At 36.1% G+C, this 63,228-nt stretch overlaps 2 protein-coding genes across 2 annotated transcripts; both read right to left on the bottom strand.

Annotated features, from left to right (window-relative positions):
• Positions 1-9,017: 9,017 nt before the first annotated feature.
• Positions 9,018-43,434, bottom strand: LOC140162583 (dehydrogenase/reductase SDR family member 11-like). The gene is made up of 7 exons (XM_072185844.1): positions 43,169-43,434; positions 22,233-22,442; positions 21,211-21,305; positions 12,234-12,363; positions 10,353-10,436; positions 9,670-9,741; positions 9,018-9,108 (listed from the first exon to the last, which is right to left on the bottom strand). The coding sequence occupies exons 1-7, from the start codon at positions 43,301-43,303 to the stop codon at positions 9,067-9,069; spliced, it is 768 nt and encodes a 255-aa protein (XP_072041945.1). The 5' UTR covers positions 43,304-43,434; the 3' UTR covers positions 9,018-9,066.
• An 8,783-nt stretch (positions 43,435-52,217) lies between these two features.
• LOC140162584 (dehydrogenase/reductase SDR family member 11-like) lies at positions 52,218-61,846 on the bottom strand. The gene is made up of 7 exons (XM_072185845.1): positions 61,625-61,846; positions 59,606-59,815; positions 57,983-58,077; positions 55,773-55,902; positions 55,044-55,127; positions 53,483-53,551; positions 52,218-52,430 (listed from the first exon to the last, which is right to left on the bottom strand). The coding sequence occupies exons 1-7, from the start codon at positions 61,757-61,759 to the stop codon at positions 52,389-52,391; spliced, it is 765 nt and encodes a 254-aa protein (XP_072041946.1). The 5' UTR covers positions 61,760-61,846; the 3' UTR covers positions 52,218-52,388.
• Between the last annotated feature and the right edge of the window lie 1,382 nt (positions 61,847-63,228).

The raw sequence follows: 63,228 nt of genomic DNA, 5'->3' as shown, positions 1-63,228 counted from the left end.
AGAATCAGGGATTGTAAACTCCATTAAATTCCAGGATATATTCAGCTCTTGCAGGGCATGTAACCCACTGAATACTGATGGCGGTAAATTAGACAAACCACTTTGTGCAATATCTAGCCTTCTCAAAGATGCCGTTGACCAAAATGGGCTTCCATGCAATGTCAGTTGGGTTTGATGGCTTAGATCTAGAGATTCCAGCTTATCCAGTCCTATAAATGTATCGGTGCTGATATTGAGAATGTTGTTGTAGCTGAAATCCAAAGCTCGCAGGGACAAGGCTGTTTGAAAACATATATTATTCATATAATTATGGCTCAAATCTAATTCATGAAGTGAAGTAAGATGAATGAAACTTGTCCCGTTGACAGTTTCAAGTTGATTATAACTCAAATCTAAAGTCTTGACATTGTCATCTTTCAGCAGTGGAATACTTATAAGTTTCCTATTGCTACAGTCTAATGCCGTCATGTTGTGTACCTTACCAGGTAACCCTTTTGGGTAGATGAATTCACCGGATGATTCCAGAATGGAAATGATAATAGGAAACAGGTAGATCAGTGAAAACATCATGATGAAACTTTATCAGCAGCAATGTGTTCAAACAGAGGATCGGTGGAAACAAATCATGAAGACTTGATTTATCAGTGGACCAACAAATGTACTAACAGTGACCAAATTTTGAAACGTTTGATGTCCAAGAGTGTTCTGAGAATTGGCATATGCCCAATTACTTTCTGTTCCTTGTTTTGTAAGTCACAATAATCTGTCAATTTTGTTAAATGAAATTATTAAATGGTGTTAATGGTGATGATTGACACGCATCTTTGCTTAGTATTGCTTTGATTTATAATGAATACTGAAACTGAGATAGAGAGTAATGAAATGCATTGTGATATTAAATAGATATTTAAGAAGGTTTTGAATTATCCTGAGACTCATGCTCTCTGTTAAGTACAGTGGATTTTGGAACCGAGGGGGCACAACTTGTAAATGTACCGACGAAAATATTTTTTGCCGACGGAAGTTGTGATTTGTTGACCCAAAAATTGTTTGCATGGTTTGAAAAAGTGAAGAGCAAAAAAAAAAAAAAAAAAAGGATTATAGGCGGTACCATCATAAAAACACAAAATTTTTATATAAAATTCTATTTCATTCACAATTTTTCATCATTTTTTTACAATTATCCTCCTTTTTTCTGTCACCATGGGTAAAAAATAGTCTATTGTTATTAAACAGTGCCAGGGGAAGTAATGAAGTGCTGGGAGGAATACTTCAGTAAACATCTGAATACAGACTTCCCCAGAGACTGTAATATACTTAACTCCATCCCGGAGCCTGTCAACCCTGCTACAGAAAGTGTGCCCTTTTCAATAGATGAAGTTGAAGAGGCCATCAAGAAGCTTAAAAACAACAAAGCGTGTGGTTGGGATAAGATTTCAGCAGAAGTGTTGAAAGCAGGAGGACCCATGTTGAAACAAATGTTGTTGAAGATCATCAACGCCGCCTGGGTTAAAGGGGAAAAATCCCTGAAGACTGGAGTAAAGGTCTAATAACCCTTGTATACAAAAAGGGCGACAAACTGGACCCAGGCAACTACAGAGCTATTACCCTCCTGTCAATCCCGGGAAAAGTATTCTGTAGGATGGTTCTTAACTGCATACAACAGACTGTAGATAACCATTAGAGAGAGGAACAGTGTGGGTTCAGGAGTTCCAGAGGCACCTCAGATGCGGTATTTACAGTACGCCAAATTTATGAAAAGGCTAAAGAAAGACGCATTCTAATACACTGGAACTTTGTAGACTTCAAAGCAGCATTTGACACCATATGGAGGGAGGCCCTTTGGAAATGTCTGCGATCAGTAGGAGTAGACACCAAACTGGTGAACCTCATTGCAAAAATGTATGAGCAAACCAAATGCTCAGTTGTGGTAAATGGAAAGATCACCGATTGGTTTGAAGTCCTAGTTGGTGTTAGACAGGGATGTCTTCTCTCACCATGCCTCTTCAATCTATGTCTGGAGTTTGTCATGACGGACATCCAAAATCTAGGCTCAGGTGTGCAGATGGGTGACATGTGCATTAACAACATCCGATATGCAGATGACACCACACTCATGGATATGGACTTTGAGAACCTACTAATATCCACTAATGAATTGGAAAAAGCATGCAGCAGCTGGGGAATGAAAATCAACCCAACAAAATGCAAGATCATGTCTGACGATCCAAGAGATATCATGCTGAGCCAAATGCCCATTGACAAAGTAAATAACTTTGTCTTTCTGGGTAGCAGTGTGCCCTCAGTAGAAGAGGATATTAAACGTCGCACAAAGTTGGCAGCCTGGGCATTTGGTAGATTGAAAATACCATCTGGTCTAACCATGACATCACCAGATCGCTGAAAGTAAGGATCTACCAGTCCCTCATCCTCCCTATTGCCACCTATGGGTCAGAATCATGGGCACTACGTGAATCCGATCGACACAGACTGGATGTCTTTGAAATGCGATGCCTTAGGGCAATGCTTGGAGTTTCCCTACTTGACAAAATCCGCAACAACTCCATCAGACAGAGTCTCAACATCACTAGCTCCATCAATGATGTTATCTGCCGGAGACGTTTGAAATGGGCTGGGCACATCTTCAGGATGCCTCTACATCGGAATCCCCACCAAGCTTACATTAATGACTTCAGCAAGAAAAGACCACCAGGTCGTCCACCAACCAGATGGAAGGACCAAATTCAGAGGGACTTGGGAATGACCCCACATGAAGCAAAGACACAAGCAACAGACAGAACTGAATGGAGGAGGCTTACTCGGCAGAGCGCAAGGGGCCACACCGGCCTGCGCATATAAGTCAAGTAAGTCAGACAATTAAAATCTATTTCATGAGACATTTTAGTGATTCCCTCTCAGGCATCAAATTGAGCAACAACAAATTGAATCATTTCTAATTTTAGATAGTTGGGAATTCCCTGAGATTGTAAAGTGAAAATGACATCATAACGGGGAAAACCCACAAAAGGTGATGTAATGTGAAAGGTTAATATTTATAATTATTGTTCTTGGGAATTTCCAAGATCAAATCATGTGTTGTAAAATAGCAATTGGCTATTAAAATAATGGGATTTTTCCATTGCTTGGTATTATAAGCAAAATGTTTTTCTGCATAATTATAACTTGAGAACCATGCATGCCAAATAGGTCAAAGCATACTTTTTTCTGAATCGTTATGATCAGAGCAATATTTTGGCAAGAGTAGAACAGGATCTGAATAATTTTGAAATTTGACCCCCCTATGACCTTTAAGGGGTCAAATTTCAAAATTAAAAAGTCATTTATGATAAATAAACTGGATTTATGATATTAACTGATTCTGAACCTGATCACAAAAACTTCTAAAAACGCTCTTCAATTTACTATACACGCCCCTGAATGATATTGACCCATCGTAAACTTAAAAACTTAAACTTGCCAGCGTAAAATAAAATCCAACAAATTTATCATGATAGGTGTCTCTTTTACTTTATTTTATTTTATACCTTTCTCACATGAATGTACCAAAAGTTATGACCCAACAGGTAGAACTTTTTTGAATGACCCTCGTATTATGAGGTACATAAGTATACACAATGTTTCTACAATGTATCTTGCAACCATTTTCACTGACTGACAAACATAATGACGTAGATTTTGATGTGAAATGTATAGGTAGAAACTCGAATATAGTGAAGTAATGACACACGTTGGTTAAAAAATCCGAACGAGTCATAATTAGTGTTTGCATATAATTATGTCTTTTGTTTTTAGTGTATTCTGTCTTTTACATTTTCAATTTGCACTATCTTCTATGAACAAACGCATAAAAGGAAACATGTTTTTATAACACAGTTTTATAATCAAATGACATAGAATATCCTCAGTAGGCTACCCTCAACCAAACCCTACCCCTAAAACACGTAGAGGACAATGACGGTATTGTACAAAAATAATTATGAAGATAGAAAACTAACCACAGTGATGTTAATAATAACAGTGCTTTAGAAACTTCAGAATAGCTACCAAATTTGAACTTGTGCACTTAGTGATAAAAGCATGAGAGTTTCTATATACATTATGAAGTACATGGTCCAAAGTTTATTTTGAGATGTAGAGGCATTTCATATTTAAACCCTAGTTACCGCTAGAGGTCACGAAGTGTCACACAGGGCATTAGGTTTCTCTGTCTGAAGAGAATTGATCATGTCTCACCTCCTTTTTTTTTTTTTTCGACGGGAATGACTCTATAGTGAGGGATCAACATTTAACCACAAATTGCCTCAGGCAAAACTCACTCCCTGGGAACTGAATACCACACAAGGTCATTTTTATGTAGCTCATTGACCCTTGTGTGTCATATACACCAGGCACAAAAAGAAACTCGTCAGTTATATTCATCCTCTCTGTTTAATAACTTGATAATTTTGGATTATTCTGAAATATACATTCTGTTAATTGGACTTTGCTTTCTCATTTGACACCCTGTTCGTGAAAAACGAACAAGAATTTACCAAGATATGCGCCTCCAAAGCCTCAAACCCCAAAATGAAAAGTTGCATTTTCAACGATTTTCAATGGGAACGCATCGTTGTATTGCACACAAGCACCACGGGCCAATCAATAAAGCACACAGTGTAATAGGCACAATTGAATCGTTAAAATTGCAACTTTTCATTTTGGGGTTTGAGAGTTTGGAGGCGCATATCTTGGTCAATTCTTGCTCAATGTTCACGAACAGGATGTCAAATGAGAAAGAAAAGTCCAATTAACAAAATGTATATTTCAGAATAATCCATAATTATCAAGTTATTGAACAGCAAGGATGAATATAACTGATGAGTTTCTTTTTGTGCCTGGTGTACTGCCTCTAGCTATATTGGCAGCATGGTGATCTGGTCAATACATTGACAGATACTAACCTCATTGACAGAGGTCATTGACAGATACTAACCTCATGAGAGAATTCAATTTTTGATCAATTCTCTTCAGGTAGTGAAACGTAATGGGTAAAAATTTGAAAATACTCCAATCTTGTCCACATACAGGGTGTCCCAGAAAAAATTACCGGGCGAAGGAATTTGGACGTAAGTCGAGAAATATACATTAGAATAACAAAATCTAAACATCAGCGTGTAGCCTGTTTTATTCTGCATCCTATACGTCAATTTTACTGGAATCGGTTGACTGATCGCGCAGAAATGATCGATTACATAACGCATACGTCAATTCACTTCATTCCAAGTTTGAAAGAAAGATCATTGAACACAATGCGCACTATAGTGGTTAACTGTCAATGGGCTTCATATTTTGTTCCGTGAAATCCTTTTCGTTCTTTTTAAACAATCTATTTCTTGCAAAACATCTAATTAAGTGTGTTCATATTTGAAAACCTGCACGACATTGAAAATGAAAGCTTGCATGTAAAATGATGTTCGCTACTTGTTATTTTTTTTCGTTAATGTTAATATAAATGTTGCACAAAGAATTTTTGCATAAAAGAATTCCAGCTGGCTTTGAATATTTCTCAAACACATCAATCAAAGTTTTTGGGCGAAAATCGCGAAGCGATTTTCGACCCATGCGCTGGGTTTTGTTCTACTTACTTCTTCACGGCGTTTCAGAATAAAAATGAAATATTCGTGCTGTCTATGTAATCAGGAAACTACAGAGGCGATAGTGTCCATTTAAATTTGTCATTACTACTTCATGTTGATATTCAAACAGTGCTATAAAGTTATCTTACCAAGGAATATGTTTGTATTAAAAGAAATAATTGTTTTACAACTTCCATGAACTAGCATTACTTTTATGCAAATCAGAAAATTGCAACAGATATTTTTCATTTCTCTCAGACTGAGCAGTATTGCCAGATTGTACGTACAGTTGGGCTACATTAATTGTTTTACGCTATACCATAGCGTATAGAATATGTTAATGATACTTGGCCTTCACTTGGCTCTGCTGATGTAACATCAGTAACGCCCTCACTCAGGCTTGCTGGTTTAACGAGAATCCTTTAATCGGTGTAAATGAATAAGTGGAGCTAAAAGGCGCAAGGTACCATTCGGAAGTAAATTATTATACATGTACCGTGCCAATTGGACTTTCTGAAGGGGGGGGTTAAGATGAGCTGTAAATCTGTGTATATACTAGATAGAGAGACCTGATACTGCTAATAGGCCTAATATCTGGGTAAACGTGGAAGTTAACTAAAGAACGTCATTTATATTATGACACATTTAAAGCTAAAGACAAAAATGACATGTGAAAATGTTATTCTGATGGCATTTATTGTTAGAACACGGAGATAAAATAGCATTGAATTGTTAGAAGATTTATGCACTTCTCACAACACACGCATCATGGTCATCATGATATCAGGTAAATTACATTTGATCACGCACTAAAAACTTCACACTGTGGAAAGGACATTTACAACCATGCATGACTCATAGATGGATTGATATGAATATTTAGTAGGTACCGAGATTACCCAATCAGCGCACAATGCCAGTAATTGATCACGCAGCAAGTACCATCATGATAATGCACTACTGTTACGTCATGCGTGATTTTCATTGATAGAGCACGGTGATTTCCGGTAAATGATAGACACCTAAATATGGTAATTTTGCAAACATCTATTGATTTTTATTGGTTGAAATTGCACACGTGTTGTTTTGTTTACATGGCCTTTAAAATGAGACCGGTTCACAAAATATTTGAGCACGGGAAAGGAATATAGCGGGTTCATTAAAAATATTGGTTCCCAGTGTTGCACAGTGGCTAGGTGACCGTGTTATGGCTATGTAATTACCAGTTGCTCGGGGTTAATATCAGTTGGAAGATGAGTTCCCGGGGTGGGCACTCACATGTTAAGGTGGTACGGGTATGTGCGGCGCTCAAGGGTCCCTTTTTCAGGCTCTCCGGCAGTTCCTTATGCCCCACATTTGGATCTGCTCCAGTTCTTTGAGCCTCAAACTCTGACAATTGTAGCTCTATTTTGCCCGAAAATCAGTTCTTAGTTCCGAAAGTTCGGCGCTCCGCGCCGCACACCCCTACCAAAATTTAAGTTGAGTGCCCCCCCCCCGGATGAGTTAGTAAAATAGTAATATTGCACAGTAATAAATTATAAAATACACCTAGTTTTGAGAAGCTGAAGGGTAGAGGTAAAATCTGAATGTGGTGCTGAAGATATACGATAGAGCGAAGTGTGTTAAATCGGGTGACGTTTTTTGGGTCCCTATACGTGCTCTGTGTGTTGCTGTGTGAGTGGGCCAAACATGGCTGAGGCAATTAGTGGAAGATGTCCACCTAGTTTTCGTAACACTTGACTTTCATTTACCTGTGTTTTCATTGGTCAATAATCTAATGACATTCATATTTTGTTATGGATATGACTGATGCACATAAACTTATTTACATAATAATGTCAACGTAATAACTACTGTGTTATGATGGTGCTTTTATGTTATCTCGATCTTTATAAGATTCTTTTTCCAGTAGGCCTATTATTAAAATTACAAAACTACATTGCATGTGTCTGTAGTAATTATTTGTGTTTCTTTTGAACCACCCTTTTGACAACAATTGCCTATCAAGAATTATGCAGTGTGTTTTTACTACATGCCCTACTTGTCATTTGACAAACGTACAAACATGCTTATTATGAACAATCCCATTTATAAAAACAGTTCGAATAAAATAACTACACCTTTATCTTGGCACTTCCTCAGTGGCTCGCCCTATTCCTTTTTAAAGGAATTTTTATTGAAATATTCCGTAGAAATTGTAATGCAATTTTTTCTAAACTTCAATGTTAATGTTGCATGGTATCAAAATCACACGTAAACTGTAAGCACTTGATAATTGTCATTCTTGGCTCAAATATTCTTTGGAAAGTTAAAATATAACATATTTGCACAGCCTAAAGAATTAAAAAGTTGGAAAGCTTCAAATTGCAGAAATCAAAGTTTTCTCGGACAAACTGTTAATCATCTTCAGTGAAAGCATGAATAACATAACACCGTCGGATTATAAAATAAACAATGTGGACTAAATTTAATGAGATACATAAACTTCGGGAAGCGGTGAGTGAGTAAGAAAAAATCACCTGTGATCAAACTTGGAGTGAACTGCATTGATGCGCGCATTATGTAATCGTGAATTTCTTCGCAACCAGTCAAACGAATCAAATAAAATGTTCGTACTTGATGCACAATAAAATAGGCTAGGCGCTACATTTTAAATTGTTTGATTCTGATGTCCACTTCTCGCCTTACGTGCGATTTTATTCACTCGGTAATTTTTTCTGGGACACCCTGTATACACCAAATTATTCGTCTGATCACATGGATTTCAAAAATAAATAGTTTGTGCTATATACGTCCTATCATTACAGGGGTTTTCTACTAAAACTTAATTTTTGGGTCAAAAGGTCGCATTGTTTTGGTTAAAATTTCAACTTGCTCAGATTTGGGCGGAAATGGTGGCAAATTACTTGCCTTGATATAAGAATCAGGAAACAGTATAGTACTTGTAAACCATCTAAAATGTACTGCACTGCTTATTTGCAATGGAAGTCAACGATCAACAGGGCCCTATATGGCCAGCAAATGGCCTTTGATATTTTACCCTCTATCTCAGTAGGTTAACACAGTAGATAGACAAGTTACTATTCTTTTTATGATTCCTTTCAGCTAAACGAACAATTTGCTGCCATTTTTGTTCAGATCGGAGCGAGTTGAAATTGTTACCCATGTACAGCCAAAATATGTCGTTTGGCCCCCCAAATGAGGTTTTTGTAGAATAACTCTGTAACGATAGGTTGTAGATAGTACAAACTATACATATTTTAAATTCTTGTGATCAGACGAATAATTTGGTATTTTACCCCTGTGTGACCTTTCGTGATCTCTAGAGGTCACGAAAAATCCAAAATGCCTCCACGTCTTAAAATAAACTTTGGACCATGTACTCTCATTCTAAGTTCACGAAGTTCATCTTTTTTTTCTTCTTCTTTTTTTAGCTGCGTTGTTCCACTGGACGAATCAGAATGTCGTGCACCTGCAATAGAACCAGATATAGATATTAATTATGTATTTAAAATAATTTAAAATAATACTTACACGTGGTATAGGCCTATATGATATAAATTTGGGTGTGACTGTATCAGAGTTTTGTAAAAATTACTTTAATGGCAATGTCACGTCGTCATCAATGTGTATTGTGTTGAGGTGGGTTGGGTTAGTGGGAGGGGTGGGATGAGTGTTTGTGGTGAGAAGTGGGAGGGGAGGGTAAGGAATATGCTGGGCAAATTTGCTCATGCAAGCTGTATCAAAATGGTACCCATCAATTTTCATTTATAATCGACATGATCGATGAGTCTGACACATCAAAATTCAACATGAGATCAAAATAATTTTAGCTTAATCGTCATCAAAAGTCATAAACTATACATTTTGGATATTTCAAGAGTACTCAATGCTGCATATGGAAGAGGCAGGTTTTTCATTAATATAAAGATTGATAGGTACAAATCAGTTTGATGCAGCTTGTAGTTTGACCTGACTTAAAAGCTGTTGAATTGAAATCTCATAATTATTAAAGGAATAAACACAATCTTACCTGCACATGAGGTGGTGCTTGTAGGGCGTAGACGACCGCTTCGACTATATCATCTGCTTCAAGACACCCAGGCTGTAAAAAAAGCAAAAATTGAAGGGTTAGTGAAAAGGCTCCACCTGATGTAATATACTCTTTTAATTCTCTGTGTGCTAGTCATAGGCTTCAACATAAAAAGTCCAAGTTTTCAGATATTTTTTCAAAATTACAAGAGCTATATCAAGAACCACTGAAGCAATATTGGGCTTGTTTGTACTCATTTTAATGCATCTTTTTTGCTGATTACAAATATGGTCATGCAAATTTGTAATTCTGAAAAATTGTCATTAAAATTTGTTTCCTTTTTATTATTTTTTTTTTAGTATTTTGCCGTAAAATCATGAAATTCTGTGACAAATTTGGAAGAAAAGTTACTGGATTCGATACTCGCACTTTTTTAGGTATAAAACAATTGATATTTGTACTTCAATTGTGTAAATTAACCACAATTTCATGCAGTGTACTTTTGAACACACGAAAATGAAAACAATCTTTAAAAAAAAAAAAAAGATCTTTAAAAAAACCTCATTCCGCATTCGTTTCTGAAACTTCCATAGGCTTTGAGACATAGCATTATTTTTTAGGCTAATAAGTGATTAAACAGATAATTATTTAAGTTCATCATAGATTATTTTTTCTTTACTCACAATTGAGTCATACATTTTCTGACCCGCCTCCTGGCCGTAAGCTCGATATGCAAATTCAGTTTTGACAAGTCCCGGAGAAATACCCTGCAAGAAATAATTAAATTTCAATTAACTTGATCAATTTAATGTATTTTGTGCCAATCAGATGTAGTGGTGGGTGAAGTAGAAATAGTAGTAGCACCGGGTGATAATAAGGTAGTAATAACAGAAGTAGTTAGTGGCGTTCTTAGGGGGCACGCCCCTCCCATTTTTGTCGAAATTGTTAAGCAGTCGGGTTAATTGAGTTCCGTGCCACATCCACCCACCCCTACCCCTACTGGATACAGAATGATATGGACCAATCAAAGGACGAGCTGGGTGGAGGAATGGAGGCTATAGGAGATTGACACTTATGTCCGTGACGTCATTTTTTGACCAAAAATGACGAACATTTGCGCTTTTCTTTCCATTACTGTTATATTGTGAAGAACCATACACTTACACTTACACTTAAGGTATGATGGGAATTTAGGCATCAGCCTTTTTGACCCCATATCCATTTTCGACCTGAGTCTTGAAATGGTTTGTTGTTTTAGCTTCTACCGACTATTTCTGAGATGTTGTTCCACTCTGAAATTAATCGGACTGAGAAGAAATTCTTACGGCCGTGTTGTTATATGTTAGGGAAGTATTTAATCCGATTACACCATGGCTAAATAAGCTGTATTTTCTTTGCAAGGGTAACAGTCCCTGACAGTTCTTGTCGAAATTTCGCCTTTTTTAATTTTTGGAGACGCCTTGACCTTTTGAGGTCATTTAGTAGACCTTTTAACAAGTCGTTTTAACCAGCCGCGCAGTAGTCACTAACTATAGAAGCCATTTTCCGAGGCGCGGAAAGACACCAAATTGGTGTCGTATGACCTATGACCCTGATAAACAACACGAATTACTCCATGTGGAAGTTGTTGACATTGCTTGTGAGTTTTGTTGAGGAAATTCCTATTTTGTAACAACATGTAACACATCAAAACATAAAGATCGACTATCTAATGACTTCATAGTCTACAATGATTCTAAATTTACCATTATCTGCGGAATCCTTTCTGTTCAAACACGAATTTGTAGTTTCATATTTTTGCCGTGATCGCAGTGTTCGGCGAAGCTGCCAAATAATTCAACACTGATGGTCATGTGATGACCTTGTTCAATCCGGGTCTCTGTGGACCCTACCACTTCTTAATAGATATGCTACATGCTTTTGCGGCAATGGGGTGATGGGATCGCCCGGGGATCGCCCTACGCCGTCTGGGTGATTTGTCAATCAAGTCAATTACCTCCCCTATAGCCGAGTGGAATTAGTAATATCATGAATATGCTAATCCTAGATCCTAACTTCCCCCCTCCTTCCCATATTGCATTGCGCGATAAACATGGACGACTGCTGCGAGTGAAAAATTCGGCGTGCTCACCGATTTCATGCCTAAATGTGTAAGAAATAATCATCGTGATTTCAATATGGAATCAACAAGAAGAAACCGTAATCACCTCATATACGACTAGAGACAATTTCAGTACCATAGTAAGTGTGCGTAATTGCTAACGAAGATGAATTAAAAACCGGTAACCAACATGATAAAGGATGCACCTCCGTGTACATTGCATAACCACTCAGTCTCTCCCTGATAGTCATATAACGACCAAAAATGACGACTATCATGGAAGACTGAGTTCCGCAGTCTAGCCGCGCAGTTAATTTTTACGCCGCTTCCAGTTTGTTCTAATCGTGTAGTTCTAAGGTGCCTACAAACCGGAGGGATAAGGACACGCGGCACTCGCTTAACTGCATTGATTTTGAAAAACTGCGCCACGCCACTGATTGAAGTAGACTGCAATAGTACTTACCGTCACTCTAATGTGAGATTTAATTTCCCGTAATTCTTGGCGTAGACCTTCTGTTAGGGCAGTAACTGCATATTTACTGGCGCTATAAACATGACTCGCACTACTAGCTGTAACCTTATGACCTGATTGACTAGTAAGAACAAAGTATAATTTTACGATGAAAGAAAATTAACATATTATCATTGTTGGGAAGAAACAAAATAAAAGAAAAACAAACAAATAAGCACAGCACCAAGACAGATGAGAAATCAATTTGGGAAAACCCATAAGAAAAGAAATAATTACTGCAAAACGGCTTTTTATTTTGCATTAATATGATTAAAGCTTAAATTACTTGTACATGTTATGTATTTTTTATAAACAGAGAGGGCGGCCTATCTGCTGTGTCCTAGCAGGACATCAGTCAATATGAGACATTAAGAGGCATTATCTGTTATTTTGGAGAATTTTTTTAAAATGTTTGCCACGGTCAAAAAATGGATTTCCTTTAAACTTTCATATTTGATGCACCTTGACCTGAAACAAACACACATGAAATAAATTTGGGAAAAATATCCCCGTTGCCATGGTAACAGCCAAATTTTCATTTTAGGCCTATTTTCACAATTTTTGCACTTTTCAGCAGTCAATTTATCAAGTTTTGAAGCCAGTGTTACTAATATACACAATATATATATACTATTTTCTTTATAAGGTATGAATAGGTCAAACCTTAGATGTCGCATTGAAAGTATAAGAATAATCACCAGATGTCAGGGTGGGTTATACCATTTATTTGAAATAGGGGTGTTTTTAAATTTTTTCAAAGTATGAAAATATACCAACTTTGTATAGCTCATAAACCATATGGTAGTGCTCCGATTTCAACATCGACCACAGCATGTTGAGATGATACATTGGTCTTATGAAAAAGTTACATTTGAGCTTGGGGAAAACACATCTGTATATACAGTGTTGCCAGACATTTTCCTATTTTTCGAAATTCCAACACAAATCTCACCTTAAATTAAATGATGTGAAAATGAAACATCATCCTTTCAAGGAACATTTATTAGAAAGAGAGTTTTTATTCATATCAAATTTGATCAGTTATAATGGTCAGTGTTGTTCTAAACCACATGGGTGTTGCCATAATTGGGGTTTAATTGTGATTTGTGGATATTTTCAACTTTTTACATACAAGTCATAAAAATACCATAATGCATTTCTGTAATAAAGAAAGAAACATCAACCTCGTCATGTTGAGATGATACATTGTCCTTATGAAAAAGTTATTTTGATCGGGGGGGGGGGTAAAGCATCAGTTTATACAGTGTTGCCAGATATTTTCCTACTTTTTCAAAATTCAACACAAGTCTCGCCCTAAGTTAAAAGATATGAAAATGAAACTTCACCTTCATACGGAACATCTTTTTGGAAAGAAAGTTAATTTCATATTCAATTTGATCATCTGGGATGGTCAGTGTTATTCTAAGCCATATGGGTGTTGCCATAGCTGGCGTTTAATATGACAATTTTAGATATTTCCAGCTTTTTACAAGTCTTAAAAATAGTACACATCCTTAAAATTATTGTGGAATGAACGCAAAATTAAGGTTAAAAATTAACCTAAGAACACTTAGTATGTGAATTTAAATTTTAAATTTGAGTTCGGAAAATATTTCCTTCTATACAGTATTGCCACATATGTTCAAAATTCAACGTATGTTGAGCTTTTTTCCAGCTTTTTCAGCTATTTTTCAGTCTTAAAAATGCCAAAATACAATGGCATGCATTCCTAAAATAAAGATGTGAAAATGAATCATCGACCTCATCATGTTGAGATGATACATTGGTTTTATGGAAAATTTACATTTGCGCTTGGGGAAAAACATCTGTTTATACAGTGTTGCCAGATATTTTCCTAATTTTTCGAAATTCAGCACTAGTTTCACCTTAGGTTGAAAATGAAAGTTTATTAGAAAGAAATGTACTTTCATATTAAATTTGATCAGTTGTATAAATGCTCAATGTTGTTCCAAACCACATGGGTGTTGCCATAATTAGGGTTAAATAGCGAGGTGTGGATATTTTGAACTTTTTACAAGTTTTAAAATACCAAAATACCATGGTATGCATTCCTTAAAAAATATGTGAAACATCAACTTCACCATGTTGAAATGATACATATTTGGTCTTATGGAAAATTTACACTTAAGCTTGGGGAAAACATATGTTTATACAGTGTTGCCAGATATTTTCCTATTTTTTTCGAAATTTAACACAAGTCTCACCGTAAGTTAAATGATGCGAAAATGAAACTTCACCTTCACAAGGAAAGTTTATTAAATGAAATTTACTTTCATATTAAATTTGATCAGTTGTATAAATGGTCAGTGTTGTTCCAAACCACATGGGTGTTGCCATAATTAGGGTTTAATAGTGAGATGTGAGTCATAAGGGTTCAAATAGCGACGTTTTCGCATATTTTTTGTGGACCTGAGAGCACATCAGACATATATTGAAATTTGCGATATAATGCAAATTTTATGGCAAATGATTAAAAATTGATATTTTGAAATTTAACAGATCTCAAAAGTAAATTGTATAAATCTAGTGATATGTACTTAAAGTGTATGTAGCTGGAATGAAAAGCCGTCCATATGAAAATTTGACCTTTCGTATTGAAGATATAGATTTTTTCACCAAAACACCTAAAAATGTAGGTCTTTTGGGAAAAAATCTACATCTTCACTATGAAGGTCAAATTATTCAATTAACATTAATTAATTGATTAGTGGTCGGCTTTTCATCCCGGCTACATACACTTTAAATACACATCATTAGATTTATTAGATTAGATTATTAGATTTATAAGTTAACTTTGAGGACTGTAATATGTCAACAAAATTTAAAAAAATCAATATACATAATTTACCCTAAAATTTGTATTGTATCGCGAATTAAAAAAAAATCAAAATTATTTGATATCAGAAGGACATTCCTCGTATTCAAAATGCAATTTGGTATGTCTGATGTGCTCTCAGGTCCGACAAAAATACTGTGCAAAGGTGGGTGACCAACCCCTTAAAATACAACACAGAAAACATCAAACATGTATACTTTAAAATATACATAAAAGCCATAATTTTTTACCAATATACACATACTAGCTAGGCTAAAATAAATTAAAATAACATAAGATTGTTACATTGCAAAAAGATGCATGTAAGAGTATAAGATAATGTTTAAATTACGCCTACCCCATATTATTAAAGCACACATCCCAACTATACTTGCAAAAAAGATATGGGGAAGAAATGGGCAAAAAACTATATAGATCCAGCAAATGTTTCGAAAGATATGAGACTAGTCAAAAACAATAATGCACAGAACCTTTTCACAGCCAGACAAATTAATGTCCAGTTACTTTTCCCGAGAGGAGCTTGCAGGAGAGTCGAAAGTATGACATTTAAAGTCATGCTGAAGAAGAAATGACCATTGAAATGTTGCATGATATTGTTGCTAATTCTCTATCATTCAAGCATTGATTCATTGATGACATGAATTTGTATGAGCTTGTAAAAAGGAAGCAGCTAACTAAAATTAAGCTTTCAAGACTGAAGGAGATTTATACATGTATGAACACTTTTGCAGATACTTGCAGGGTTAAAGCAAAATAATAAATCACCAAATGTTGATAAGAGTTGTCTGAGGAAATATCCGTTTCAAGTAGAAAAAGAGGACTACTGGGCACAGTATACCTATGACATGACCCCGGAGGGGTTCTCCTGGTTAAACGTATACGGGGATGTGCCACGGTTTTGGGGGTAGGCCTACCTTAGCAATTTTGCTGGGTTTGCAGTGGAGACAATACGCCAAATTGGGTGCATTAAGGCAAAAGTGGACATAAAAGCGCCAAATTAGGACAAATTTGTGTGCTTTTTGGGTGTTTTTGTGAAAAAGTGGAATACTATAGCTATAACTTTCACTATTAACTCCATTTATAGTGGCATCATCCATGTGGTTTATTCATGGCAGCGATTTAAACAATATAAATCCTAAAGTGAGACATACGTTGAATTTTGAATATATGTGATAATAACTGGCAATACTGTATACAAGGAAATATTTAAAATTTTAATTCACATACTAAGTGTTCTTAGGGTAATTTTAACCTTAATATTGCATTCATTCCACAATAATTTTAAGGATGTGTACTATGTTTAAGACTTGTAAAAAGCTGGAAATATCTAAATTGTCATATTAAACGCCAGCTATGGCAACACCCATATGGCTTAGAATAACACTGACCATCCCAGATGATCAAATTGAATATGAAATTAACTTTCTTTCTATAAAAGATATGTTCCGTATGAAGGTGAAGTTTCATTTTCATATCTTTTAATTTAGGGCGAGACTTGAAAAAAAAAAAAAAAAAATAGGAAAATATCTGGCAACACTGTATAAACTGACGTTTTACCCCCCAGATCAAAATAACTTTTTCATAAGGCCAATGTATCATCTCAATATGACGAGGTCGATGTTTTTTTCTTTATTATAGAAATGCATTTTGGTATTTTTATGACTTGTAAAAAGTTGAAAATATCCACACCTCACAATTAAACCCCAGTTATGGCAACACCCATGTGGTTTATCTGGCAACATTGTATAAACTGATGTCTTACCCCGCCCCCCCCACATCAAAATAACTTTTCATAAGGCCAATATATCATCTCAACATGACGAGGTCGATGTTTCTTTCTTTATTATGGTATTTTGGTATTTTGGTATTTTTATGACTTGTAAAAGTTGAAAATATCCACAAATCACAATTAAACCCCAATTATGGCAACACCCATGTGGTTTAAAACAACACTGACCATTATAACTGATCAAATTTGATATGAATAAAAACTCTCTTTCTAATAAATGTTCCTTGAAAGGATGATGGTTCATTTTCACATCATTTAACTTAAGGTGAGATTTGTGTAGAATTTCGAAAAATAGGAAAATGTCTGGCAACACTGTATATACAGATGTGTTTTCCCCAAGCTCAAATGTAACTTTTTCATAAGACCAATGTATCATCTCAACATGCTGTGGTCGATGTTGAAATTGGAACACTACCATATGGTTTATGAGCTATACAAAGTTGGTATATTTTCATACTTTGAAAAAATTGAAAAACACCCCTATTTCAAATAAATGGTATAACCCACCCTGACACCTGGTGATTATTTTTATACTTTCATTGCGGCATCTAAGGTTTGACCTATTCATACCTTATAAAGAAAACAGTATATATATATTGTGTATATTAGTAACGCTGGCTTCAAAATTTGACAATTTGACTGCTGAAAAATGCAAAAATTGTGAAAATAGGCCTAAAATTTAAATTTGCCTGTTACCATGGCAACGGGGATATTTTTCCGAAATTTATCCCATGTGTGTTAGTTTGAGGTCAAGGTGCATCAAATATGAAAGTATAAAGAAAATCTATTTTTGACCGTGGCAACTCTATTCTCAAAAATAACAGATAGTTCCTCTTAAATATTAAATGCGAGGATCCAGAGGATACATGCCTGAGAAATATATAATAAATAAGGAAATGGAGCTCAGACAAACTGGCATTATAATAAAGGAGAGGAAAATTCAGAACCGTTCGGATTCGAACCAGCGCGCACCCACGATTACATATCGTTGAGTTCACCACCACACGCCACAACAGCTCATGGCGGATCTGCCGGCGAATTGAACATGTAATGATTTTATTCTCTCGAAAATGTCTCACGGCCAATGTATTGTTGTTGAAAAAATTTAACACCACAACGATAATTAAGTACTTAGAAACAAGTTTGTTCCTGTATATAGCTTGGTTACTAAGTCCGGCAAGGCCCGCAGAGCTGACATAGTGATTGCTCTCGGGCAACCAAACCCAAACCTCCACGTGGTGTCGGATGGGTAACGCTAACTTGGGCAATGGGGAACAGGCGTGGAAGCGAAGATTTCGGCGTAGTCGGTGACCATGCATAGTTTTGGCCACGGTCTAGCCACTTCTGCTGCTGATTCGGCCTGGTGTGGCTCTGAGACGGTACCGTTTGGTTTTTGAATTGAGTGCAAGAAGAAGATATATGAAATTAACGCACAAGCATCCGAGCGGAATCAACGCACAGGCATGGAAACACGTACAGCATAGAGAGTTCCCGTGTTTTGGGTTACCCGCCATCTTGGAGGGAAACCTAAACTCCGTTTACAATTTTCAGAATACCAACACTCGCGCAATAATTAGCAAATGTTATTTTGTAGAATGTAGCACCAATAGGGTCATTGACCAAATCAAAGGAATGAGGAATACGGCGGTGCGAATCACGTTATAAACACTATTGTAGTCCGTTCCGCTTGAAAACACGTGAACTCTCTATAGTATAACCATGGTGCAGTGAAGCATATAAGCATTCATGGTTTTGTATGGAAACAAAGGCTATTGTTCAGAGATAATTGTACAGCTGGTGGTGCACATAGCCGTAGCAGCTGAAAGCACCAACCCTCTTCAAATAAAAGCAAAAAGCAAAGCTTGGTTACTAAAATACGAACACTTTCTTTCGAGCTTTTTAAATATTATTATTTACATATCGTCGGGTGCATTACATAGTGACGGATGTTGATTTTTGTCATTTTTAAGAAAATTGGCCAATAAATTTAAATAGTGATTAGTATAATATTACCAAGGTTTGAAGCTCAAGTTTGCATAATTAATTCGTTAATTAATTATGCAATTGACGGATGTTGAAATATGACATTAGCCGACGTTTTACATAGTGACGTATTTAAGATCCGTCACTATGTAAAACGATGTTTGCTCGGAAAAACAACTAAATTGTATGGCGTATCCCCAGCATCCGTAACTATGTAAAAACATGATTTTTCAATTTGAACGTACGTAATTCAATATTAGAGAAATTGCGAAGAGGCGTTCACTGCAAACGCCATGCGGGTTACGTATTACGACATTGTGCGGTAGAACGTCATAGTGCCGTTCACATCCAAACTAGTCTCCTACACAGCCAGTATGTGTCGGTCCTAACGCTCGCCGTTCCTAGTATGTTCGTGATAGCCTCATAAAGTCTGACCGGAGACTATATCCAAACGCAATTGCAATAAGCTCATGGTGGCGCTATGCTGAGACAAATATATCTAAAGATATAGGAAGCACCCATTGATTCACCTTGGGTGCATCGAACCAGAGAAGATGTGAATAGATTCTCTCCTTCTCTCTTCGAACCCACTTTCCTCGGTATTGATATGCAAATACGACTGGCTGTATCTATTGCTCTAAGCATTCAGTCCGTTTTAAAAAAGAGTTTTCATGATTTTTATATAAACCGATATTGATATGTTATCAAAATGTTTAAACTAAAACCAAAAACATATGCATTATCATTTTTTAAAAACATTTTGGTGTTTGCTCAAAAGTATCCATAAGTAAACACTTTGGCAGCTGTTTAATGCAACGAAATAGCAAAGGCGAAAAATGACGTTGCACGAACTGCTGTCACCCGTCCAAAACAGACAATTCTACCGCATTATGTCGTAAGACGTCACGATCTTGCCTAAAACGCCTCTTCGCAAGCTGATTTTTGGACGGCATTCGCCACACACAAATGAATAAGCAATCTGCCCGTTCGTATAGATCGCGTCGAATAAAATCTAAATTTATTCACTTCTTCTTGTCTATACTAGGTCAAATGGTAACCCCCAAAATGGATTATATTACATGTCGGACTCTACTTGTTCAATTTTGATACTTTGATTCGCTTTATAACACGACAAAAATAACATTTTTCTGCATTTTATAATGCGTTTTTTTTTGTCATTTTTGAACGTCATTTTTTGCTACCAACCGCAACGTAATCGCCTTACGGTAATTCCACGAGTGACCAATTCACAATAGATTTCAACCTCTAGAGGGCATACTAACTTTTCGACTAATGTAGCTTGCCGTTGGCGTTCCCGTTTCACGTAAATTTCGTAATCTCTCTATTGTTCATTGAAACCTACGGGATTTCTTGACGGATGTTGATAACTGGGTATAAACCAAAAACATTTACGTAGAGAAGATATTCAATGGATCATTATTTTAGTAAAATATCGTTTTAATAAATTTTGGTTCGAGTTGATTCGACAATTATTTAGAGACATTATTTCAAAACTTTCCAATATAAAAGTGATAAGTAATAGAAGATGAAAATTTTATCCTTATTAATGAGTAGGTTATGGAAAGATGATCACAAGATGTTTAGAGGCGGCTCCAAGTTGACAGATAATACAGTGTAAATTGGTAAAAACTGAATACAATCAATGGTGTTTTGTAAAAAGAGGTTACAGATTGTGTGACTAGCTATATCATGAAAGTGAAAACTAGTAAGATCAGGAGTAAATAACCAAATACAATATGTCATGTATGTCGTAGGCACTCGTGGCGAGTCGGTTTTCTCATGAAAAAAGCGTTTAATAATAAGCGTAAAGAACCGACGGATGCTTCGAAGTCCTTCCTTGATCCGACTTTCATGCCCAAGACATACTGACGAATGTGACAGTGTCACGGATCAACATAGATCAATACGAGAGACCAGATTAACGCGCACGATATCGGCGCAAGACATAGTGACGGATGTGTGACAGATGTTAGGGTGCAACGTTTTTACATACTGACGTATAATTTTGCAATCATTTTACTGATTTAAAAGCGAATAATTCTTCATGTGATAGATGTTTCAAGACACTTTAGATACTAGTTTTTTAAAATACAGCAACTTTTGGAGGATTTTACTTGTTAGTGTTCTGTTAAGGCCGATCACAAATTGGCATACTCTTTGATTGCGTCTAACTCAACAACTTTTTTTCTGGCGGAGTTCAACATCCGTCACTATGTAATACACCGACGATATTAGAAAATTACTTAAAATATGACTTGTTGTCTTAATTATAGACCTACCTATTCAAATGAATAATATGTCCATCGTCCACATTCCTTTCTCTCATAGACTTGACAGCTTCTCTTGTGCATACTGACAGTGCCAAAACATTGACCTAAAGAGAAGCAGCACAATGTGTTACTTACTTTTACATTTAGAACATTAATTTGAAGCGATAACGTAACTCATTTTTGCTCTATGTGATTGCAACACCCTGTAACATGACGATGATCATATTGTTGCTGTTGTTGATTTGTGTTGTTGTAGCCTATACAGGGTGTTGTTGTTGGGCGTTGTTGTTGGTGATGTTGGTGTTCTTGCTATTTGTTGATGTTTGTTGTTGTGTTTTTTGTTGGTGTTTATTGTTGTTATTTGTTGTAGTTTTTGTTGTAGCTTTGGTGTTTGTTGTTGTTATTTGTTGTTGTTTGTTGTTGTTTTTTGTTGTTGTTTTTTGTTTGACTTTGTTGTTATTTGTTAGTTTGTTGTTGTTATTTGTTGGAGTTTGTTGTTGTTATTTGTTGGTGTTTTTTGTTGTTATCAGTGTTATTGTTGATTTGTGTTGTTGTTGTCAGGTGTTGTCATGTTGTTTGGTGTTGTTATTGGTGATGTTGGTGTTCTTGCTATTTGTTGTTGTTTTTTGTTGTTGTTATTTGTTGGTGTTTATTGTTGGTGTTTGTTGTCAGTGGCGTAGCGACGGGGGTAGAGGGGGGCACAAGTCCTGGGCGCCAACTTGAGGGGCGGCGAATTGACCAATTCAGCATCGATTCAGTGATGATGAAAGTCAAAAAGCACAAATAATAAAAGATCAATTTAAGACCGAAATTCACTGAACTTCATTATAAACAAAATTGCTTATGGTATTTGTGCAATTTTTCTCTCGCTCCGCTCGTAATTGTTTAAAGAATGGGAGGGGGCATTGTGTATCCTTTGCCCCGGGCGCCTCAACCCCTAGCTACGTCACTGGATGTTGATGCATGATGATGATGATGAGTGACGACACCGGAGACGATGACGTGTAGAGGACGACGATTGGATATCTTACATCATATATATGTTTCCAGTCCTCTGTCTTTCCATCTATGATAGATGTTGCATGATTTACGCCTGCGTTATTAACGCACACATCAACTCCGCCATATTTCTCTTTGATTTCCTTGAACATAGACAGGACTTCCGTCTCTTGCGTTACGTCACATTTAATGGCATGGACGGAACCAGATGCTTTGGATTTCTGCAATTCATCTCCCATCGCCTGTAATGAATAAATATGATAATAAAATGAGCAAATAAACATGATAAATAGATAAATAAAATAACTAACTGAATCATCACCACTACCATGCACGATCACCACCAACAAAAAAGTACCAATACTAAAGTCTGCACAAAAAGTAACGCAGCTGTTATAAATGCGCCTATAGCTTCAGAACTAATACAGTAATTGTTTGCACAATATTTTAACATAGAGAGAAGCATGATTTATTTACACACATTTTGATACCCGATTTGACAAATGTCGTTCAATATTAACAACACAGTAGTACTTTTAAAGAAAAATACCCGAATTTCAAAGTTGTAGTTACAGCGATCAATGGTTATTACGCAAGCAATGTGGCAGTTATATAACCCTCCATTATCTTCGCGCTGATTTCAAATCAATACAAATAGCTGCAACTTTTAAATTCGGGAATTTTTCTTGCAAAACACTGCTGTGTTGCTAATATTGAACAATATTAGACAAACGGGGTATCAAAATGCGCGTAAATAAATTATCCTTCTTTTTATGTTGTGAAAACAATTATTATTTGTGAAGCTATAGGAGTATTTATAACAGCTGTGTTACTGTTTGTACAGTCTTTACATCAACAACAACGCGTACCATGGACAAATTGAAAATAAAATTCAATCCATTCAAGTGAACCATTCAAATCACAACCATTCAAATCACAAACCATTCAAATCACAAACAAACGGAAACCACCTAATACTGGAGTCTGGAACGACTTCCGCACCATGTGTGGCGCTCCAGACCCAAAGGTATTTAAGTCAGGGCTCTGTTAATCGCATATCTAAACTTCAGTACGTTAGGCCAATCACATTAAAAAATCACCCACCACTAATTGTAACAGAAAGCATTTAATCTCCATTCATTTGAGAACATATTAAAATTCTCCGATGTACATTTCTTGAGTTATGGGGGAGGTCAAATGTCAAAATTTGGATTCCACAGGGGACAAAAATTGAAAAATGCTCTGATTTTGATCAAAATGGTTTCATATTGCTCCGCTTGCAGAAACAATTTTTGCAATATCACAGGTCAGGTGTTTTGTTACCTTAGTAATATGGCAAAGAAAGTCGAATTCCATTGAGCCTGTTAACCTTGACCTAGTTTGTGATGTTACCTATGGAACAAAACATCCAAAACAATGTAACGTTTCTCATTTTGAATTATTTTTTCCAAAGGAACAATTTGAGACCAGAATTTTTTTTTCTATTATAAACGACTGTGGACCCAAGAATATGACCTTTGACCTTTTTGCCTATAACTCAAGAACTGTATATCGGAGACTGGTCGAACTATACTTTTTCTGAATCCTTATGATGAGAGCAAAACATTGGTATGGTTTTAAACAAGATTTGAACAACTTTGAAATTTCACCCCTGCATAAGCGGCCATTTTGAAATTATGCAAATTAGGCACTGTTCCACTACTTACACTTTTGGGGACTTTTAATATTTTCTTTAATATACTTTTCTATAACATGTATAATGAATGGTGATTAAATGGTTTCTGTTACAATTAGTGGTAGGTTAAGCCTGATTTTCCTTAATTTGATTGGCCTTCGTTTACTTGTAACGGTTTTTTAACTCTTCTTGGTATAAGAGGTAAACACATCAAACCATTCATTTGAATATTAAAAGTATGTGTGTAATTGTGTATTGCTTGGAGGACCTAAAACACCCTGTTTATGAACTAAACGTCTTGGTTTTTAAAACTAAGCACTATCTATAGTTCATAAACAATATGTTTAATCGTTTGCAATAACATTTGTATGCAACTTTTTCGAATTTTATACAATTTGTCGATATCTTTGCGTCACTAACGTTGCAAAATTTATAAATCTTATCAAATTTTAAGAATTTTACGCTACTGTGCGATATTTTAATAGATATTATTGTAGGGACATGCGTGCAGTTGTACAACTTTGTAGAGTTTCTATAAAAAAAATCGGATTTATATACTTTTATAGCGCCTTTTCCCAGCCTTCAAAGCGCTGTAATATCGCTGCCATGGTGAATCATCAAAATCAGATCGCATCAACTAGGCTGGTTGCAGCCGAACCTGGCGCAAACATATCCGCACTTAAATTGTAACATCCACCAATCATCTGTGCAGCTCCCCAAATTCCATTGGGTGAAGAAAGTTTTTGATATAAACTAATCACGGATTTTTGAAAAGCAGGAGTAAACCGGATATCAGTGCACCAGCTGCGAACTTTCATTTTAAAAGCAGCTGGATAAAATAATGTCACTTCAATTAAAAACCTAAAATAAATCCAAACGTTTTCTTTTCTAATCAACATTTTATAGATATTGTATGAATAATACCGTTAACTTGACATTAGTCAACCAGGTACGTACTTTCATCGAGCGGAATAGCTTGGTAAAAAATAATCATAAAACGTTTTAAAGGAGTATTTCGTGATCCTAGTATCCTCTTTTCATGACATTTTTCAGTAGATATTCACGAAAAAAACGTATTCCCAAAATTTCTGTTGATTCCGATTTTGGGTTTGCGAGTTATGCATGATTATGTGCGTGGGGTGAGTGCTCCTTGTGTGTTGTAATTTCGTTCTGGTGTACCAGAACGTAATTCAAATTTCACGATATTTTTTACCTGCAAGAAATTTTTTGTACATAAACATTATGTAGCCAGAGGTTTCCAGTGGTATAAAAATCTCAAATGATGGTGTGGATCACGAAATGCCCCTTTAAATGAAAACCTACCCGTCTAATAACACCAAATTAATTAATTTCTTTTCTGGTTAACATTTTTTTTAATAAACTACCGTTAATTTGATTTTAGGGTCACTCCATATCAAATCAAGGAGGCGCCCCACCTGACCCCCTTAGATTTGCTTTATATTTTAGTCATATGTTGTACCTGTAAAAATATTAAAACCTGCAAATTTGAGGTCTGTAGCTCTTACGGATTTTCTGTGGCAGGCATTTAAAGTTGGAGTAGGGAGGTCTAAATTTGGACCCAAAAGTTACCCTTTAAATAAATTTCATCTTTGGGAGTCTGTGCCTTCTTTATATAAAGAAAGAGAGGTCTGAAACTTTGCATACACACTAACTGCATGCCCAATTTGTCAAAAAATAAAAAATAAAAAAATTCTGTAATTGTGCGTTGTGTCACGGGGTCGTTAAATATGCAAGAAAAAATGTATGGTTTTGTAAACTGGCAAGTTTAGCCCCCCTAAATTCACATTTTTTGTCAGATTAATTATTTTTTGTTGTCACCGATGCTATAGGATAAATACAATGCATACCCAAAAAATTGGGGTCACAACTCATTTATATTTCGAACAGCGCCCTCACGAAGATGAAATTTATTGCAAATTCAACATTTTCAGCATACTGCAGTTACTGTCCGTTTTCCTATACACAATACACAGTGCTCTCACCATTGACGCGTGAACTCTACAAATGATGTACGTTGGAAGAATGGGCACATGCCTAGTTAACATCACTGTGTGAAAAATAACCAGCCAATATTTGAGCTATTCTCCAAACTTCTAGCAAATATATTTCTCTAACATGACCTAAAATTACAGCTAGGTTAGATGTTCAGAAATAGTCGCACTTTTGTAAAATATGAGTGAGGGCAAGGCATAGCTAGCCAACTCCCCGTGTTAATTGAATGGAGATTTGACCGAATATATTAGTATCGGACCGCTCACTTCTGAAGGATGCCACTAAAAAAGGGTATAAGCTACATTTTAACTATTCTAAATAGGTTCTAGAAAATATAGTTTTGTAACATGTCCCTAATTTTTAGCTAATTTAGATGTTTGGAGAGGGTCGCACTTTTGTGTTTTAGGAAGGATATGTAAACGACAGATAACACCAAAAATATGAAGAAATTATTTCCAAACCGTGTTAAGTCAACAATCATTATGTTGCTCATTTTGAAGAATGCTGGTTAACAAAAAGCAGGTCTTTGTCTCATTTCGTGAACAAAAGTACACATACCATTGTTTCCTTTCGTTTCCTTTATAATCGGTTACCCAACTGAAGCTATAATACCAGCTTTATTGTGATGTCGCACATTGAAAACAGACACTTGTGCACAACCAGAGAAGATCTGATTTAATCAGTTGAGCTGCTTCAATGAGTGTTATCTTGGTTTAATAGCTTTTAATGGGGTTTAAGTCCTGCAAAGGTCGAAATGAATTCTACTGTAGACATGACTGCATCATGGGGGGCCCAAAGTCGATGTGGTCCACCTTCAAAATTTATAAAACATCACTTTTATATAACTACTAGTCTTAAATTACAACTTTGCTAAGTCCCAGTAATTGTATAGGTTGACTTCATATAAAATGACAAGCCCAAAGTTGACCATTTTCTTATGATTGCATGTAGTGCAAATGTGCCGAATTCGGAAGGCTTGAAAGTCAAATTGGCCACAATATTAAAAATAAATGATTAGATGAGTAGTTATTGGCCCTATTTACTTTTATTTCCATTTCGTTTTACAGATTTTCTAAATTCACATTTTTTGTCAGATTAATTGTTTTTGGTTGTCACTGATGCGATATATAGGACAAATACAATGCATATCCAAGACATTGAGGTGACCATTTATTTACATTTCCAACAGCGCCCTCGCGAAGATGAAAATTAATGCAAATTCACCATTTTCAGGGGCCCAAAGTCGATGTGGTCAACCTTCAAAATTTATAAAACATCACTTTTATATGACTACTAGTCTTAAATTGCAACTTCGCTCAATCCCATTAATTTTATAGATTGACTTCATATAAAACGACAAGCCTAAAGTTGACCGTTTTCTTATGATTGCATGTACTGCAAATGTGCCGAATTCGGAAGGTTTAGAAGTCAAAATGGCCACAATATTGAAAATAAATGACTAGATGCATAGTTATTGGCCCTATTTACTTTTATTTCCATTTTATTTTCAATATTGGGGCCAATTTGACTTTCAAGCCTTCCGAATTCGGCACATTTGTACTACATGCAATCATAAGAAAATGGTCAACTTTGGGCTTGTCATTTTATATGAATCATCACCACTACCATGCACGATCACCACCAACAAAAAAAGTACCAATACTAAAGTCTGCACAAAAAGTAACGCAGCTGTTATAAATGCGCCTATAGCTTCAGAACTAATAATTGTTTGCACAATATTTTAACATAGAGAGAAGCATGATTTATTTACACGCATTTTGATACCCGATTTGACAAATGTCGTTCAATATTAACAACACAGTAGTACTTTTAAAGAAAAATACCCGAATTTCAAAGTTGTAGTTACAGCGATCAATGGTTATTACGCAAGCAATGTGGCACTTATATAACCCTCCATTATCTTCGCGCTGACTTCAAATCAATACAAATAGCTGCAACTTTTAAATTCGGGAATTTTTCTTGCAAAACACTGCTGTGTTGCTAATATTGAACAATATTAGACAAACGGGGTATCAAAATGCGCGTAAATAAATTCTTCTTTTTATGTTGAAATATTGTGAAAACAATTATTATTTTGTGAAGGTATAGGAGTATTTATAACAGCTGCGTTACTTTTTGTACAGTCTTTACATCAACAACAGCGCGTACCATGGACAAATTGAAAATAAAATTCAAAATGGTTTCATATTGCTCCGCTTGCAGAAACATTTAAACAAAAAGAATAGTTTGTAATAACACAGGTCAGGTGTTTTGTTACCTTGGTAATATGGCAAAGAAAATCGAATTCCATTGAGCCATGTTAACCTTGACCTAGTTTGTGATGTTACCTATGGAACAAAACATCCAAAACAATGCAACGTTTCTCATTTTGATTTATTTTTTCCAAAGGAACAATTTGAGACCAGAATTTTTTTCTATTATAAACGACTGTGGACCCAAAAACGTGACCTTTGACCTTTTTGCCTATAACTCAAGAACTGTATATTGGAGACTGGTCGAACTATACTTTTTCTGAATCCTTATGATGAGAGCAAGACATTGGTATGGTTTTAAACAAGATTTGACCAAATTTCACCCTTGCATAAGCGGCCATTTTGAATTGATACTGTTCCACTACTTAAGACTTTTGGGGACTTTTAATATTTTCTTTAATATGCTTTTCTGAAATGAATGGTGATTAAATGATTTACAATTAACTGATTTACAATTAGTGGTAGGTTAAGGGGGTACTACACCCCTGCCCAATTTTGTGCCTATTTTTTTTTATTTCAACGCAGACAGCAGTTGTGGTGTCAAAAATGAGGGAAAACCAATATTTGATCAATAAATCAATAACTACTTGCCTTGAGATGCTGAATTTTCAGTGCAGTAGTTGTAGTCCTTGCCCATATAATATACACATCTTACTTGTCACCAATGCGCTATAATTTTTGAGAACAATACAAACAGGCACACAATTGGCCAGGGGTGTAGTACCCCCTTAAGCCCTGATTTTCCTTAATTTATTCGCTAAATGCGCTACGCTTAAACGCGAATAAAACATTTTTCATGCGCTGCCGCTGTTTCCCTAAACGTAATAAATACACACAAAACAACATTCACATGGGATATGACGCCTTGTCGCAGCAGCTCTGGACTTGGTGTTGTGCTGAATTACGTGATACATGCTAAAAGCCTATCCTTAGGCCTGCGTACGGTACCGGACCAAAGATAAAATTATGCTAGCTTAACCGACGAACACGACATTGAGAAACGCGTTCTTAAACATGTTAAAAAACAAAACCGAACCTCGTTCTGTTGGGATCTGGAAAATCTACCGGTATGTCCTGGCTGTACTAATTCCAGGAAAAAACCTACTCTTAAGCCTACTTACCAGACCAAGAGAAAAATTAGATCAATTTACCAACAAACTCCAAATTAGGAAAAAGCATTCTTAAAAACAAAATCTAACCTTTTTCTCTTGAAATCTTGACAATTTACAGGTCTGTCCAGGGCGACCGCCAAGCGTAAAGTGAATCAAAAGTGATCACTTTCATTCTTCAATGAAACGCCTGAATAACCAATCGATCAATGCGATATTGTTATACAATCGCTGAACAACTTTTGTTCAACAGCTGATAGCTCCGTAAGAAAATACATTTATTCGCTAAATGCGCTACGCTTAAGGTGGTACGAAAGGCAAAATCAAGTTGCTCTGATTGAGATTAAAATAGACTTGTTGCAGAGAGATATGCAAAATAATCTTAATTCCAAAATTTGAGCCAAATCGGACAAACGGTTTTTGAGATATTGCTGTTGAAAGATTCTTTGTATTCTATTGTTTTTGCCAATATATTGATCAAGTTAATGAGGAAAATTGGCATAATGTGTTTCATGAATATTCATGTTTGCCAATATTTACCAATATCTTAGCATTATACCTTCATACTACTTTTATTTTATATGCAAATTTGATAAGGGAAAATCTTTGTTAAAGGTTTTCATAGAGATACAAAAGTTAACAGGTCAAAATTTTAAAAGTAGTCTGAAGGTTTATTCATAAAATATTGGAAAATATTGGCAAAATTATATTAATGAGCTACATTTTGCCAATTTTCCTCATTAACTTCATCAATATATTGGCAAAAACAATAGAATACAAAGAATCTTTCAACAGCAATATCTCAAAAACTGTTTGTCCGATTTGGCTCAAATTTTGGAATTAAGATTATTTTGCATATCTCTCTGCAACAAGTCTATTTTAATCTCAATCAGAGCAACTTGATTTTGCCTTTCGTACCACCTTAAACGCGAATAAAACATTTTCATACGCGCTGCCGCTGTTTCCCTAAACATAATAAATACACACAAAAACAACATTCACATGGGATATGACGCCTTGTCGCAGCAGCTCCTCCCGTAAAGACCAAAGAACGGGCTTATCGAGAAAAGGGCTCAATTTACTATAAATATGCAAAGGCCCTACATTGAACCGTGAAACCGATTAAACAATTCTCTAAATGTTAAAGCAAATAGTGAAATCGCAACTGGTCTCATTTTAAAGAGAAAACTTCTACATGATCTGATACAAGACATTAATCCATGTAGGCCTAATCACGTATACGAGCTTGAAGAATATCTTCAACACAACCGTATCTTTGGCATATTGTGAAAGCAAACACTTTGCTACTTCACAACCTGACTGGGCCGCCGCATAATCATATTCCTCCAGATCTTGAGCTATTACTATAGGAAAAAATCCTTCAAAATTCCAGCGTGGGCATGCAGCATGCAATAATGTAGGCCCTATATATATATAGCAACTAGCCTATAGCTTTCTAAATAGGCCTACACGTGTGTTCCTTTATATAACATTACTACCTCAGAAATATATTTATGAATGAGAACCCGCAAAAGCTTAATTGATCTGAAGAATTAAATCCTTGCCTACTTAAAACCTTATTTGCTACTCTCTGCAATTGTGAAGAGCATCATTAAAAATCTGAATACCGCATCTCTTCAAAGCTTAAATTCCGCTGAAGAAACCTGCTAAAATCAAAACGTCCGAAGGCATTATACGAATGCTATTCATCTCCATGAAATTTTTTGCCGGATGCTCTTTAGCAAACCAATTTCCAAGCCAAAAACACTGCTTGAAATCTCATGGCTTATTAAAGCTTAGTATTAAAGATATCAACATCATAATGCCAATTGCCATATTTTAATGCGTAGAACACTGATGATTTAGGCCTAAGTTCTCGAAGTGTTATTAATATGACTCGGATGGCCGGAACGGTAACGACAAAAAAAGGAAAGACACGATCAGTCTACTCAAGAGAATAATAATTTTTTTTCGAAATTCGCACAGCTAGGTGAAGTCATTGCGAATAGCTGCAACAGAATACGAAACCGAAATGGGGAACAGCTTAGTAGCGGATTTGTTGACTAGTTGAAATCACAGCGTGCATATTGATGCCTGAATGCCAGTATATTCGTCTTTAAATATCTATTGATCTCTGAATCGTTAGATTTCTGGCCGACAATCTTAAACCTCATGCTGCTATATCAATTTTGGATTGCGCCTTGACTTGCTAATAATGTATAGGCCTATATATAATATGACCGGCCTTCAGCTGATATTAGGCGTAGGCCCCCTATTTATGATTATCTTCTCAACACTAGGCATCTTTGTGCGCTTACAAAATGATATTTTTATATCTTGTTTCTTTTTAAAGAAAAAACGCAGAATGATCACTAATTATCAAATTCCTGTGTTAAGCTCTGGCTCCTCTTTGGAACACGTCTTTGATTAAAAACGCTTGCTATAACATAAGCAAATTTTAAATATTTCTGGCTTTTACTTTGCTCTATCTACTCTCACTCGGAGTATAAATTTCATTATTCCTTATATATCGATTACGATAAGTATACATGCTCTGTAGACGTCTCTTAGAAAACATCCCGAACAATAACTATTTCCATTTTGTAACGAATTTATAAAGACCGTTACACCGTGGTTCCTCTTAGGAACTCGTTCATGACCTTCGTAGCCAATACATAATTGCGCTTACCAATCAGTAACTCACGATTAAGCTTTGGTTCATCTCATGAACACATTCATGCCATTCGTAGCCAATAAACTTAATTATGCTGTCTGATCAGAAAATCATTACTCATGATTAAGCTCTGGTTCCTCTTAGGAACTCATTCATTCATTCATACCTCAGCAATGGAAATTCCTCTTTCCATTTAAGTACTCATTGCGCTCTGGTTCCTCTTAGGAACACACGTATTCGGGGCATTCTCAGCCAGTGGATGAAACTACCAGAATCTCATATTTACGCTCTATTTCCTCTTAGGCACTACTATACGTGGCGTTCAGTGCCAGTTTTTATAAGTCCAATGTAATTTCCATAACTCATAATTACGCTCTGGTTCCTCTTAGGAACATAATCATGGCGTGTACAGCCAATGGACTATTAATCCCGCTGTCCATTCAGACTCCTATAATACCCTCTGGTTCCTTTTGGGTCGCACTCATGGCATTTACAGCCAATATTCTGCCAATGAACTTTTAAATCCGCTTTCGAATCATGTTCTACCCTCTGGTTCAGCTTCATAGCATTTAAATTCAAATTTAAATTCAGTGGACATAATTACACTGTCCGCTAGCTCCCTGTTTCGTTGACAATTAACTTTACCCTTGCATATTATCAAGTATGCCCGACCCATTTCTCTGGCTCCTCTTAAGACCTCAACTTGGTTACCATTATCAACGCTTCTCGTTCCATAATAACTAATTACCGAATTTTCCTAAAAAAATCATTATTTCACTCCAACTCCTTTCTGGAACTCAATTAACTTCAGAAAACCCGATGTTTCATTCATATTATATTAATATAGGCAGTCTCAAAAGAGAACCATTACCGAATATACCTGGAAAGGCATACATGAACACCTTTTCAATAATTCTGATTTTGCGCTCATGTTTCCTCTTAGAAACACATTCGTGATATTTATATCCAGTGAAAACAGCATCATTGTCCGTTCTGTCTTAATCCGAACTACTACATTATGTGCTATACTAAACGGAAACGGGCCACCGCGTAACTGCGCTTGAAAGAAAAAACTTCCATTTCTCCCTTAACCAAGATTGCCCTTAACTTATGACATTAATGACGGGACCGCACTTAGCCCAAAGCACAGATATTAGGCTATGCTATGCAAACTAGACTGAAAAGCCTAATTGTAACAGATTACCAGATAGCTATGCAGGCATCGCCTACACTCACCAGCTCTGGAAACCAGGGAATGCACCTGAAGGAATGTAACTCAGCCTTACTCCCTCTTGACGTAAAAGAATACGACAAGCATAATTCTCATCTTCATAGAAGAAAATTGAATCTACTCTACCCTGTGAAAACCAAAATCAGAATCCTTACGCGAAAGAAAACTCACCACTAGCTGTTCAATGCTCAATTACCTAAATCCTACATCTCGTTTATATCCATCTGCAATCTCTTCGCGGGGAATTTAGAAAAACAAAGAAACATATAATCTTAACAATCTCAACATTTTGAACTCTTCCCAGTGGAGAAGTAATCTATACGGGGCTCCACCAAACTCGAGGAGCAATCCTTAAATTCTCCGGAACTTAACCAATGATGATAACTTTGACAAACGTAATTTATGCAGATATGAGATCCCAAACAAAACCGTTAACATAAAGAAGCCTGATATTATATTCGCAATGCTATCAATTTTATCAAATCAATATAAAAAGAATGATACATAACTTATTGAGCTTAAAGATTCTCATTAAAACTCAATAACTGTTAATATTGAGACTTTATGCCAATGTGACGGAATTCTGATAACCCGACAAAACAAATTGCATATTTTGGAAGCTTATTCTAAAAAATGACTACAACCTATTTCCAGTAACTGTAACTCAGTAATCTTTATTTATCTTTATGACATTATCTGATCGGGTCCGTAGATGTCATTATGTTTATGATAAAGCCTGAAGTCTTGCTGGCAAGACTAGACGACAACCCTGCTTGTAATCAATACTAATACATTGACCACTTTAAGCTCGAGAAAATGAAATGAATCAAGTAAACGATCTTAAAAGATTTGGCATTTCACGCACTTGCGCTTATTTTGTTTCTTTATACATTTTGAACCGACATCTGAATACTTATCGAAAGCTAAAATCTTGCTCTTTAGCTCGATCTCTGAAACATTAGAAATAAAACAATACATTTTGGAATATAATGGCAATCATAGCCAGTTGACATTATTCCCCTATCCAATCGGAAACTCATGATTGAGTTCCTCAATATGAAAAAAAAAAGAATATCAAAATTAATGACCTCTGAATGTTGGCACAATTCCTCTTTTAAACCTGTTTTACCAATCCTTCTGTTCACCAAAATCAGTTTGCTTAGATGTAGGCTATCTTCTTAAAAACTGCATCTGCATGTAATTGCGGGATTATTGCTCTTAAACATGTTTTACTCAAACTCTGACACCACGAAATTGGAGTCAAAATCTTCAGGCAAAATCTGAATATCAACAACTCATCTCAACCACCCTTTTATTATCGGGGGTTAATTATAACTGCGCTCAAACTGCACAAACCAAATATTTCTACCTCGTAACACCGAAAACCCCGGGACTTCCGACTGCTCCAGGTTGAGGTATTCTGTGATAAAAATCTGATGGTTGAAATTACGCTATTTCCAAATTATTATTAATGTTATTATCAGTGATAACAAATCTAGAATCTACAAAAACTGCAAAAACGCTAATGTATATTTTGACTTCTACTTTGAAATGAATATCCTGTAATCATATTAATAATGTATAACCCGGAATGCTGACAACAATGATGCCATATTTTGGCTTCAGGCAGCTATTGATACGCTCCTTCATTTACCCGACATATACAGATATCGGTGCAATATTGCCATTAAGTTTGACTTCAGGCAGCTACTAATACGCTCCTGTAATGAACTCTCCATTCGGTTATCAGTGTATAAATGACATCCACGTCTTTGAATTATTAATCAAAATTCCGATCACCGACGGAATTATTTTAAGCTGTACATGAATAAAATTTACTAACCTGGCTAGTTCCTCGTACAAAAAGCTGTCCAACATGGAGAAAGAAAAACCGGAGAAAGGATAGAACTTGCCTCCCTGCTTACCATCGCCATTGCATAGACGTATCATTGGTGAGCTTACCACTATTAATGGTCATCCAACCATTTACCTGCGAAACCGCTTCAAAAACACGTGTCTGTCTGTCAGCGCCACTTGCGTAAGGCCTACTGTTCTCTTGAGCAATGCCAATGTGCTGTAATTTCCAGCCAGCTAGAAGAATTCTGTTGATATAAACTCATCCAAAAGCGTGGAAACTGCTACCATAGTGAATTAGATTATGAAGTGGGCACATGCTATATAGACTACAAAGGGCATGAACTATTTTTTAGAACTAAGAAATCCGCGAAATCTAGATGCAAATCTAGATAAAAGCACAACAGGTCTGTCCAGGGCGACCGCCAAGCGTAAAGTGAATCAAAAGTGATCACTTTCATTCTTCAATGAAACGCCTGAATAACCAATCGATCAATGCGATATTGTTATACAATCGCTGAACAACTTTTGTTCAACAGCTGATAGCTCCGTAAGAAAATACATTTGATTGGCCTACGTTTACTTGTAACGCTTTTTAACTCTTCTTGGTATAAGAGGTGAACACATCAAACCATTCATTTGAATATTAAAAGTATGTGTGTAATTGTGTATTGCTTAATTGTAGGAACTACAACACCCTGTTTATGAACTACTAGTAAACATCTTGGTTTTTAAAGCTAAGCACTATCTATAGTTCATAATATATTTAATCGTTTGCAATAACATTTGTATGCAACTTTTTTCGAATTTTATACAATTTACCGATATCTTTGCGTCACTACGTTGCAAAATGTATAGAATCTTATCACATTTAAAGAATTTTACGCTACTGTGCGATATTTTAATAGATATTGCTGTAGGGACATGCGTGCAGTTGTACAACTTTGTAGAGTTTCTACAAAAAAATTAATAAATTTCGGATTTATATACTTTTATAGCGCCTTTTCCCAGCCTTCAAAGCGCTGTAATTTCGCTGCCATGGTGAATCATCACAATCAGATCGCATCAACTAGGCTAGTTGCAGGCGAACCTGGCACAAACCTATCCACACTTAGATTGTAACATCCACCAATCATCTCTGCAGCTCCCCAAATTGCATTGGGTGAAGGAAGTTTTTGATATAAATTAATCACCGATTTTTGAAAAGCAGGAGTAAACCGGATATCAGTTCACCAGCTGCGGACTTTCATTTTAAAAGCAGCTGGATAAAATAATGACAATTCAATTACAAAATAATTGACTATTAATTAAAAACCTAAAATAAATCCAAACGTTTTCTTTTCTAATCAACATTTTATAGATATTTTATGAATAATACCGTTAACTTGACATTAGTGAACCAGGTGCGTACTTTCATCGAGCGGAATAGTTTGGTAAAAAATAATCACAAAACATTTTAAAGAAGTATTACGTGATCCTAGCATTCTCTATTCATGACATTTTTCAGTAGATATCACGAAAAAAACGTATTCCCAAAATTTCTGTTGATTCCGATTTTGGGTTTGCGAGTTATGCATGATTATGTGCGTGGGGTGAGTGCTCCTTGTGTGTTGTAATTTCGTTCTGGTGTACCAGAACGCAATTCAAATTTCACGATATTTTTTACCTGCAAGATTTTTTTTGTACATAAACATTATGTAGCCAGAGGTTTCCAGTGGTATAAAAATCTCAAATGATGGTGTGGATCACGAAATGCCCTTTAAATGAAAACCTACCCGTCTAATAACACCAAATTAATGAATTTCTTTTCTGATTAACATTTTTTTAAATAAACTACCGTTAATTTGATTTTAGTGAACCAGGTGTGTACTTCATCAAGCTGTAGCTAGGTTTAATTAAGAATGACAAACAAAAATCGAGTCATATGCACTTTCAAAGGACATATTTTGTGTGACTTTTTAGTTATGGCAAAAAGAAGTCACATTACACATGTTACAAAATAATGAGAATGGAGATAAAGAGCCATTTGGTTAACATAACTTAATATTATTTTGTTATCCTTAAGGGGGTACTATACCCCTGGTCAATTTTGTGCCTATTTTGCATTTTTCTCAAACATTATAGCACATTGGTGACAAGTAAGATATGTATATTATAGGGGCAAGGACTGCAACTACTGTACTGAATATTCAGCGACTCAAAGCAAATAGTTATTGATTTATTGATCAAACACTGGTTTTCCCTCATTTTTGAGTGTAACTCCACAACTGTTGTCTGTGCTGAAATAAAAATTTCCAGAGCAGTAGTTGTAGTCCTTGCCCCTATAATATACATATCTTACTTGTCCCAAATGCGCTATAATTTTTGAGAAAAATGCAAAAATAGGCATAAAATTGGGCAGGGGTGTAGTACCCCCTTAATCGTGTCACAAACCGTGTAAAATATTCTTTAGAAACAGCAGCAGGTTGAATAGGCCTAAACGATATGGCTTCATAGTTCCTTTTTTTCTTACGTACATGTTATACCAGATACAAATCTTGAAATTTTGAGCATGTACTTCTGAATATTGTGTTTTATACACTTTAAAAATTGTATGTATGATTGTATTTTAACTTTTATTTAATATTAATATTATCAATTGCATGTTGATGATTATTGCTTTTCAAGATTTGTAAACGTGTAGTAGGACCATGTCAGACTACTGGGTCACTCCATATGATATCAAGGAGGCTCCCCACCTGACCCCCTCAGATTTGCTTTATATTTTAGTCATATGTTGTACCTGTAAAACAATTAAAAACCTTTAAAGTCATTTTAAAAGTTGGAGTATGGGGGTCTAAATTTGGACTCAAAAGTTACCCTTTAAATAAATTTCATCTTTGAGAGTCTGCGTCTTCTTTATAAAAAGAGAGAGAGGTCTGAAACCTTGTATACACACTAACTACATGCCCAATTTGTCAAAAAGTAAAAAAACATTTCTGTAATTGCGTGTTGTGTCACGGGGTCATTAAATATGCAAGAAAAATGTAATGTTTTGTAAACTGGCAAGTTTAGCCCCCATAAACTCACATTTTTTGTCAGATAAATTATTTTTTGTTGTCACTGATGCTATATATAGATTAAATACAATGCATATCCCAAAAGTTGAGGTCACAACTCATTTACATTTCGAACAGCGCCCTCACGAAGATGAAATTTATTGCAAATTCAACATTTTCAGGGGGCCCAAAGTCGATGTTATAATAGTCAAAATTTATAAAACATCACTTTTATATGACCACTAGTCTTAATTTACAACTTTGCTCAATCCCAGTAAATTTATAGGTTGACTTCATATAAAACGACAAGCTCAAAGTTGACCATTTTCTTATGATTGCATGTACTCCAAATGTGCCGAATTCGGAAGGCTTAAAAGTCAAAATGGCCACAATATTGACAATAAATGACTAGATGCGTAGTTATTGGACCTATTTTACTTTTATTTCCAATATTGGGGCCAATTTAGCTTAAGAGGCTTTATCCGATAGACTCAGATGGTAGGTGGAAGATGGGGGTCAGCAAATTTTGTTCATATTTTGTCAATCAAACATGTGTCCATGAGTATTTACAGTGGAGGTATTAAAAAATTTGAGGACCCCCCACTGGGAGATACTGGACCCCCCTCAAATTTACCCTCATGATTGTCTTCTCAGACACAAAAATTTTGAAATGTGCACTAACTTTTGATTAGAGTCACGTAATAACTCGCATCTGCAGACATTTTATTTATACTTCACAGTAATAATACACATTTTGTCTCGACATAACAATTAAAAATTCTTTGGACAACATTTGGGTTGTTCCATTTTCAGAGAGGGGTGTAATGGTCTTTTCAGCAATTGTGTAAATGTGAAATATCCTAATTTTGAAGCAAAGTTTGCAAGATGATTGTGAGAGTTCCTCAATATTTTTGTCAAAGTTATTTACTTGTTGGATAAAGTAGATATAGGTTGAACAATTGAGCAAATAAAAATCGTGGAGACTTTTTCCGTTTTAAAATGAGCACATCTTACTTTATGCTCTTTTTTCAGAAAAGTGCAAAATCCTAATTTTAAAGCAAAGTTTGCAAGATGATTGTGAGAGTTCCTCAATATTTTTGTCAAAGTTATTTACTTGTTGGATAAAGTAGATATAGGTTGATCAATTGAGCAAATAAAAATCGTGGAGACTTTTTCCGTTTTAAAATGTGCACATCTTACTTTATGCTCTTTTTCAGAAAAGTGCGATATTTTTCATGCTAAACTCAAGTACGGTGATTTTCTAAGTTTAAAAATGACAATATTTTTCTTTATTTTTAGCTGTATTAAATAAAGCCTAAATTTTCATTTAAGCTCCAAATTTGTCTATCTTTACAGGTAAGGTTCAGTTTTTATTGACAAATGTTAGAAAGTGATGCAGCTATTTCAACATCGAAACTAATACTAAAACGGGCTCTGTTAGCAGTTATTCGGAGAGGGCCTACTTTTCTTGTGAAATCGAATTTGCTTAAGGGCTGGGGTATGAACGTTTGGACAGTATTTATTTTGGGACATCAGAGCACATCAGACATATCGAATTGCATTCTGAATACGAAGAATGTCATTCTGATATCAAATAATTTAGATTTTTTGAAATTCGCAATGTAATACACATTTTATGGCAAATGATTAAAAATTGATATTTTTGATATTTAACAGTACTCGAAGTGGGATGAAAAGCCGACGATCAATTGAAAATTTTGACCTTTCTTATTGAAGATATGGATTTTTTTCCCAAAACACCAAAAAAAATTAGGTCTTTTTGGGAAAAAATCCATATCTTCAATATGAAAGGTCAAAATTTTCAATTGACCGTTGGCTTTTCCTCCCTGCTACATACACTTTAAGAATATATCATTAGATTTATATAATTTATTTCGAGCACTGTTATATATCAAAAATTGAAAAATATCAAATTTTTATAATTTGTCATAAAATTTGTATTATATTGTGATTTTCAAAAATGAAAATTATTTGATATCAGAAAGACATGCTTCATATTCAGAATGCAATTGATAGGTCCGAGGTGCTCTCATGTCCCACAAAAAATACTGTCGAAACGCAATAAACGCTCATTTTAGATCCCTTAATGTTACTGGGAAAATTCGCTTAAATATTAGTATAAATGGCAATTGCCATGACAACTGCCTTCTCTTTGAAATCTCCTAATACATGTAGCTTAAAATTAAAGAATCCATGTATATCAATATACTTATAAAGTGTAATACAAACTTTTTTAATGCAACAAATTGCTCAAAATGAAGAAAATGGGTCAATTTGGGGTCAAACTGCCCAAAATTCAAAGATCATAGATTACTGGGGAAATTCGCTTAAATATTAGTATAAATGGGCATTGCCATGGCAATTGATTTCCCTTTGAAATCTCCTAATACATGTAGCTTAAAATTAAAGAATCCATATATCAATAATATACTCATTAAGTGTAATACAAACTTTTTAATGCAACAAATTGCTCAAAATTTGGGGTCAAACTGCCCAAAATTCAAAGGTCATAGGTCACAGAAAAATGTTGTTGCTGTCATCTGGGATGAGGGAGGCAACAAAAGTTGGTATATTGCGTTTTACCTTGATGATAATGGGGACGAAACGCGGGGGACAAAACCTTCGAGTGGATCACCTGATGCGCGTTGGTACTGATACCGGGGATGAAAGCTGTTAGCAGCGACCACAGGGCACTGATGATGATATAGGACACTATCATGCAGCAGTTTGAGATTGTGCCTGTGACACTTATCAGTTTCCGTAGCAACATAACAACTAGCCATTTATATTATGTGTGTTTTTTTGTTGTAAATTTTACCTCATATTGTGGAGATGTCCTTAAAAATTTTACTCCTAAATAGCCAGTATCGAGGATAATAATTTTTTCTCCCTCATCTTATTTTAACATACCACTGTCACCGTAGAAGGTCAAGGGTCAATACACATGACTTGGTTGGAGCTCTCCCTACTGACAGTGTAAAAAAGATCAGGAAAAGAAAATTTATTATCCCTGATACTGGCTATTTCGGGTAAAGTTTAGGTCATGTTCACATGATGAGGGAATTTGTCAAAAAATGTTACAGGGGAAATTTACTTTAAAATTAATATAATTGGCCATTGCCATGGAAACTGCCTTCTCCTTGAATTATCCTAGCTCACAATTAAAGAAGCCTCGTATAATCAGTAATATAAAGTGTAATACAAACTTTTGTAATGCAAGAAATTGCTAAAAATGTAAATACAATAAAATCCATTAAACTATCAAAATTGTATAAAAGTCTGCAGTGCAAAAATCTACATTTTTTACTTGATGTAACGTATGTTGTGTGTCTATTTTGTTTTTCCAATTTATAATGTTATGTAAGTTTTAACCTGTTGTCTAGCTTTTTCTGTGATTTAAATATGAGGTCTATGGGCCTGGTTCAAAGTGTGGGTAAAAAAGGTGCATTAGGTCAGAAATGGTCGTAACTCAACACATGAAGATTTGAGACTACTTCTAACTGCATAAATAGATTGATTGACCCAAAACAACATAGACTAGACGCCAGAACCTGGTAAAAAGACCCAAAAAATGACAAAGGTATGGCTAAAAATGTGATTTTCAGGGAAAAATGCGGCCATTTTGGATTTTTGCTGTGCACATTCTTTTTTGAAACCCAGGCTTAACATTTGTAATTTCATGTTGAGATAGGCCTAGGTCAAATAGAACATACAAAAAACCTTATCCCGAAGCAAAACAAAACAAGTCCCATTTATAGCCCACTCCTAGCATTAAGTTCCACCCCCAGGTTATTAGGATTTAGTACTTTGGGGTATGGGGCCCTACTAGGCCTAGTTCCTATAGCTTAAGTACTGATGCATGTGAAATGATTAAGAATCAGAAAAATAGGAGCTTGTGATTCATAATACCACTAACATGTATGAATACGAGCTTGTGACATGAGGTAGGGGCTCATATTCAAGGAGCATTAGGCCTATCTACTGGCGATTTTACCAATATGCTCAAGAGAAACACCTACCCCTGTATTTGATTTGCATTCTTAAATGTGGTTCTTAACTCCTCAATGCAATAACTGACTATTGGCTCAAGAAAAGGGACTGCTACAGTGAAAAGATCTTATATTTGATGTTGGTGTTGTATATAGCATCATTATACCAATGTCACATATTGGGAAAATCCATGTTTGTGTTCTATGAAAAGTAAAAAAGTCTCCATGATTTTTATTGCATTATATAAATGACCTATGTACAGAGGTTCTCTCCTGTAATGAACAATGTGAGAAAGATTGAGGAACTCCTACAATGACGTCACAAAGTAGAAGGATATTTCACTTTTTTTCAAAAGTTGTAAAATGTGAAATATGGGCCCCACCCTGTTCATAAATGGAACATCCCAAAATAACCATTTGTTGTTTTATATTTTTCGTATAGTCTTCTGATGAAAGAAGGTGTGTAGAAAAATTTACTTTCATAGATGCTTGTCTTAGGTGCCAAAATTTTGTTCAAAAATGGCATAAAACGGCATTTACAAGTCAGAGAAATACGTGTTAGGGGGCATATTTTAGGGGGCCCCATATTTCCCAGGAGGGGGCATAGCAGATTTTTTTATACTGATTATTATGAACACTTATCCAAACTTATTAAATTGCCAAAATATGGTTGAAATTTGCTGACCCCCATCTTCCACCTTTTTCCCATGGCATCAGTATTTCTCAGAAAATCTCTCTTAAAAGCCTTCCAAATTCGGCACATGATAATGAAAATCATTTTTTTTTTGCTGCTTCGATCACCAAAACAACGTGTACACTTGAAGTAAGAAAATGGTTACGCATCACGTACTAGAAAAACAAAAAAACTAAATAAAGGACAGTTCAACCCATCCAATGTGGTACAACTAAAACTTTATAATGAACAAACAAAATTAACAAATATCGGAGCAAACTCCAGATAAAAAAATATCTGCGCCACTATGACCAACTGTTATCATGACAATAGTGTTTAGGTACGCCCGGAAGGTACGTAGGGCCAACGCTAGGCTGCGGTTTTGTAAGCTTAATATACGTGTATAATAATAATATACCTTGATTTTGTCAATATTTCTAGCACATCCAACGACTTTCAACCCCAACTGAGCGAATCGTTTAACAATACCAGCACCAATACCAACAGATGCACCAGTCACCAGAGCCACTCTACCAACCCAACGATCTGACATTGTGCAAAGTATTAAACTTTGGTGGAAAAACCAGGCGAATCAATCTCTCTCTATAGCTATAGATTCGTATGTAATTTAATACGATCTCTGGTTGCACACCACTAAATACACCGCATTGAAATACACGTGAAAAAAGTTCTTACTACACTTCCGATACCAGCTGATACCGATGATAGCAAATATTATAAATGACTACTCATAAGGCCGGGGACACCCAGCTTCGGCCACTTGTTTGCAGTACTTTGAACTCTCAAAGGCCCGGATCAAAGGTCGGTGCACAATACCAACATCAACAAGAACTGTCTTTTAAAAAAACGCCACACGGAAATTAAACACACTCCCCATGATTTTTGTCATTTTTTCTTAATTCTCAGTAACCTTATTTTGTATAACTTTCTCACATGAATGTACCTCTTTCTTTCCCCATAGTTTGTTTTACTGTTATCCCATCTTACTTGTATGCAAATCTGAAAGTTGAAACAGATATTTTCATTTCTTTAGTTAATTAGCATGATTACCAGTTTTTACGTTAAGTTGGGTTACATACGGCGCATTAAGGTACCATGAGGGCGTAAACATTAATTTACCGTGCTGATTCGATTTTCTGAGGGGGTAAGATATGAGCTGTGAATATACTAGATTGGGGATATTTCTGGGTATCCGTAGCAGTTAATTTGTAAAAAACGTCATTTGTATGTAATATCTGCCTAACCGTCCTTGATTTGACTTACTTGACTTATATGCGCAGGCCGGTGTGGCCCTTTGCACTCTGCCGAGTAAGCCTCCTCCATTCAGTTCTGTCTGTTGCTTGTGTCTTTGCTTCCTGTGGGGTCATACCCAAGTCTCTCTGAATTTGGTCCTTCCATCTGGTTGGTGGACGACCTGGTGGTCATTTCTTGCTGAAGTCATTAATGTAAGCTTGGTGGGGAAGCCGATGTAGAGGCATCCTGAAGATGTGCCCAGCCCATTTCAAACGTCTCCGGCAGAAAACATCATTGATGGAGCTAGTGATGTTGAGACTCTGTCTGATGGAATTGTTGCGGATTTTGTCAAGTAGGGAAACTCCAAGCATTGCTCTAAGGCATCGCATTTCAAAGACATCCAGTCTGTGTCGATCGAATTCACGTAGCTCACAGGATTCTGACCCATAGGTGGCAAATAGGGAGGATGAGGGACTGGTAGATCCTTACTTTCAGCGATCTGGTGATGTCATGGTTAGACCAGATGGTATTTTTCAATCTACCAAATGCCCAGGCTGCCAACTTTGTGCGACGTTTAATATCCTCTTCTACTGAGGGCACACTGCTACCCAGAAAGACAAAGTTATTTACCTTGTCAACGGGCATTTGGTTCAGCATGATATCTCTTGGATCGTCAGACATGATCTTGCATTTTGTTGGGTTAATTTTCATTCCCCAGCTGCTGCATGCTTTTTCCAATTCATTAGTGGAGATTTGCAGGTTCTCAAAGTCCATATCCATGAGTGTGGTGTCATCTGCATATCGGATGTTGTTAATGCATATGTCACCCATCTGCACACCTGAACCTAGATTTTGGATGTCCTTCATGACAAACTCCAGATATAGATTGAAGAGGCATGGTGAGAGAAGACATCCCTGTCTAACACCAACTAGGACTTCAAACCAATCGGCGATCTTTCCATTTGCGACAACTGAGCATTTGGTTTGCTCATACATTTTTGCAATGAGGTTCACCAGTTTGGTGTCTACTCCTACTGCTCGCAGACATTTCCAAAGGGCCTCCCTCCATATGGTGTCAAATGCTGCTTTGAAGTCTACAAAGTTCCAGTGTATTGGAATGCGTCTTTCTTTCGCCTTTTCATAGATTTGGCGTTCTGTAAATACCGCATCTGAGGTGCCTCTGGAACTCCTGAACCCACACTGTTCCTCTCTCAGATGGTTATCTACAGTCTGTTGTATTCGGTTAAGAACCATCCTACAGAATACTTTTCCCGGGATTGACAGGAGGGTAATAGCTCTGTAGTTGGCTGGGTCCAGTTTGTCACCCTTTTTGTATACCATGTATACAGGGGTTATTAGACCTTTACTCCAGTCTTCAGGGATTTTTCATCAACCCAGGCGGTGTTGATGATCTTCAACAACATTTGTTTCAACATGGGTCCTCCTGCTTTCAACACTTCTGCTGAAATCTTATCCCAACCACACGCTTTGTTGTTTTTAAGCTTCTTGATGGCCTCTTCAACTTCATCTATTGAAAAGGGCACACTTGCTGTGGCAGGGTTAACAGGCTCCGGGATGGAATTAAGTATATTACAGTCTCTGGGGAATTCTGTATTCAGATGTTTACTGAAGTATTCCTCCCAACACTTCATTACTTCCCCTGGGGCTGTTTTCAGTGAACCATGTTTGTCTTTGGCTGCAGTTTGATCACACCTGCTAGCTTTGTGACTTTCTTGAAGAGATCATGGCTTATGTTCTTTGCATGGGCTTCTTCCATTTCTTGAAAGTCTTTTTCAAGAAGTTTCCTTTTCCACTGCTTCACTTGATATTTGACCCCTTTGTTCAGCTTCCGATAGCAGTTCTTGTTTGGAGCTGAGGGGTTGTTTAACATCAAGACTCAGGCTTTTCTTCTCAAGTGGCACATTTTCCTGACTTCTTCAGGCAATCCCTTCACTTGGCGAGCCCTCCTTATACCAACTGATTCTTCAGTAATTTTGTTTGTCGTGTCTCTTCTACATCAGTATCCTCCAGTTGAAGCAGGGGTTCAAAAGTACCACCAATCTTGGCTCTGAACTCTTCTGCAATCAGGGGGTTGGTAAGTCTACTGACGTCATAGCTTTTTGGAGTTGTTTTCAGGCGTTTGGTTCTGACTGGTGCTGACACCACTTTAGCGATCACTAGATTGTGATCTGAGCCCACATCAGCTGAGCAGTATGATCGGCAATTCTGGATGGTACTTAGGTTCTCCTGTTGAGTTATGACGAAGTCAATCATATTTTTGTATTTCCCACAAGGTGAAGTCCATGTTACTTTTCTACAGGCTGTATGCTGAACGTGGGTGTTACAGACTGTCAACTTGTGGAGCATGCAGAATTCCAACAGTTTCTCCCCTCTACTGTTGATCTTACCAATACCAAACTTGCCCATTGCGGGGGTCCCAGCTTTACTGTCAGAGCCTATTTTGGCATTGAAATCCCCCATCAGGATAAGTTTCTCCTTCTTATTGACTTTCTGAAGGTGATGTTGTAGCCCATCATAAAATTCATCACTCTCTGCATCACTGTGCGTAGTGGTGGGGGTGTAAACATTAATGATGTTGAGCCGTGAGTGGTGATGAGCGTGTAACAACAGCTCTCGCAAAGCTCTCACAATATTGCATGATTGTAGTGGAAATAGTGTTTGTTGTGTGTTTGTTTTTTAACCAGTGGTCTACCTAAGCATCTAGCATCTGCAGGACAACTTATATGACTCAAATGTCTACATTTAGTGAGTTTTTTAACATTTTTATGATTTTCCTCTCCCCTGAATTTGGAACTCTGGTCTACATACACAGTGCACTGCAAGTATTTCTGCATTGAGATAATCACAGCTATAAACTCCATTGACATTTTCAGCTATAGTATAGACCTTTCTTTAGGTCATCATCACTTGGGCAATCATGCAGTCATAAGCCTCTTCAAGGACTTTGATTTGTTATCATCATGGTACTTATATTAATTCAACTCATCCTCATCAGTGGACTTTGTATATCAAATGGAACTGATAGTGATAATCATCATGTCATATGCCCTATGGCATACAAAAGCATTCAAGTTTATAGACCTTGGCTAATAACTGAAACCCGTTATGTTGGCAAAAGAATTAACATCTACCATAACTCCACAGCTACATTTCGATATCGCCTACTGATTGCTGGCGATGTGAATCCAAATCCTGGCCCACATTTTGATAATAGTGAACTATTTATCCCCCCTTGTACTGCAACATCTGATCAAAGCAAGCTTCCTATTAAATACACTAGGGAAGCCCTCTTGAGTTTCAACACATCCCATCTCCGTATGTCAACTGAAGACTGGCAGAGGGTGAAAGAACTGAAATTAAATGCCACACGTCTCACCCGTAGGAAGAATCGTAATCGTGAAAACCGTAACATCAGAGCCTCATCAAGTGAGCCTACATATGATCATGACGACTTAAGTGAACATGTTTCAAATAATAATCATGAAGCATCAAATCAGATTTACAAACTTTAATTGATACTGACAGTTATAATCATTTTCGCACAAAAGGCTTTCACTGCATCCACCTAAATGCAAGATCCATGTCTCCCAAAATGTCTGAAATCAAACTTTTGGCCTCTGAAATCAAGCCCAGCATTTTTGCCATCAGTGAGAGCTGGCTTGATGACTCAATTAGCAACTGCGAAATTGAGATTCCAGGTTTTTCTGTGATTCGAAATGATCGCAACAGAGATGGTGGTGGGGTCTGCATTTATGTGAATTCCAGTCTTGCTTTTAATGAAAGAACTGACCTCAAAGACTCTAAACTTGAAGCAATATGGGTTGAAATTCTTTTCCCCAAGTCTAAACCTGTTATCATAGGTGTTTGTCACAGACACATTCTGAATTTGACTTTACTGATAGGTTGGATAATGTCATAACTAAAATTCCAAATGATAACGATGTTATTATTCTTGGTGATATGAACATGTGCAGTATTCGTTTTGATTCCTATTATAAGAAATATCAAGAAATGCTCAGCCAATCTGGTTTTAAACAGCTGATTTTTACACCTACTAGAGTTACTGCTACTTCTAAATCAGCAATTGATCATGTGATATGTAATAACATGCAAAAAATCAAGAAATATGGTGTTATCAAGTATGGTGTCAGTGATCATTATATAACCTATTGCACAAGGAGTAGTATGAAACAAAAGTCATTTTCTCACAAATGTATTCAAATCCGTTCTACAAGGAAGTACAATAAGGACAGTTTTGTTGAAATTTTAAACAATGAGAATTGGTCTTCGGTTTACAACTGTACCAATGTTGATGAGGCATGGATGTCTTTCTGTGATCTATTCACCACTATCCTTGACTCTGTGGCTCCTCTTAAAGAGATTAGAATAAAAAATCATTCTGAGCCCTGGATCACAGCTGAAATTCTTGAGAGTATTCGGGAACGGGATAGTTGGTTGCGTAGATCACGGAGAGACAAACATGACCCTGAACAGTACAATATGTACCGTATGTTGCGTAATAAATTACACAATGACATCAAAAATGCAAAACGAAATTATATTGTTGATAAACTTGAGGAAAACAAGGATAATCCAAAGCAATTGTGAAAACAACTTAAAACCCTTGGGTATCAAAAGAGTACTAAGGAATCTAACGGTATTGTTTTAGATGTTGAGGGTGAAAAGCTTTTTGACAAAAGAGATGTTGCGGATCATTTCAATCATTTTTTTACTGAAATTGCTTCAAATCTGGTTGGTAAACTTCCCAAGCAATCTACTTTTGATTATAGTGTTGATACAGACACATTTAAAGATTTTTATAAGAATGTTCCAGCTGACTCCTTTGAACTTCAAGAGGTTTGAGAGGAGTTTATTTTTGAGGAATTAAACAGTCTTAATACAAGCAAGAGCACTGGACTTGACAACCTTCCAGCCCGTTTTATCAAAGATGCGGCAGAGGCTATTAAAGGGCCAATCACTTTCATTGTCAACCTTTCTCTTCAGTCCGGCATTGGTCCAACTCAAATGAAATTGGCAAAAGTCATCCCTCTCTACAAAAAGAAGAGTAGGCTGGATGCAGGTAATTATAGACCTGTTAGCATTCTCCCAGTTGTCTCCAAAATTTTAGAAAAGGCTGTCTTTTTCCAATTGAACAAATTCCTGGTTGAAAATAAACTTCTTTATGAATTCCAATCTGGCTTCAGAGGATCATACTCAACTGACACTTGCCTCATTCACCTTCAAGATCATATCAGAAAGAAAACTGCTGCTGGCTTCTATACTGGGATGGTTTTATTAGATATCCAGAAGGCATTTGACAGTGTTGACCATAACATCTTGTGTAACAAACTGTCTGCCATGGGTGTTAAGTCCACAGCCTGGTTTGAATCATATCTTTGTGATCGTAAACAAATTGTTCAAATTAATGGGGTTGAGTCTGATCCTCTTGTCATAACATGCGGAGTTCCCCAAGGCAGTATTTTAGGTCCTCTTTTATTCCTATGCTATGTTAATGACATGTCCACTTCTATTAATTGTATTATGTTGCAGTATGCTGATGATAGTGCTTTGATATATTCCGACAAAGATCCAGAGAGAATCAGTCATGTTCTTCGTGATAACTTGGAGAGCTGCAATAAATGGCTTATAGAAAATAATCTCTCTCTGCACACAGGCAAAACTGAACTGATTCTCTTTGGATCGAAGCGTAAGGTCAATAATGTTTCTGATTTTTCTATCATTCTTAACAATGGTCAAATAATTAAGTCTAAGCATACTGTTGTTTATCTTGGTCTAGAACTTAATCAGTTTCTTGATGGTGAGGAAATTGCAACCAAAATTGTGAAACAAGTTAATTCTCGTTTGAAATTCCTCTACAGACAAGCAAATTTTTTAATAAAAAAGTGAAGAAAATGGTCTGCTCAGCTCTTGTTTTGTGCCTGTTTGATTATTCTATTTCCTCCTGGTATTGTGCCATTTCTAAATATCATTCGATCAGATTGCAGCGAGCTCAGAACAAAGTTATCAGATTTATTCTGGGCAAAGATCACATGTATCATATTAATAAAGCTGACTTTCAGGATTTAGGCATTTCAAATATCAGGACAAGGGCTGAGCAGCTCCGTTTGAACCATGTTTTTAATATTTTTCATGATGTTTGCCCAAGCTATATGAAAGAAAACTTTGTCAAATTATCTCATCTTCATCGTTATAACACTAGGGGTAGCAATTTTAACTTCCAAGTTCAAAAATCAAAACAGCAGATTCTGCTTCCTTTTTTTACAATGCAATCCATGATTGGAACAAACTTCCTGAAAATGTCAAATTGTGCAATATAAAATCAAGGTTTAAAAAGATGCTAAAATTATCCTCTTAGACCACATGGTTATATAGTTTTAAATATTGTAATTTAGGTGTTTCATGTTTTAAATAGTTGTAATATATATATATTTTCATTGTTAGTTATAAGGACCCCTTTGGAAATAAGTCGCTGACTTTAAGGGATATCCTTGGCATATTATCGTGTCAATTTTTATGTTTTAATTTGTATTTTATAATAATTATGTTTTTGTATATATGTTCTGTGCAATATGTTATTTGACTCTTACGATGATATGCTTAATAAACTCAAATCAAATATTCCTTCCTTCATTTTGAACTTTGCTGTTAGGATTCTGAAAGAGACAGATTCATAGCTGACAAGGCATTCAAGGAGTGGCTGTGATATTAGAAGCCCAACACCTTCTCTTCCAATGCCATCTTTCCTACCTGCTAAAAGGGTGGTGTATTCATCTTTGTTGAGGAGTGTCTCGGATTCTGTCAGGTGTGTTTCGCAGAGTCCAAGGATGTCAAGACCAAATCTTCTAACCTCATCAAGGAGGATTTCCCAATGACCTTCCGTCCTAAGCGTCCTGACATTCAAGGTTCCTATATTAATACCACTGGAGCTCCTTTTCTTTGTAGGTTCCTCCACAGCAGTCTTTGTCACTATTGGCTTACAAAGAAATGTATTTGTCACAGTGCGGCTCCTTGTATTTGAGGCCTGCTCAGCTGTGGCTTTTGTCACATTTTGGCATTTTGTCAACTTCCGGCTACTTACGCTGATCCTTGTTGTCTTCCTTGTTTCTTCCTCTGGCTGTACCTGTGGAATTGGCAACCAATCATCCGGCGGATTCTTAGCACCCCTGCCGCTCTGTTGCCGACGAGCAGCCACCGGAACTCCGGCCTTAACGGGGGGTCGACTTTCATGGTAGGATTTTACTCGTAAGAGTGTTGACCTGCTTTACATACTGGGCACATACTATACACGTGGGGCCCCTATGGGTTTGTTCGGTTTTCCTTCCTGTAAGCAATATTCTATAGCCTTCCAGACTGCTCCAGCAACCTTTCAGGCCATAGGCTATTGCCCCCAGAGCCCCCGTCTGTTAACTATGCCGCAAGGCAAAGCCGTAACAGGTGATCCGCGATTGACATGCAATCTTCGAGAACGTGGGGTTGGTAACTACAGAGAGGCGATTAGGAACAGGAGGACTGATGGAATTGCCTCCTGCGTCTACAACCTTAAGTATAGTAAGAATAGCAAATCAAAGCAAAGCAACGGGTAAGCAGCATGCAGGAGAAAGGCAAGGGCATGCAGGGAGAAAGAGGGGTTAGGTAAGGAGAGCAAAGCAAAGGTTGGAAGTGCGCATCATGCAGCCATTTACCACCCTAACCGTCCAATTATCATCAACTTGTACCTTTTACTGTAAATATATTTATTTTCCAAACAAATATATCATCCATTCAGATTCAAAGCAACTTTATGTTCTATTCGTTGTACTTTATTACCGCACATAATATTTTTAACTTTGTTTAATTGTAGTAGTTTCAAAAATAGTTTGGTGTATTACTTTGTATCCTTGTGATTTGCAACTTTATGCACATATGCAACATTCCCATCAAAACATAAAATTATTTGTTCCTTTATACAGTATGTTACATGTTTTCCAATCAATGTATCTATTATCTAATGTCATTATACCGAAGAATAACAAGATTCGCATAAACAACCTCTCTCATCAATTGCATTTTCTGTTTACATTTTTATTTTTCTCTCTCTCTCTATATATATATATATATCATCGTGATACTGTTTCTTGTATAACTGTACATTCCATCCACCCTCCTCCCCCCCCCCCCGGTTCCGCCGCCGATGACAGAATGAGGAATGTATATTGTATCCAAAATAATTAGGAAGCTAGAAATCTAACCACAGAGACCGCTCTGTGGACAAAAACTCCATTATCATTATTCATTGTTCTTTTTTTCTTTAAGCTGAGACAGTGGTGCATTTTTCCAGGTCGCACTCTTTGTTAATCATTCACTTATAATTCTTGTTCCACTGGACGAATCAGAATATCGTGAACCTGAAATAATACCACACAAAAATACGAATTTACTTAACATTTAAATCACAGTGGCGTAACTCCTATGCGCTCTGGGGGCCGAGCCTCCGGGCACCCGGGCTAAGGGGGCACTCAGGCCTGGATATCATTTCGACACGATAATACTTTGTTATATGACAGAAGTGGAAACCTTATCCACCATGCATAGCATTACTCTTCATTTGGGTGCCCCCATCCGGTACCCCTAATAAGCTTCAACACAAAATATTCGCGCGCTCCGCGGGAATTACAACATGAATGTAATTTGAAAAATTAACTTGATTATACCAAATTAGTGGTATTTTAGATATATTTTCGTGCCCATCCCCCCCGGCAATTGTTATAGGAAGAGGGTGTATTTGAATCTTGCGCCAGGGTGCCAAAACCGCCTAGCTACGTCACTGCCGCTAGTGGCGAATGATCAAAAGTTAAGACATTGGCGAAGACGAAAACTTTTTTTATTAACATGAAATTCATTGAAAAATGAAATAAATTTGATCTGAAACACTATTTGCATTCGGATGGTATGTATGGCTTTCAATGCCAACATTGATTAGCTCTGCACCATGCACACCCTTGGTGAGGGGCACCCGATCTACTTTCGCCCTGGGCACCCTGACCCAAAGTTACGCCACTGTTAAATCATGTTAGATAATACTTAATATACATGATATAAAATTCATTTCGGGTTTTGGAAAACTAATAGTGGTAATATCGTCATCAATGTGTATTGTGTTGAGTGAGTGGGGTGTGTGAGGGTGAATGTGGGGGTGAACAGGGGCGTATGTGCTTGCTGGCAAGCGCAGATGTTTTTTGTAAAACTTTCCAACCGCGGACGTTACTGCAAATTGGCGAGTGGGTGCGTATGGGGTGGTGGGGAATGTGTGTGGGATTTGCTCATATAGTTTGATTTCTATTTGACCCAAATTAAAAGTTGTGATTTATTTTCTTAGGTATCGGTTTTACACGCCTATCGTATTTTAACATTTTAATAAGGTCCAAATCACATACTACAGGAATAAACAGAATCTCACCTGTACATGAGGTGGTGCTTGTAGGGCGTAAACCACTGCGTCCACAATATCATCTGCTTGGAGACCGCTCTGTAAACAAGCAAATGTCGAGGGTGAATAGTGCAAGTTAACCATAGCTGCCAGGTGTAAAAGTTTTAGATACAATATAGAATACGAAAACTACCAACTTTTGAAAGGGCAGCTATTGCAAAAAAAGGTATTATCCCTCAATATGAGACCTATAAAGTAAATAAAGACAGTAGTGGAAGAAGTGTAAAAATTCCCCCTTAGTTTTCGGTGAATCCCATAATCCTTTGCGTTAGAACCCCTGATGTCGTCACCTGACGTCACGCCGATACATCGTTTAGCGAACATCGTTACTGCGAATTACAATGTCATGAAATGCACAGTAACGATGTGCGCATCGGCGTGGCGACATCAGGGGTCCATTGAACGCAAATCTTGTGGGATTTACCAAAAAGGTAAATTGCCCTTTTCGGTAAATCCCATAACCCTTTGCAGGTAGACCTCAGATGTCGTCATTTGACGTTACGCCGATGCGCACATCGTTTAGTGAGCATTGCAACTGCGAATTTCAAAATGCGCAGTAACGATGTGCGCATCGGCATGACGACATCACAGGTCTCCCGCAAAGACTTATGGGATTTACCGAAAAGGTCAATTAGTTGCAATAAAATGTAGGCCACGTGTTAAAATTAAAAGCTGTAGATTACAAGCTTGGCTCTTTTTTTCTGGTGTAATCTTCATATATTATGTCTATAAGTATATCCATCACGTTTTCAAAAGGCCGCAAAAAAGTTTGCAAAACGTTTAAAGTCGAGTAACAATAAATGTTGTAAAAAGATTTTTAAAGGTTGCCATAAAACATTACAACAGAATGAATGTTATTTAAGTGTTGACAAAAGATGTCTTAAAAACGTTTGTGAAACAAATATTTTACAATAACATTTTGACATCATTATAAAAACATGTTTTTGATATATGCTTTAAAACGTTTTCCTAATTCGACATTTAGGTTATTTTAGCGATTTATAACTTGCCAAATGAGTTTTAAAGCATTTAAAATATAAATAAATAAATAAAAATAAATAAAGAAATTTATAAAGCGCATTATGCCAGACCTCAATGCGCTGAACAGAGAACTAAACTTACTATAGTAATACATTATGCAAAAACTACAAAAGTACATATTCTATAAGGCATAATACAACCAATACAAATTAATTATAGAAAACACATTAGAAACATTATAAAGCAATTACACTTGATACGTATAATGAACAAAAGCATGATAATTATAAACAACACACTAAAATCCAAATCACTACCCGAATCCCCTGAAAATTTGAAGCCCACAGAAATCACCCCGACAGACCAAGGTAGACAACCGTTGACCAGCATATATTTTTTGTTTTCAGGGATGTTTAAAAATATGAATGTTTTTGATCTATATTTGGAAATAAATGCACCATTTTGTTCATAGTAGAATATTAAAGTGAAAAAATAGCGTTCATTATTTAAGTTTGGTCATAATTATTTTCTCTTTACCATGTTTACTCACAAGTGTTTCGTAAAATTTCTGACCCGCCTCCTGGCCGTAAGCTCGATATGCAAATTCAGTTTTGACAAGTCCCGGAGAAATGCTCTGAAATGAATGAATCAATCAATAGAATGTACCAAAAAAATAAAAATAAAACAGACATACCCAATATATTTAGCTATGAATGATCAATTGTATGTATTTTGAGCCAATTAGACGTAGTAGTGGACGAGGTAGTAGTAGTAGCAGCGCCGGGGTGATAGGTAGTAATAAGGGAGTAATAGCAATTATAGTAATAATAGTGGTCAATGGCGTTCGCAAGGGGGAACGGCCCCTCTCCCACTTTTGCCGAACATTTTTGAGCAGTCGTGTTAATCGAGATCCGTGCAACCTCCGCCCAGCGGCGTAGCTGGGATTTTTTTCCAGGGCCCCAAATCCACCAAATTTCCCACTTGGGGGGGCGTGGGCCCAAAAAGACGATTTTGCCAGGCTTATTGATAATCATTGCATATTGGTATTGCATATCGTATGGATTCCCCATCTCTCTTTCCCGGCCTCCTCTCCCCCTCTCTCTCCTCTCTTTTTCCTCTCTCTGGGGGGCCCTCATCCTCTTTTTTCAGGCAATTTTTGCCTGGGAGGCAATTGCAGCTACGCCACTGCCTCCGGCCACCCCTGCCCAAACTTTCGGAAAACTGCGCACGCCATTGATAGTAGTTGAAGTAGTTACAGTAAAAGTAGACTAATACTTACCGTGACTCTAATATGAGATTTAATTTCCCGTAATTCTTGCCGTACACCTTCTGTTAGGGCAGTCACTGCATATTTACTAGCACTATAAACATGACTAGCACTTCTAGATGTAACCTTGTGACCTAAAAAACTAGTGTATAATTTTACGATGAAAGAAAATTAACATTGTTAGGCAGGAAGAAACAAAATAAAAGGAAAACAAATAAACAAACACATATAAGCACCAAGACAAACAAACAAATGCATAGGCGTAAATCCCGGGGATGGGGGGGGTAATTTCCGCTCAATATTTTGCCAAGGGGATGGTCCATACAATCATCCCCCAATGTTGACGCCTGCCTGTTGGTTTCTGGCCAAATTATATATTTGGCCATTTTAGCCCCAAAAGTGGCCATTTTTGAGCGGGTCGCGCGAATTTATTCCACTTTTGCACCATATTCACCAGTTTAGCTTCAATATAGCAAAATTTTGTACCATAAGCTTATTCTGTCGCCAAAAGGTGCTGGATTCCCTATACTTCAAGAATTATTTTCAAACCCCGTCCCCCATGTCAAAAAGAAATCTACGACTCTGAACAAATGAGAAACCAATCAATCTCGTAGAGCATCAACATTTACATATAATGTTTTTGTCCTAAAAAAGCAGGCCATTAGAATACGGTATGGTGCAACATTGAAAAATATTTTGAATATAAAAATAATAATTATATTGTTTACATAATTATGTGATTATCACATGTTTTATCATTGGCAAAATGCTGATGTGGGTTTGAAGATAGGACTTCAAACGATGGCAAGACCAATATTACCCTTCGCACTTTACACTCCAAAGTCCTGTTTCATCTCTCTATAAACGATATATAACAGCTAAGTATGCTATACAATAAGCTTGAAATATGACCTTTGCCCCATTTGTGTAAGACCCATGCAGGTAATGAATCACCTAATACTGGGTGGACTAATTAACAGACAAATCCCAAATGATGCAACGAAAAGTAACATTGGCGCGCACATTAAAAATCTGTCAAGCCTCATGGTTGCACATTATTTCTTAACTATGGTTAATTATGTGTGTGTGCGTGTGATCTTAATTTAACGTTCGCCTGAATATAGTTTCTAAAATGGCGCTCGAATTGACGGCAAAACTTCCGGCAGGAGAAACTGGTCTATTAAATAAAATCCTAATATTAGAGGCCTACTTGCTTCCATCTTGTCGAATCAATGAAAATAAAGAACTTAAAACCTTGTTTCTTCACGGTTGTTTGATAGCATGTCAAACTGAGTCATTTTTAAGAAAAGTTGAACAATGATGGCGCTATTTATCTAAAATCTTGTTTGCATCTTTACAAGGGGTAGACACTTGTTAAATGGTATTAGAACATCAGCAAAAAGACTAACAAATGACAAGGGAATTTTCAAGAAACTTTTTATTATGAAATGTAAGGTATTTCAAATTTAAAATATATGTAAATAGCGCCTTTAATTTGCACAAAAGTGTACAGTTTATTGAATTAAAATTACAAAAAAAAACCAGAAATAGATGAATAATTTGATATAGAAACGAAAATCTATGTTAAAAATTGCTACAAAATATATGCGTATATACAGTTTATTAGTGTCATGCCTGTTGGTATTATTCAGGTCTAGAATTGAATAATAATATATAATGTTTTGTTAAAAGAAATAATAAATGATCCCATCAAACAACCGTGTCCTGTAGTGTCCTGTCAACTGAAATACGAATATTTCTTTTTCGGGCTTTTTAAATAACAGTCAAGCTGGCTCAATCAATAAGGCGTTCGACTATGGTGCGAGAGTTTGCGGGTTCCAACCCTGGTGGTAGCTAGTACGCTCACGTGAAAAAATTGAGTTAGCGTGAAATTCCCTTGGACAAAGAACTTACTGCTAGTTGTCTCGTTGAATCCCGTACGAAACTCGGGGAGCTGATCCTAGTTGCGATGGTCATTTGTGGAATGTATAGGGTGTGCTGCAAAGTCCCTGTGTTGTTGCTAAATGGTTTATGGAATGATGTGGGGCCGTAGTGGTCAGCGACAACCCGTAAAGTGTGCTGAGGCTTGTGGATCAACGACAAGGCGTTGTGCCTGTGCGTAGCGCACTATAAATCACTGCGCTTTTTTCTTTTCTTTTTTTAATTTACATAGGTCTGAAATTAATTTAAAATATGACTTGTTGTCTTAATTATAGACCTACCTATTTATATGAATGATATGTCCATCATCCACATTCCTTTCTCTCATAGACTTGACAGCTTCTCTTGTGCATACTGACAGTGCCAAAACATTGACCTAAAGAAAAGCAGCACAGTGTTACTTTTACAGCCTGTCTCAAACAAAATTGTGCAAGTGGAAAGCGCCATCTTTGGCAATTAGTAAATACTGCTCAGACATAGCAGTCCTGACTTTCAAATACCGTTTGTTTCATTCATTTTGGTTTCGGCAATCCAGAGATCTGCTTCATTAAACATAAATGTATGAAAACCCTTTTGTGCCACTTTTGAATTTTGAATAGCATGTTATATCCAAATACCTTTACAGTACAGTTAATAAAAGAACATTCATTTGTAGGATTAGAAATGATTATGTAATAATTGCTCAGTAAAATTTCTAGCGTATACGATATGCAATATTTCGTTGACACGATTTTAATTTTACAACAGAGTGTGCAATATTTGTTTGTCTTTTGACATGTCTTGAGTGATAAAGAGAACAGTATTACCATGATAAAATCACTGACATGTAAATGTATTTAATTTTAAAGCAGAATGTGAAATATTTATTTATCTTTAATCTGTTTCAAGTGGAAAAAGATAATCATTATACATGTATCATGATAAAACAGTAAAAACAATAAAACAATCTTGTACATGATTGTATTGATGTGTAATCGATGCATTCTTTTGATTTCACGAAGGAACACATGGTAAATTTGATTCTAACATTGACTTACATGTACAGCCCTCTTCCATAGTAAAAGTGGCACAATTGTGATTTTACCCTTTAGTTGTTAACTAAACATATCTTGAGCTTAAAACAAGCAAATTAAACATTACAAACGGCATTTGAAAGCTATGACTGCGCCCTTGACGTTGATGTAAGCATCATGTCACAATAGTATTTTCTAATTGCCGAAGAGGGCGCTTTTCACTTGCACAATGTTTTTGCTCTATGTGATAGCAACACCCTGTAACATGACGATGATCATAAATATTGTTGCTATATGTACGCAAATTTTTGTGTTGTGATCAAAGGTTTAAACCTCTAAATTATGTTTACTACCAACACAGATGAACTTTCATTCTAAAATATTGTTGCTGTTGTTGTTGATTTGTGTTATTGTTGTCAGGTGTTGATGTTGTTGGGTGTTAAAGTGTTAATGTTGGTGATGTTGGAGTTTGTTGTTGGTGTTTTTGTTGTTATTAGTTAGTGTTTGTTGTTGTTATTTGTTGGTTTTTCTTGTTGTTATTTGTTGGTGTTTCTTGTTGTTATTTGTTGGTGTTTCTTGTTAATATTTGTTGGTAATTGTTGTTGTTATTTGTTGGTGTTTGTTGTTGTTATTTATTCGTGTTTGTTGTTATTGTTTATTGTTGTTTGTTGTTATTTGTTGGCGTTTATTGTTATTTGTTGACGATGACGACGATGATGATGATGATTATGACGATGAGGAGGGGAGGAGGAGGGAGGAGGAGGAGGAAGATGAGGAGGGCCATAACGAAGAGGAGGAAGAGGAGGTTGATGCATGATGATGATGATGATGATGATGATGATGATGATGATGATGATGATGATAATGATGATAATGATGAATGACGACAACCTCATATATATGTTTCCAGTCCTCTGTCTTTCCATCTATGATAGATGTTGTATGATTAACGCCTGCGTTATTAACACACACATCAACTCCGCCATATTTCTCTTTGATTTCCTTGAACATAGACAGGATTTCTTTCTCTTGGGTTACATCACATTTAATGGCATGGACGGAACCAGATGCTTTGAACTTCTGCAATTCATCTCCAATCGCCTGTAATAAATAAATAAAGAAATATAATAATAAAATGAGCAAATAAATATGATAAATAGATAAACAAAATAACTTACCAAATCACCACCACTACCACAGTAGCCACTAACAGGCACGAACACCTCAAACAAAAAAGTACCAATACTACATCAACAACAACGTCGCGTACATGGACAAATGGAAAATGAATTTCATTCAATCCATCTAAATGAAAGACCATTCAAATCACAATAGTTTACGTATATACCATCTAAAACTGGAACATATTAATTGAAAACCTATCCTAGTACCAAACGGTTTTTTTCTGATTAACATTTTTATAGATATTGCAATTTTATGAATAATACAGTTAGCTTGACATTAGTGAATCAGGTGCGTACTTTCATCGAGCGGTATAGTTTAAAAAATAATCACAAGACATTTTAAAGGATTATTTCTTGATCGTAGCATGCTTCTTTTATGACATTTGTCAGTAAATATTCACGAAAAAGCCACGGGGGACATGAGGGGGCAAATGCCCCCCCCAGTCAGAACGCTTGCCCCTGCCCCCCCAGTAAACACCCAAAATTACGAAAATGTTGTCTTTTTGCGGTCATTTTACACAAAAGTTGTTGATTTTGTCCCCCCTGAAATTCACTTTACCCCTCAATGCCCCCCCCCTCCCTGGAAAAAATTAGTGGCACCGCCACTGCGAAAAAGGCTTATTCCCAAAATTTCAGTTGATTCATAGTTTGGGTTTGCCAGTTATGCATGATTAAGTGCGTTACACTGCTCCATTATAGATAATATGTTGTAATTTCTTTCTGGTGTACCAGAATGTATTGCAATTTCACGATACCTATTTTAAAAAAAGGTATAAAAATCTCAACTTTTTTTCTTTTCTTTTTTTTTTCTCAGAAAAGTAGGGGGATGATGGTGTGGATCACGTAATGCCCCTTTAAATGAAAACCTATCCGTCTAAATAACACCAACTAATTTGTTTTCTGATTAACACTTTATAAAACAAAATACTAAATTTGACTTTAGTGAACAAGGTGTATACTTTCATCGAGCTGTAGCCAGGTTTATTTGAAAATGACAACAAAAATCGAGTCATATGCACTTTCAAAGGACAGGACATATTTTATGTGACTTTTTAGCACAAAAAGAAGTCACATTGTACAAAATAATGAGAATGGAGATTAAAGCCATATTATAACATTTCCATACAAAATAGATTTAATAGGGTTTCTTTGCCATAAAATGTTAGCTTTTATTATCAGATATGTCCCCTTTTAATTTTGTGCCGAACAACTAAGGTAAAGCAAAGAAAATTGGAATTTACTAGCAGCGCCGATGTCGCCAATGTGTATCACTCCGTCGGTTGTGTTACGGTACTATCCTTTGATGTGTATATCCGTCCCGCACGCTATGTGTTATGAATTATCGTGTACGCGTTCGACTAATATTTCCATCGTAATAATAAAACGACGGTTCCAGCGTTTTATTCAAAATCTCGGATTTTGACAAAACTACAGCACCTATAGTCTTGATTTTTGCAGGGTATGTTAGTTTAATAAAGTACAATATAATCATGTAAAAACAGAATTTTGAAAAAAAATATTGAGGGCGTTCTCCTCAGCAAATGTTATAATATGGCTTTAAAGTCAGTTAAGAGTCATTTGGTTAACATGTTTATTAAATGTTATTCTTAAACGTATGACAGTGTGTAAATTATTCTCAGAAACAACAGCAGCTTGTCCTTATGATGGTGTTACGCCAAACTTACTATACCATATATTATAGGCTCTGAGATAAGAATAAGCCTACCTTGATCTTGTCAATATTTCTGGCACATCCGACGACTTTCAATCCCAACTGAGCGAATTTTTTGGCAATAGCAGCACCAATACCAGCAGATGCACCAGTCACCAGAGCCACTCTACCTACCCAACGATCTGACATTTTGCACAGTAAATTTTATCGAAAAAATCTCTCTATATATGTACACGATTATGATTTCGTACAATAGTACATGTAATGCAATGTGACACTAGCTTGTTTCTAACTTGTTTGCAATGTAGTTTGACCTGTCAAAATCCTGGATAACAGGGTCAGTGAACAATATCAATATTAACAAGAACTGTGTTTAAAAAGACAACGCCATGGATAAAGAACATGTTTCATAAACATTAGTTGCATACTGCACTTACTGTCCGTTTTCCTATACACAATACACATTGACGCGTAACCTCTACAAATAAGTATGGGTAATTGTCTAGTTAACGTCGCTGTGTGAAAAATAACCGGCCAATATTAAAAATACTCTTCTAAAATTCTAGAAAATATAGTTTTGTAACATGTCCTAAATTTTTAGCTAATTTAGATGTTTGGAAATATTCGCACTTTGGTGTTTTAGTGTATGTTAAAAATTAGGCAAGAGATATAAAGAAATATCCTATTTTTTCTCACAATGTACTCAATGTAAAAGTGTCGGGTATTAGTCTGGTTGAGTCATTCGCCAGATTTCGTTGAATAAATAAATACTTGGAGAAAGATGACTAAATAAATAAATAAATAAATAAATAAATAAATAAATAAATAAATAAATAAATAAATAAATAAATAAATAAATAAATAAATAAATAAGAACTGCCAACGTAACCAAGGACAAATGCACTCAATTTTCGGTGTTCCATGATGTTATTATTTTTCATACAGACACATCTATATACATAATTCTCACATTATTCATGCAGTTCGAGTATTGATCGTATAGTAAACGAAACCATTAACCTTTTTAAATAAATAAATAAATAAATAAATAAATAAATAAATAAATAAATAAATAAATAAATAAATATTGCCAACGTAACCAAGGACAAATGCAATCAATTACAGGTCGGTGTTCCATGATGTTATTATTTATTTATTTATTACTTATTTATAACATTTGGCACAAGGCCAGGCATATCCAATATTGAAAACACAATAAATTGAAGGGTTGCCCTTCATTTGTCATACAGACACGTCTACTTAATTATTACATTATTTATCCTGTTTTGATCGTATAATAAACGACACTATTAACCTTTATCAATTAATTATGAGTCAAGTTCACAGTCATGTCACTCCTGTACACGTAATTAACATTTTTAAATATTCTATTCTATTTCATAAGGGTATGTATATTAAATTTTCCAATTATCTTAGAACATAATTATACCGATGCCAAAAATTGATTTTTGGTTAAAAACTTTCTACGAAAATCAGCAGCTCTTGGATTGATTTTAAAAGAGCGAAATGAAAATCATTATTTTTCTCAACAACAACAACCACCTCCCATCCCCCTTTTCAGAGGGGACATAACAGAATCTTGTCAAAATGAAATGGGTAATCTTGTCAATTAATGTGTTGGATACCTTGTCAATTTG

This window comes from Amphiura filiformis, chromosome 10 (genome assembly GCF_039555335.1).
Source record: "Amphiura filiformis chromosome 10, Afil_fr2py, whole genome shotgun sequence".
Classification (NCBI taxonomy): Eukaryota; Metazoa; Echinodermata; class Ophiuroidea; order Amphilepidida; family Amphiuridae; genus Amphiura; species Amphiura filiformis.
The sequence above is the reverse complement of the archived record's forward strand: the minus strand, read 5'-3'. Positions and strand labels throughout refer to the sequence as shown.

What these genes read in the sequence shown, in the direction of transcription:
- LOC140162583 (XM_072185844.1), bottom strand. Translation starts at nt 43,303, where the DNA reads ATGTCAGATCGTTGGGTTGGTAGAGTGGCTCTGGTGACTGGTGCATCT. An exon ending in GAAATATTGACAAAATCAAG is followed by an intron (nt 22,443 to 43,168) that starts GTATATTATTAT and finishes TATTCATTACAG; the next exon opens with GCGATGGGAGATGAATTGCA. An exon ending in AGAAAATGTATGACTCAATT is followed by an intron (nt 9,742 to 10,352) that starts GTGAGTAAAGAA and finishes CTTTTTTTACAG; the next exon opens with CCTGGGTGTCTTGAAGCAGA.
- LOC140162584 (XM_072185845.1), bottom strand. Translation starts at nt 61,759, where the DNA reads ATGTCAGATCGTTGGGTAGGTAGAGTGGCTCTGGTGACTGGTGCATCT. An exon ending in ACTGGAAACATATATATGAG is followed by an intron (nt 58,078 to 59,605) that starts GTTGTCGTCATT and finishes GCTTTTCTTTAG; the next exon opens with GTCAATGTTTTGGCACTGTC. An exon ending in AGAAATTTTACGAAACACTT is followed by an intron (nt 53,552 to 55,043) that starts GTGAGTAAACAT and finishes GCTTGTTTACAG; the next exon opens with AGCGGTCTCCAAGCAGATGA.